This window comes from Heptranchias perlo, chromosome 17 (assembly GCF_035084215.1).
Source record: "Heptranchias perlo isolate sHepPer1 chromosome 17, sHepPer1.hap1, whole genome shotgun sequence".
NCBI lineage: Eukaryota > Metazoa > Chordata > Chondrichthyes > Hexanchiformes > Hexanchidae > Heptranchias > Heptranchias perlo.
In genome coordinates this window covers 1,285,400-1,356,172 of record NC_090341.1, presented here as the reverse complement: position 1 = coordinate 1,356,172, position 70,773 = coordinate 1,285,400, and the positions used below count along the sequence as shown (strand labels likewise).

The 70,773-nt window shown below is 50.3% G+C and overlaps 1 protein-coding gene across 3 annotated transcripts; it reads right to left on the bottom strand.

Annotated features, from left to right (window-relative positions):
- Positions 1-10,556: 10,556 nt before the first annotated feature.
- LOC137333959 (hyaluronidase-2-like) lies at positions 10,557-52,755 on the bottom strand. 3 transcript variants are annotated; one of them, XM_067998327.1, is made up of 4 exons: positions 52,315-52,755; positions 18,836-19,835; positions 12,576-12,662; positions 10,557-11,433 (listed from the first exon to the last, which is right to left on the bottom strand). In XM_067998327.1, the coding sequence occupies exons 2-4, from the start codon at positions 19,757-19,759 to the stop codon at positions 11,047-11,049; spliced, it is 1,398 nt and encodes a 465-aa protein (XP_067854428.1). In that variant the 5' UTR covers positions 19,760-19,835; positions 52,315-52,755; the 3' UTR covers positions 10,557-11,046. The 3 variants fall into 3 exon arrangements, with proteins under 3 accessions (XP_067854428.1, XP_067854425.1, XP_067854427.1); XM_067998324.1 differs by having other exon boundaries at positions 12,576-12,665; positions 52,315-52,754; XM_067998326.1 differs by lacking the exon at positions 52,315-52,755 and adding an exon at positions 39,746-39,852 and having other exon boundaries at positions 12,576-12,665.
- Positions 52,756-70,773: the final 18,018 nt, after the last annotated feature.

The following is a 70,773-nucleotide window of genomic DNA, read 5'->3' as shown; positions in this document are numbered from 1 at the left end:
TCCGCCATCTCCGTCCTCGGTCACCGGAGTGTGCGCGCGCATCTAACACAGCGCCGCCCGCCGGGCAGGAGGAGTCACCGTACCCAACCACAGCGCCGCCCGCCGGGCAGGAGGAGTCACCGCACCCAACACAGCGCCGCCCGCCGGGCAGAGGAGTCACCGCACCCAAACACAGCGCCGCCCGGCGGGCAGGAGGGAGTCACCGCACCCAACACTGAGAGGCGATGAGGAGAATTTTTTTTATGCAGTGAGTTGTGATGACCTGAAATCTGAAGCAGTTTTCAATAATGGGCCAGAAATAGTGCTGAGCGGCTCCTGCAAATTAAAACATCAAATGCACTTTTTGTGGACTTGCGGTGACGACTTGTTTGATTTTGAAGTTTTGTGAAATTGTGTGTTAATTAATTGAACCTCTGAGCAGCGTGAGGTGAGTCGCAGGGAACCGTCTGTGGGAACGGACAACACGCCCACAATCAGGCAAGCAGACTTCATTCATTTAAAGTTCGTATTCTGGAATCATTTTGAACAAAAATTTTGATTTTTTTTTTTTACAAAAAGCCAAGGAAATAATTGAATTAAATTGAAGAGACAGGAAGGGAAAAGTATTTTTTTTTTAATGACCAAAAACTATTAAAATAGGGAGTATTATGAGACTCCATATTTTAAAAATGTAATTTTTAGTTGTTTGGCAGTCATGAAGAGTTTTTCACGCTTTTAAAACTTAGTTTTAGACCTGGTATTTTTAAGTGTACCTTTTGGTGGCGTAATTAGTTTATGTTCCAACTGGGCGGATGAGGATATTTGAGATTTTTCGGTGATTTCGATGATTGCAGCGTGCGATGGCCCCTTTAATTCACAGCTGTTAAATCACCGGCGAACCAATAGGAGCAAGTTCACGATTTCCGCGTTTTAGAGCGCATTGTGCAAAGGTGGGAACTCACTCCTTCGATTCGCCATAAGAGAGAGAGAGAGACCCCCATCCCCCCTCACCGAGAGAGGGAGAAAGATAGAGACCCCCATCCCCCTCACCGAGAGAGAGAGAGAGACCCCCCATCCCCTCCCCGAGAGAGAGAGAGAGACCCACCGAGAGAGAGAGAGAGAGAGAGAGACCCCCCATCCCCCCTCACCGAGAGAGAGAGAGAGAGAGACCCCCATCCCCCCTCACCGAGAGAGAGAGAGAGAGAGACCCCCATCCCCCTCACCGAGAGAGGGAGAGAGAGAGACCCCCATCCCCCTCACCGAGAGAGAGAGAGAGGACCCCCATCCCCCTCACCGAGAGAGAGGAGAGAGACCCCCATCCCCTCACCGAGAGAGGGAGAGAGAGAGACCCCCATCCCCCTCACCGAGAGAGAGAGAGAGAGAGACCCCCCATCCCCCCTCACCGAGAGAGAGAGAGAGAGAGACCCCCATCCCCCTCACCGAGAGAGAGAGAGAGAGAGACCCCCATCCCCCCACCGAGAGAGAGAGAGGAGAGACCCCCATCCCCCTCACCGAGAGGAGAGAGAGACCCCCATCCCCCTCACCGAGAGAGAGAGACCCCCATCCCCTCCCCGAGAGAGAGAGAGAGACCCACCGAGAGAGAGAGAGAGAGAGAGACCCCCATCCCCCTCACCGAGAGAGAGAGAGAGAGAGAGACCCCCATCCCCCTCACCGAGAGAGAGAGAGAGAGAGACCCCCATCCCCCTCACCGAGAGGAGAGAGAAAGACCCCCATCCCCCCACCGAGAGAGAGAGAGAGAGAGAGAGACCCCCATCCCCCTCACCGAGAGAGAGACCCCCATCCCCCCTCACCGAGAGAGAGAGAGACCCCCATCCCCCTCCCGAGAGAGAGAGAGACCCACCGAGAGGAGAGAGAGACCCCCATCCCCCTCACCGAGAGAGAGAGAGAGAGAGGACCCCCATCCCCCTCACCGAGAGAGAGAGAGAGAGAGAGACCCCCATCCCCCCTCACCGAGAGAGAGACCCCCATCCCCCATCCCCCTCACCGAGAGAGAGAGAGAGACCCCCATCCCCCTCACCGAGAGAGAGAGAGAGAGGACCCCCCATCCCCCTCACCGAGAGAGGGAGAGAGAGAGACCCCCATCCCCCTCACAAGAGGAGAGAGAGAGAGAGACCCCCATCCCCCTCACCGAGAGAGAGAGAGAGGAGAGGACCCCCCATCCCCCCACCGAGAGAGAGAGAGAGAGAGACCCACCGAGAGAGAGAGAGAGGACCCCCATCCCCCCACCGAGAGAGAGAGAGAGAGAGAGAGAGGACCCCCATCCCCTCCCCGGGGAGAGAGAGAGAGAGAGAGGACCCCCCATCCCCCCTCCCCGAGAGAGAGAGAGAGAGACCCCCATCCCCCTCACCGAGAGAGAGAGAGAGACCCCCATCCCCTCCCCGAGAGAGAGAGAGAGACCCCCATCCCCTCCCCGAGAGAGAGAGAGACTCCCCACCGAGAGAGAGAGAGAGAGACCCCCATCCCCTCCCCGAGAGAGAGAGAGAGAGAGAGACCCCATCCCCTCCCGAGAGAGAGAGACCCCCATCCCCCCACCGAGAGAGAGAGAGAGACCCCCATCCCCTCCCCGAGAGAGAGAGAGAGACCCACCGAGAGAGAGAGGAGAGAGAGAGAGACCCCCCATCCCCCTCACCGAGAGAGAGAGAGAGAGAGACCCCCCATCCCCCTCACCGAGAGAGTGGAGAGAGAGAGACCCCCATCCCCCCTCACCGAGAGAGGGAGAGAGAGAGACCCCCATCCCCCTCACCGAGAGAGAGAGAGAGACCCCCATCCCCCTCACCGAGAGAGGGAGAGAGAGAGACCCCCATCCCCCTCACCGAGAGAGAGAGAGAGAGAGACCCCCATTCCCCCTCACCGAGAGAGAGAGAGAGAGAGAGACCCCCATCCCCCTCACCGAGAGAGAGAGAGAGAGAGACCCCCATCCCCCCACCGAGAGAGAGAGAGAGAGAGAGAGACCCCCCATCCCCCTCACCGAGAGAGAGAGAGACCCCCATCCCCCTCACCGAGAGAGAGAGAGACCCCCATCCCCTCCCCGAGAGAGAGAGAGAGACCCACCGAGAGAGAGAGAGAGAGAGACCCCCATCCCCCCTCCACCGAGAGAGAGAGAGAGAGACCCCCATCCCCCCTCACCGAGAGAGAGAGAGAGAGAGACCCCCATCCCCCCTCACCGAGAGAGAGAGAGAGAGACCCCCATCCCCCCCACCGAGAGAGAGAGAGAGAGAGGACCCCCCATCCCCCTCACCGAGAGAGAGGACCCCCATCCCCCTCACCGAGAGAGAGAGAGACCCCCCATCCCCCTCCCGAGAGAGAGAGAGAGACCCCACCGAGAGAGAGAGAGACCCCCCATCCCCCTCACCGAGAGAGAGAGAGAGAGAGAGAGGACCCCCATCCCCCTCACCGAGAGAGAGAGAGAGAGAGACCCCCATCCCCCTCACCGAGAGAGAGAGAGACCCCCCATCCCCCCATCCCCCTCACCGAGAGAGAGAGAGACCCCCATCCCCCCTCACCGAGAGAGAGAGAGAGAGACCCCCATCCCCCTCACCGAGAGAGGGAGAGAGAGAGACCCCCCATCCCGCCCTCACAGAGAGAGAGAGAGAGAGACCCCCATCCCCCTCACCGAGAGAGAGAGAGAGAGAGACCCCCCATCCCCCTCCACCGAGAGAGAGAGAGAGAGAGAGACCCCCATCCCCCTCACCGAGAGAGGGAGGGAGAGAGAGACCCCCATCCCCCTCACAGAGAGAGAGAGAGAGAGACCCCCATCCCCCTCACCGAGAGAGAGAGAGAGAGACCCCCATCCCCCCCACCGAGAGAGAGAGAGAGAGAGAGACCCACCGAGAGAGAGAGAGAGACCCCCATCCCCCCACCGAGAGAGAGAGAGAGAGAGGACCCCCATCCCCTCCCCGGGAGAGAGAGAGAGGAGAGAGGACCCCCATCCCCCTCCCCGAGAGAGAGAGAGAGAGGGGACCCCCATCCCCCTCACCGAGAGAGAGAGAGAGACCCCCATCCCCTCCCCGAGAGAGAGAGAGAGAGACCCCCATCCCCTCCCCGAGAGAGAGAGAGACTCCCCCACCGAGAGAGAGAGAGAGAGACCCCCATCCCCTCCCCGAGAGAGAGAGAGAGAGACCCCCATCCCCTCCCCGAGAGAGAGAGACCCCCCATCCCCCCCACCGAGAGAGAGAGAGAGAGAGACCCCCATCCCCTCCCCGAGAGAGAGAGAGAGAGAGACCCCCATTCCCCCCATCGAGAGAGAGAGAGAGAGAGAGACCCCCATCCCCTCCCCGAGAGAGAGAGAGAGAGAGGACCCCCCATCCCCCCATCGAGAGAGAGAGAGAGAGAGAGACCCCCATCCCCCTCACCGAGAGAGAGAAAGACCCCCCATCCCCTCCCCGGGAGAGAGAGAGAGAGACCCCCATCCCCCCACCGAGAGAGAGAGAGAGAGAGACCCCCATCCCCCTCACCGAGGAGAGAGCTGTTGAGCTTCCCCTGCTATTTTTTGGAGCAATTTCTGCCCCATAAACTTTCAAAAGGGAATTGGATAAATACTTTGAAAGGAAAAATTTGCAGGGCTGTGGGGGAAAGGGCAGAGGAGTGGGGACTAATTGGTTGCTCTTTACCGGGTTTATCCCTTTCCCTTTTTTAAACAGGGGTGTAATATTTGCAATCCTCCAATCCTCCGGCACCGTCCCCATATCTAAGGAGGATTGCAAAATTTGTGGTCAGAGCCCTCGGTAATTTCCCCCCTTCCCTTCCCTCAGTAACCGAGAATGCCTCCCATCCGGACCGGGCGACATTTCTACTTTGATCGCTGCCAATCTTTTAGTACCTCCTCTTTATCGGTTTTTATCCGATCCAATTTCCTCTATTAATGCCTCCTTTACCGTGACATTGGCAGCATCCTCTTTTATTAGTCAATTATCAGATGCAAAGTACTCATTTAATATCTCAGCCATGCCCTTTGCTGCCACAAGATTTCCTTTTCGGTCCCAGGTATGTGGAGAGACGTAAGAGATTGAAAGAAGAGGCCTATAATGTTGTTAAGAAGAGTAGTAAGCCTGAGGATTGGGAGAGTTTTAGAAACCAGCAAAGGATGACCAAAAAAATTGATAGAGGGAGAAAATAGAATATGAAAGTAAACTAGCAAGAAATATAAAAACAGATTGTAAAAGCTTCTACAAGTATACAAGAAGGAAGAGATTAGTAAAAGTAAACGTTGGTCCCTAGAGGCTGAGACAGGAGAAATTATAATGGGGAATCAGGAAATGGCAGATGCGTTAAGCAAATATTTTGTTCCGGTCTTCACAAAAAAAATACCAGAGATAGTGGGGAACCAAGGGTCTAATGAGAGTGAGGAACTTAAAGTAATTAATATCAGTAGAGAAAAAAGTACTGGTGAAAACTAATGGGAACTAAAAGCTGATAAATCCCCTGGACCCTGATGGCCGACATCCAAGGGTTCTAAAAGAGGTGGCTGCAGAGATAGTGGATGCATTGGTTCTGATCTTCCAAAATTCTCTAGATTCTAGAACGGTTCCAGTGGATTGGAGGGTGGCAAATGTAACCCCGCTATTCAAGAATGGAGGGAGAGAGAAAACAGGAACTACAGGCCAGTTAGCCTGACATCAGTCATCGGGAAAATTGCTGGAATCCATTATTAAGGAAGTGGTAACCGAGCATTTAGAAAAATCATAATATGATTAGGCAGAGTCAACATGGTTTTATAAAAGGGAAATTGTGTTTGAGAATTTATTAGAGTTTTTTTGAGGATGTAACTAGCAGGGTAGATAAAGGGGAACCAGTGGGTGTCGTATATTTGGATTTTCAAAAGGCATTCGATAAGGTGCCACATAAAAGGTTGTTACACAAGGTAAGGGCTCATGGGATTGGGGGTAATATATTAGCATGGATAGAGGATTGGTTAATGGACAGAAAACAGAGAGTAGGGATAAACGGGTCATTCTCGGGTTGGCAGGCTGTAACTAGTGGGGTGCTGCAAGGATCAGTGCTTGGGCCTCAGCTATTTACAATCTAGGACTTAGATGAAGGGGACCGAGTGTAAAGTATCCAAATTTGCTGATGATACAAAGCTAAGTGGGAAAGTGAGCTGTGAGGAGGACACAAAGAGTCTGCAAAGGGATATAGACAGGTTAAGTGAGTGGGCAAGAAGGTGGCAGATGGAGTATAATGTGGGGGAAATGTGAGGTTATTCACTTTGGTAGGAAGAATAGAAAAACAGAATATTTTTTAAATGGTGAGAAACTATTAAATGTTGGTGTTCAGAGGGATTTGGGTGTCCTCGTACAAGAAACATAAAAAGTTAGTGCGCAGGTACAGCAAGCAATTAGGAAGGCAAATGGCATTTTGGCCTTTATTGCAATGGGATTGGAGTACAAGAGTAAGGAAGTCTTACTACAATTGTACAGGGCTTTGGCGAGACCTCACCTGGAGTACTGTGTACAATTTTGGTCTCCTTATCTAAGGAAGGATATACTTGCCTTAGAGGCGGTGCAATGAAGGTTCACTAGATTAATTCTTGGGATGAGAGGGATGTCCTTTGAGGAGAGATTGAGTAGAATGGGCCGATACTCTCTGGAGTTTAGAAGACTGAGAGGTGATCTCATTGAAACATTTAAGATCCTGCGGGGGCTTGACAGGGTAGATGCTGAGAGGTTGTTTCCCCTGGCTGGAGAGTCTAGAACTAGGGGGGCATAGGTCTCAGGATAAGGGGTCGGCCATTTAAGACTGAGATGAGGAGGAATTTCTTCACTCAGAGGGTTGTGAATCTTTGGAATTCTCTACCCCAGAGGGCTGTGGGATGCTCAGTCGTTGAATATATTCAAGGCTGAGATGGATAGATTTTTGGGACTCTCGGGGAATCAAGGGATATGGGGATCGGGGCGGGAAAGTGGAGTTGAGGTTGAAGATCAGCCATGATCCGATTGAATGGTGGAGCAGGCTCGAGGGCCGAATGGCCTACTCCTGCTCCTATTTCTTATGTAGGAGATTTTAAAGAGGTGTTCAAAACCATGAGTTGTTATGACCTGGAATTCACTGCCTGAAAGGGCGGTGGAAGCAGATTCAATGATAACTTTCAAAAGGGAATTGGAGAAAATACTTGAAGGGAAAAAGATTTGCAGGGCTATGGGGAAAGAGCAGGGGAATGGGGACTAACTGGATTGCTCTTTCCAAGAGCCGGCACAGGCACGATGGGCCGAATGGCCTCCTCCTGTGCTGTACCTACTCTGATACGAATCAGCCCTTCCTTTGATTATCCTTTTACTCTTTATATGTTTATAAAATACTTTAATATTCCCTTTTCTTTACCCGTTAATCCTTTCTCATTCTCTTGCCCCTTTTTACTTTTTTTTTTCTGATCTCTGTACTTCCTGTATTCTGCTTGTATTATGAACCTGACATTCATCATAAGCCTCCTTTTTGTGTTTCATTTTAATTGCAATTTCTTTAGTCATCCAGGGAGCTCTAGCTTTGACCCCTCATAGGAATGTATCTATTCTGTACCCAAACTATCTCCTCCTTAAAGGCCTCCCATTGCTCATTTACTGTTTTTGCCTGATAATCTTTGGTCCAATCCATCTGGGCCAGATCCTGTTTCATCTCACTGATATTTGCCCTCCTCCAGTTAAGTATTTTCACCATTTGATTGTTCCTTGTCTTTTTCCATAAACTATTCTAAACCTAATGATATTGTGATCACTGTTCCCCAAATGCTCCCCACTGAATCATGCTCCACCTACCCTACTTCATTCTGCCTTTGAACCCTCAAATACATCATCCTTTTCTAGTCCTGGAACAGTATCTTTGATCAATACTGCCACCCCTCCTCCTTTTGTTCCTTCCCTATTCCTCCTGACTATATTGTAGCCAGGAATATTAAGTTCCCAATCCTGCCACTGTTTGAGTCTGGTTTCTGTTATTGCCATTATATCAAAGTCCCATGTGGCGATTTGAGCCTGTAGCTCACTGACCTTATCTACCACGCTACATACATCTATGCATATGCATTTCTAACCCACCTTAGTCTGCCCCGCATTTCTCCCCAGTCAGATCCCTCCTATTTCTGAACTACTCTTTATTCTAATACTGTTTGCCTCTCCCAGTCCTCTGTGCACCTTGTTTCTCCTCTCTGATGCTTCATTCTCTAACTCTGCCAAAGTAGTTTTATCCCTCCCTCACAGCACCAGTTAACCTCCCCACAAGGAGATTGGTCCCAGCTCTGTTCAGGTGCAACTGGTCTCAACCCTTCACCCTGCAGGGATGTACCGAAAGGGTTTGGGCAATGTTAGTCCACACCCTGAGATTTCAGCCAGCAATCCTGAGGGGAGGGGAGGATTGTCTGCATTCTAGCTGCTCCTTTGAATCTAATGAAATTCTAGATTGCTTATAAACCAATGGTGTGTTGTTCCATAACATGCAGCAAGAGTTAGCAGATTCCTCTCTAATCAGGTGACTGAAACCAACAGTTCACACTCTCAAATGGAAGACACGATTGATAAAAAATTTACTGAGACCGCATCTGGGAGTTCGACAAAAGATCTGAAAGAATTTGCATTAATACAGCACCGTTCATAACCTTAGACTTAATGAGGGACAAGAATCTTTTATTCTAAGGTGTGAGAAACTGCCCGGAGCAGTTACAAAGTACGACAGAGCCTTGGTCAGACCCCATCTGGAGTTCAGTTCTGGGCCCCACCCCTCAGGAAGGATATATTGGCCTTGGAGGGGGTGCAGCACAGATTCACCAGAATGATACCGGGGCTAAAAGGGTTAAATTACGAGGACAGGTTGCACAGACTAGGCTTGTATTCCCTCGAATATAGAAGATTAAGGGGTGATCTGATTGAGGTGTTTAATATGATTAAAGGATTTGATAGGGTAGATAGAGAGAAACTCTTTCCTCTGGTGGGAGAGTCCAGAACAAGGGGGCAGAACCTTAAAATCAGAGCTCGGCCATTCAGGGGTGATGTCAGGAAGCACTTCCTCACACAAAGGGGAGTGGAAATCTGGAACTCTCTCCCCCAATAAGTTGTTGAGTCTGGAACCGATGTGGGTCCCAGCTATGCCAGTCATTTTGTGAGCTACGTGGAACATTCCTAGTTTCAGTCCTACTCAGGTCCCTCCCTTACCTCTTTTTCCAGTACATTGATGTCTATCGGGGCCGTATCCCGCTCTCGTTACAAACTGGAAAATTTCATCAACTTTGCTTCCAATTTCCACCCTTCCCTCGTCTTCACATGGTCCATCTCCGACTCTCCCCTTCCTCAACTTCTCTATCTCCATTCCTGGGGATAGGCTGCCCACCAATATCTATTACATCAAGGGATCATCCTCCGCCAGGGCAGGTGTTGCATCTCCTGCGCTCACACGGGAAGGTGCCGTGGGGAGGAGAGCAGGTATTGGGGGTGATAGAAGAGTGGACCAGGGTGTCGGGGAGGGAGCGGTCCCTTCGGAATGCTGAAAGGGGAGGGGAAGATGTGTTTGGTGGTGGGATCGCGCTGGAGGTGGTGGAAAAGGCCGAGGATGATCCGTTGAATGTGGAGACTGGTGGGGTGAAAGGTGAGGACAAGAATGACCCGATCATGGTTCTGGGAGGGAGGGGAAGGGGTGAGGACAGAAGTGCGGGAAATGGGACGGAGCCATCGAGGGCCCTGTCAACCACAGTGGAGGGGAATCCTCAGTTGAGGAAAAAGGAAGACATATCGGAATCACTGGTGTGGAAGGTGGCATCGTCAGAACAGAGGAGATGGAGAAACTGGGAGAAGGGAATAGAGTCCTTACAGGAAGCGGGGTGGGAGGAAGTGTAATCAAGGTAGCTGCGGGAGTCGGTGAGCTTACAGTAGATATTGGTTGACAGCCTATCCCCAGGAATGGAGATAGAGAAGTCGAGGAAGGGAAGGGAAGAGTCGGAGACGGACCATGTGAAGACGAGGGAAGGGTCCAAATTGGAAGCAAAGTTGATGAAATTTTCCATTTCGGGGCGACAGCAAGAAATGGCCCCAATACAGTCATTAATGTACTGGAGAAAGAGGTGAGGGAGGGGACCTGAATAGGACTGGAACAAGGAATGTTCAACCTATCCCACAAAAAGGCAGGCATAGCTGGGGCCCATAAGGGTTCCCATAGCAACACCTTTTATTTGGAGGAAGTGAGTGGAGTCAAAGGAGATGTTGTTCAACGTAAGAACGAGTTCAGCCAGGCGGAGGAGGGTGGTGGGGGATTGGGACCGGTTCGGCCTCCGTTCAAGGAAGAAGCGAAGGGCCCGCAGGCCGTGCTACTGGGGGATGGAGGTGTAGAGAGACTGGCGTCCACGGTGAAAAGGAGACGGTTAGGGCCGGGGACTGGAAACTGTTAAAGTGGCGGAGGGCGTCAGAACAGTCACGGATGTAGGTCCAAAGAGACTGGACAAGGGAAGAAAAAAAGAGTCGAGATAGGAAGAAATAAGTTCCGTGGGGCAAAAACAGGCGGAAACGATGGGTCTCCCGGGGCGTTAATCTCTGGGAGATCTGGTTGCTGATTTAATGCGTCTCCATTAACTGAAACTGAACTTGTCTTTTGTCTGTAAAATGACTTTATCCACAGTAAAAAGAAATGACTTTGACATGTTGATAAAACAAAGGCCCCGCCATCAGCCCCGCCTTCCCCGCCGCCGGCCCCGCCCTCCCTGCTGCCGGCCCCGCCCTCCCCTCCTCACCGGCCCCTCCCCTCGCCATCGGCCCCGCCCTCCCCGTCGGCCCCGCCCTCCCCCAAACAAACACTGAGCCCTTCCAGGCACATCCAACAGGATTTGCTCCTTTTCCAATAAATATGATTGAGAGTTGAACAGCGATTGTACATTCATTGTTCACCAGCAAACAAACACAAAACATTCGACAAACATTATCTCTTTGTACAAATGAATATTTTAAAAAGAATCTTTGGATTTAAAAAGAGTTTAAATAATGTTCGTTGATATGAACTATAGAAATGCTTCAAAAGGGACTCGTCCCTCTTAAAAAGAGACTTTATTGGCTTAAAAATGGAAACAAGTTTTTGCTGCTAGATTGCTGCAGAGATGAGCAGTGTTAGGACGAGAGTCAGTGCACGGGGTACAGTGAGCTGGGCACCACTTGTCTTTGCATTGCAGCGCTGACCAGTCCAACCCCTGTAACACCGGCACAGGAAGTTGTCCTGGAATTGTCTGATATCCTTCTTGGTCAAGGCTCCTGTGACCAGCAGTTTGGTTCCTCCCGTCACATTGTTCCCCTGGATTTGAAAGCTGCCTGCGTCAAGGTGGAGGTAAGAGTCAGAATCACTGACCCTGCGTTCACATCGGCCATTCCCTCCGCACAGAGCCCGGCTGCAATGCTGTGTCGCTGTAGTGACGTTTAGGAGATAACGGCCAAAATCCCCTTCCAGGTAACTGTCCAAGGTCTTGCAGTGACCCTAGAAAGAGAGAAAGAACCTGCATTTATATAGAACCTTTCACTGCCTCAGGACATCCCAGAGTGCTTTACAGCCAATGAAGTACTTTTCTAAAGTGTAGTCACTGTTGTAATGTAGGAAATACGGCAACTAATTTCTGCACAGCAAGATCCCACAAACAGTGATGTGATAATGATCAAATAATCTGTTTTAGAAGTTGATTGAGGGATAAACATTGGTCCCAGGACACCAGGGAGAACTCCCCCTGCTCTTCTTCAAAATAGTGGCCATTCGATCTTTTACATCCACCTTAGAGGGCAGACGGGGGCCTCGTTTAATGTCTCATCCGAGAAACAGCACCTCCGACAGTGCAGCGTTCCCTCAGTACTGACCCTCCGACAGTGCAGCGCTCCCTCAGTACTGACCCTCCGACAGTGCAGCACTCCCTCAGTACTGACCCTCCGACAGTGCAGCGCTCCCTCAGTACTGACCCTCCGACAGTGCAGCGCTCCCTCAGTACTGACCCTCCGACAGTGCAGCACTCCCTCAGTACTGACCCTCCGACAGTGCAGCGTTCTCTCAGTACTGACCCTCCGACAGTGCAGCACTCCCTCAGTACTGACCCTCCGACAGTGCAGCGCTCCCTCAGTACTGACCCTCCGACAGTGCAGCGCTCCCTCAGTACTGACCCTCCGACAGTGCAGCGCTCCCTCAGTACTGACCCTCCGACAGTGCGGCGCTCCCTCAGTACTGACCCTCCGACAGTGCAGCGCTCCCTCAGTACTGACCCTCCGACAAAGTGGGTTGGGTGAGGGGCGAGGGTGAGGGGCGAGGGTGAGGGGCGAGGGTGAGGGGCGGTCTGCGTCTAATCTCCCGGTGCAGAGACTGTACCGTGTGGAACTCTGGCTGGTTTTGCCCCTCTCTAGCCCAGCGACCCTGAGACCAAATATTGCCTGGCTGCTGTGACCCGCTCCGGACTCCACCCTGTCCTGCAGTTACCCACTGACCCATCGAGCTGGCATTGGAATCTTACTGAAATGGCACAAATTGTCCTGATTTTAGTGGTCAGGGAGGTACCAAACTGGGAGGGGAAACGAGGCAGAAATGCAGAATGTTAAGGACACTGAGCCGCACGACATTGAATACGAGGCTGTAATTCTTACCGCGCTGTTACTGTAATCCACATCACCCCAGAATATGATACCAGCTGCTCCCAGGGCCGCTGACTCTCCGATGGTCGTGATGAGATCCTGCTGTTTAAAAGTAAAACACCAGAGCTGAAAGAAGAGAATCAATGCTCGCCTCCTCCCGGTAACGATTCCATGGACACCAACTCCCTCTCGAACCTCACTCCTTATGTTCGAACCAGGAGAGTGTTGGCAAACTATTCGCTTATGGAGGCATCACCTAATACCCACACAATGTGGTCCGTGATCACGGGCGGGAATTGCGACCCCTTCCCCTTAACCCAAATGCACAAGATCAGTTGTCCCCTCATTGCTGCCCGTCTGAGATCAAACAGGAACATTTCCAGAACCACATCAGGCAGCGTTCATGTACACCAGACGGTGCACATACACACACCAGCGTATACACCGGGCAGTGCAGGTACGCAACCAGCGTACACACCGGGCAGTGCAGGTACGCAACCAGCGTACACACAGGGCAGTGCACGTACACACGTCAGCGTACACACAGGGCAGTGCACGTACACACGCCAGCATACACACAGGGCAGTGCACGTACACACACCAGCGTACACACCGGGCAGTGCATGTACACACACCAGCGTACACACCGGGCAGTGCATGTACACACATCAGCGTACACATCGGGCAGTGCATGTACACACACCAGCGTACACACCGGGCAGTGCATGTACACACATCAGCGTACACATCGGGCAGTGCATGTACACACACCAGCGTACACACAGGGCAGTGCATGTACACACGCCAGCGTACACACAGGGCAGTGCACGTACACACACCAGCGTACACACCGGGCAGTGCATGTACACACACCAGCGTACACATCATTTTCACCAGGAGTAACTTCAACAAACAAAAATGAAAACGATTCGGTAAAATTGTAATGAGCAGAATCTGTGTTAAAGCCAGTGGATATTCCCCCAACCCTGGGAAAGAATTCAGCACCACCCAAATATCCAACTAGAAAGAACTCATTACCATGGAAAGGTAAGATGCTCCCATTCATCTTTTTTTAAAATTCGTTCACGGGATGTGGGCATCGCTGGCGAGGCCGGCATTTATTGCCCATCCCTAATTGCCCTTGAGAAGGTGGTGGTGAGCCGCCTTCTTGAACCGCTGCAGTCCGTGTGGTGAAGGTTCTCCCACAGTGCTGTTAGGAAGGGAGTTCCAGGATTTTGACCCAGCGACGATGAAGGAACGGCGATATATTTCCAAGTCGGGATGGTGTGTGACTTGGAGGGGAACGTGCAGGTGGTGTTGTTCCCATGTACCTGCTGCTCTTGTCCTTCCAGGTGGTAGAGGTCGCGGGTTTGGGAGGTGCTGTCGAAGAAGCCTTGGCGAGTTGCTGCAGTGCATCCTGTGGATGGTCCACACTGCAGCCACTGTGCACTGGTGGTGAAGGGAGTGAATGTTTAGGGTGGTGGATGGGGTGCCAATCAAGCGGGCTGCTTTGTCCTGGATGATGTCGAGCTTCTTGAGTGTTGTTGGAGCTGCACTCATCCAGGCAAGTGGAGAGTATTCCATCACACTCCTGACTTGTGCCTTGTAGATGGTGGAAAGGCTTTGGGGAGTCAGGAGGTGAGTCACTTACCGCAGAATACCCAGCCTCTGACCTGCTCTTGTAGCCACAGTATTTATATGGCTGATCCAGTTAAGTTTCTGGTCAATGGTGACCCCCAGGATGTTGATGGTGGGGGATTCGGCAATGGTAATGCCGTTGAATGTCAAGGGGAGGTGGTTAGACTCTCTCCTGTTGGAGATGGTCATTGCCTGGCACTTGTCTGGCGCGAATGTTACTTGCCACTTATGAGCCCAAGCCTGGATGTTGTCCAGGTCTTGTTGCATGCGGGCTCGGACTGCTTTATTATCTGAGGGGTTGCGAATGGAACTGAACACTGTGCAATCATCAGCGAACATCCCCATTTCTGACCTTATGATGGAGGGAAGGTCATTGATGAAGCAGCTGAAGATGGTTGGGCCTAGGACACTGCCCTGAGGAACTCCTGCAGCAATGTCCTGGGGCTGAGATGATTGGCCTCCAACAACCACTACCATCTTCCTTTGTGCGAGGTATGACTCCAGCCACTGGAGAGTTTTCCCCCTGATTCCCATTGACTTCAATTTTATTAGGGCTCCTTGGTGCCACACTCGGTCAAATGCTGCCTTGATGTCAAGGGCAGTCACTCTCACCTCACCTCTGGAATTCAGCTCTTTTGTCCATGTTTGGACCAAGGCTGTAATGAGGTCTGGAGCCGAGTGGTCCTGGTGGAACCCAAACTGAGCATCGGTGAGCAGGTTATTGGTGAGTAAGTGCCGCTTGATAGCACTGTCGACGACGCCTTCCATCACTTTGCTGATGATTGAGAGTAGACTGATGGGGCGGTAATTGGTCGGATTGGATTTGTCCTGCTTTTTGTGGACAGGACATACCTGGGCAATTTTCCACATTGTTGGGTGAATGCCAGTGTTGTAGCTGTACTGGAACAGCTTGGCTAGAGGCGCAGCTAGTTCTGGAGCACTCTCAAACAACATGGCCTCAGTCAACAGCCTGGAATAGCTGCAAGTACCTGGCCTCAGCCTGCAGAGAATGCAGCAGCCTGGCACAGTGGGAGAAGTGTGGGGGCAGTGGTACCGTCAGATCACTCTGTGCAGACGGGGGGGGGGCGCGGTGGGTCAGACGGAGGGCGCGGTGGGTCAGACGGAGGGCGCGGTGGGTCAGACGGAGGGCGCGGTGGGTCAGACGGAGGGTGGGTGCGACTGTGAGACTAGGAACTGTGGGGGAGCAAAGGGATTTAGGTGTCCAAGTGCACAAATCACTAAAAGCTAATGCACTGGAACAATAAAGTAATCAAAAAGGCTAATGGAATGTTGGCCTTTATCTCAAGGGGGCTGGATTTCAAAAGTGAGGATGTTATGCTTCAGTTATACTGAGCTGTGGTCAGACCTGCTCTGCAGACACTGCGTTCAGTTCTGGACACTGTACCTCAGGAAGGATATTTTGGCCTTGGAGATGGAGCAGCGAGATTCACCAGAATGATACCAGGGCTTAAAGGGTTAAATTATGAGGACAGGTTGCACAGACAAGGCTTGTATTCCTCTAAGTTTAGATAGCGGAGGGGTGATCTAATCGAGGTATTTACAATGATAGAGGGATTCAATAGCGTAGATAGAGAAACACTATGGCAGGGCATCTAACTGTCTACAGTGAGAGGAACAGGGCGTCTAACTGTCTACAGTGAGAGGAACAGGGTGTCTAACAGTGTCTACAGTGAGAGGAACAGGGTGTCTAACAGTGTCTACAGTGAGAGGGAACAGGGCGTCTAACAGTGTCTACAGTGAGAGGAACAGGGCGTCTAACAGTGTCTACAGTGAGAGGAACAGGGCGTCTAACAGTGTCTACAGTGAGGGGGAACAGGGCGTCTAACAGTGTCTACAGTGAGGGGGAACAGGGCGTCTAACAGTGTCTACAGTGAGAGGAACAGGGCGTCTAACAGTGTCTACAGTGAGGGGAACAGGGTGTCTAACAGCGTCTACAGTGAGGGGGAACAGGGTGTCTAACAGTGTCTACAGTGAGAGGAACAGGGCGTCTAACAGTGTCTACAGTGAGGGGGAACAGGGTGTCTAACAGTGTCTACAGTGAGGGGGAACAGGGTGTCTAACAGCGTCTACAGTGAGGGGGAACAGGGTGTCTAACAGTGTCTACAGTGAGGGGAACAGGGTGTCTAACAGCGTCTACAGTGAGGGGGAACAGGGTGTCTAACAGTGTCTACAGTGAGGGGGAACAGGGTGTCTAACAGTGTCTACAGTGAGGGGGAACAGGGTGTCTAACAGTGTCTACAGTGAGGGGGAACAGGGTGTCTAACAGTGTCTACAGTGAGGGGGAACAGGGTGTCTAACAGTGTCTACAGTGAGGGGGAACAGGGTGTCTAACAGTGTCTACAGTGAGGGGGAACAGGGTGTCTAACAGTGTCTACAGTGAGGGGAACAGGGTGTCTAACAGTGTGTACAGTGAGGGGGAACAGGGTGTTTAACAGTGTGTACAGTGAGAGGAACAGGGTGTCTAACAGTGTCTACAGTGAGGGGGAACAGGGTGTTTAACAGTGTCTCCAGTGAGGGGGAACAGGGTGTCTAACAGTGTCTACAGTGAGGGGAACAGGGTGTCTAACAGTGTCTACAGTGAGGGGAACAGGGTGTCTAACAGTGTGTACAGTGAGGGGGAACAGGGTGTCTAACAGTGTCTACAGTGAGGGGGAACAGGGTGTCTAACAGTGTCTACAGTGAGGGGAACAGGGTGTCTAACAGTGTCTACAGTGAGGGGAACAGGGTGTCTAACAGTGTCTACAGTGAGGGGAACAGGGTGTCTAACAGTGTGTAGAGTGAGGGGGAACAGGGTGTCTAACAGTGTCTACAGTGAGGGGAACAGGGTGTCTAACAGTGTGTACAGTGAGGGGGAACAGGGTGTCTAACAGTGTCTACAGTGAGGGGGAACAGGGTGTCTAACAGTGTCTACAGTGAGGGGGAACAGGGTGTCTAAGTGTGTAGAGTGAGGGGGAACAGGGTGTCTAACAGTGTCTACAGTGAGGGGGAACAGGGTGTCTAACAGTGTCTACAGTGAGGGGGAACAGGGTGTCTAAGTGTGTAGAGTGAGGGGGAACAGGGTGTCTAACAGTGTCTACAGTGAGGGGGAACAGGGTGTCTAAGTGTGTAGAGTGAGGGGGAACAGGGTGTCTAACAGTGTCTACAGTGAGGGGGAACAGGGTGTCTAAGTGTGTAGAGTGAGGGGGAACAGGGTGTCTAACAGTGTCTACAGTGAGGGGGAACAGGGTGTCTAACAGTGTCTACAGTGAGGGGGAACAGGGTGTCTAACAGTGTCTACAGTGAGGGGGAACAGGGTGTCTAACAGTGTCTACAGTGAGGGGGAACAGGGTGTCTAAGTGTGTAGAGTGAGGGGGAACAGGGTGTCTGGGACCTGAGTGAACTGGGCAAGGAACTGGGTATCTCTGTCCAATCCGATCAAAGGATTGTGAAATGATCAGTGCAAGGACTGAGACGTGTAAATTCGAGAGGGTGAAATCAACGTCAAATCGGTTCAGAAAGAGAAATAAAGAGAGAGAGAGAAAGATTGGATTAGGAGAGAGAGGAAAAAGCGACAGAAAGCAAAAGTAAAAAAAAAATTTTAGATTTTTAAAATCTGCAACAATTAAAACCTGAAGGAATGAGACTCCAGACTGGTAATAGTTAATTTTCAGATCTGGATTGGTTTCACTGGCAGTCATCAACACCCATCACGATGATCGGGGATTTAAAAGGCCCAACATTCTGGGCCATCAGTCCGTATCACCGCACAAATACAGGAAATTCACACCCTTCAATGTGTTCAGGCCTCCTCCCACTCGCACTCCTCCTCCCACTCGCACTCCTCCTCCCACTCGCACTCCTCCTCCCACTCGCACTCCTCCTCCCACTCGCACTCCTCCTCCCACTCGCACTCCTCCTCCTCCCACTCGCACTCCTCCTCCTCCCACTCGCACTCCTCCTCCTCCCACTCGCACGCCTCCTCCTCCCACTCGCACGCCTCCTCCTCCCACTCATCCTACTCCCACTCGCACTCCTCCTCCTCCCACTCGCACTCCCACTCGCCCTCCCACTCCCGCTCCTCTTCCTCCTCCCATGTTTCCATGTTTCACCAGTGAGGTGGAGCAGCTGCTCTCAGACAGTAACTTTTCAATATTTGAGTTTAACGGCGAACCTGCCTCTCACCGGACGCTGCTGCACCGTTTGCACATAAATAATGGTGACACCATCAACCTCACCGTTACTTTGAGAGCAAAATCTGGGTGATTATTGAATCAGGATATGGAATCAAGGCATGAAAGGGGAGTTGAAGTGCAGATCAGCCATGATCTGATTGAATGGCCCCCTCCTGTTCCTATGAAAATTACTCTCCCCATACCACGTCTGTCCAAGATCTCTCACCGTTACCAATCTGACCGACAGTTCACAGGACTGGAAATGGCAAAACTGCCGTTACTCTGTGCCTAACCGGGGGGAGCGCGGGGTCAGGGGGAGCGCGGGGTCAGGGGGAGCGCGGGGTCAGGGGGAGCCTCGAGATGAACACTCTTTAATTCCTAACTTTGATGAGCACAAGAAATAAAGACGGAATTGAAGGCTGCCCCTCGAGCCAGTAGACGCAGCGTTATTGGGTTTCTTACCTCGGTCAGCAGGTCGACAGTGTAGCTGTAGGTGGGTCGAGAGTAGACGAACACAGGCAGAGAGTAGTTCTCACTGTGTAGGTCTGAGACACGCATTGCTTCCTTCACCCTGGAGCGCACAAACTTCTTACCGCTGTGGGAAGAGCGCAGAGTCTTGTCCAGATAGATGGAGGGGAAGATGGCCGTGCTGTTCCTCCACAGCCACATCAGCAGGTCGTTACGAGATATCTCCACATCTGGGCACTGGCCCGTGTAGTTCTCCACGTTGTTCTTGTAATCGTGGTTGTAGCAATCGGGGAACAGGTAGAAACCCCACATGCTGTCGGGCCTGGTGTTTCTGGCCTTGCGCAGAGTTTCGATCATGAACCTTTGCCCCGACTGTTCAAACTCAAACTGAGCCTCTCTGTTGAGCTCGCTCTCTGACCATCCCGGGTGTTTGTCCGACACCAGCTGTCTGGACTTATTGCGGTAAATCTGTTTGCTCTTCCAGTTTCGGATCCACAGGGGTCTCCACTCCTCCCAGTCGATCACTGCCAGGCTTTCCATCTGACTCGACCGCATGTACCTCTTGATGTCCTTTTCTAATTCATCCAAGTGCTCGAGAAGGCTGCTGTTTTGAGGGAGGCCTCCGTTCACAGGCTCCTGCCCACTGTAGTAAGGGTATCTCCCCAATCTCTCTTTGTAAAATATCGTCAATTTTTGGTCATAAAACCCCTCATTTGGAGATGAAATGATGTCGAACATTTCCAGATCTAGAACGACCGAATAGCGAATACATTCCTGAGTTGGAGCATTCCAGACCGTCACAAACGGTTTACCTGCAAACGGTGACGTTTGCTTCACCTCTTGACCCTGACCTTTGACCAACAGGAGGGTCAGAACGTAAGGAACTGCCTTTGCCAGAAAGACAGCCCATCGGGCCATGGTGTCACCAGCTCTCAGTCACGAGCCCTCCTGGTTGTGCAGAAGGTGCAGTTCTATGTTATACCGACTTCAGGCCCTGGAACACATAGAAAAAAAATCAAACAGATCAACAAGGGGCAGGCAGCAGCTCGCCGAGAGGAACCTTCACACTCAGACTGCACACCAGACCAGACTCTCTGATGCGTCTGCTAAATACACCCCTCCCTCCGCCTGCCCACTGACTGGACGGACCTCACTGGCACCAGTCCCTTGTCCAGGTGAGAGCCTCAAGACACAGGCCTCTCGGCCTGGGCAAAACTTTACACACACACTCACACTCACTCACTCACACTCCGCCTCACACACACAGGGGCCACTCAGTAGTGATCAGGTTTGAGGTCTCGGGCTGATTTTCCCTCCCCAGCTCAGGGGCCCTGGTTTTATCGAATCCAACCCTTGGAGGAGATTCGAAACATTCCTGCTCAACAAGTTCAAACTTGAATTCCCTTCACATCACATCATGACCACACACGGAAACAACCTGTTAAACAAAAATCAAAAAACCAAAACAAACACAGACTGAGGAGCAAAGACTGAGCGGCTCTCAGCCAGTCTCCGGGGAGAGAACACAGGAGTTCATGTTTCGGGTGTGGAGCCTTCATCACAACGGTTCATCCTGCAGAGCCCACGGCTCGGTCCTGACCCCTGACCCAGGACTGACTCTCACTGGGGGACAGTCCCACAGACACTGACTCTCACCGGGGGACAGTTCCACAGACACTGACTCTCACCGGGGGACAGTTCCACAGACACTGACTCTCACTGGGGGACAGTTCCACAGACACTGCCTCTCACTGGGGGACAGTTCCACAGACACTGACTCTCACTGGGGGACAGTTCCACAGACACTGACTCTCACTGGGGGACAGTTCCACAGACACTGCCTCTCACCGGGGGACAGTCCCACAGACACTGACTCTCACTGGGGGACAGTTCCACAGACACTGACTCTCACTGGGGGACAGTCCCACAGACACTGACTCTCACTGGGGGACAGTTCCACAGGCACTGACTCTCACTGGGGGACAGTCCCACAAACACTGACTCTCACCGGGGGACAGTCCCACAGACACTGACTCTCACTGGGGGACAGTTTCACCCTCCAGTACCTCTCACAATAACTGTTCTTCATGAGTGAGTCCAGACTATGAGTGACAGAAAATATTCAGTCCCTCAGCAAGAGTCAGTGGTCGAGGAGAGGAGAATGAGAAAGCAAAAGATAGAATGTTGTCTATGCCACATCTCTGAAAGAGTTAACCACTTGTCCCAATCCCCCGGCCTTTCCCCCTTTGGCCCATTGTGTCTGTGCCGCATCTCCTGAATCCCACTCCCCATCCTTCTCCCAGAACCTGAGAGATCTGGGAAACCCCCCCAACATCCCTCAGGCAGGGACCAGGAACGTGGGCCAATGACACAATGAGCAAGAACGGAGCGGAGCTGTGGGACGCGATCGTATCTGTGGTTTGAGATTTTAGTTCACTCACAGCCGATGAATCTCTTCCCCTTTTAATCTCGAATTACAGACAAGTCTGTTCCACACACCAGTGATCAGCAGAACCTCCAGTAATCCCTTCAACCTCCTCTCCTCACAGGCCAGAACGTAAAGTAAAAGAGATAAGAGGAGCACAGGCCGTTTGAGACACGACCGAGACCGAACTCTCGCAGGCTCTTGTCTGACCTCACTTCTTATGAAAGATTCGACATTACAGGAAATAAATCTTCACAGGTTCTGACTTCTCGCTCTCCCCAAATTGGCACCAAACAAAGTCATTCTATTGGCTTTTACACAACAGCTCTTAACTGATCCCTTGATGCACCAGGTCCTGTCAGATACAAAAAGGAGAAATAGTTTCATTCCCCACAGCCAAGTGAGGACGGGAAGGTTGGACGTTGCCATTGGATGGAACCAAGCTTGGGTTTTTAAAGGCTGGTAAACTTTAGCAGGATGGAAAAGAAAGGAAGTGTCCACCTCCAGGACCCCCCACCCACAGCTCCGCCCGCCCCCCGCCCACACCACCCAACCCCCGCCCACACCACCCAACCCCCGCCCACAGCTCCGCCCGCCCCCCGCCCACACCACCCGCCCCCGCCCACACCACCCAACCCCCGCCCACAGCTCCGCCCACAGCTCCGCCCGCCCCCCGCCCACACCACCCGCCCCCCGCCCACACCACCCAACCCCCGCCCACAGCTCCGCCCTCCCCCCGCCCACACCACCCAACCCCCGCCCCACACCACCCAACCCCCGCCCCACACCACCCAACCCCCGCCCACAGCTCCGCCCGCCCCCGACCCCCCCACAGCTCCGCCCGACCCCCGACCCGCCCACAGCTCCGCCCGACCACAGCTCTGCCTGACCCAAGCTCCGCCCGCCCCCGCCCCACACCACCCAACCCCCGCCCACAGCTCCGCCCGCCCCCTGACCCGCCCACAGCTCCGCCCCGACCACAGCTCTGCCTGACCCAAGCTCCGCCCCCATCCGCCTCCCACCCCAACTCCCCCCTCCCGCAACCTCCACCCCCCCCGACCAAGTACCGCCCGAGCACTCAGTTACTGCAATCAATTCATTTTAAAAAATCTAGCTTCCTCCATTCCTCGTTCAATGAGCTGGTGTGTGAGAGTTTGGTCAGTGTGAGGGGACGTAATGTACAAACACAGGTCACACCATGGCCATGAAAAGTGCCCGATGTTCTTTGCTCTGATGTACTTTCTAAATTTAAAAGTCATTCTACATTTAAGATGCAAGGGTTACCAGGGTGATCACAACTGGAGTATTGTGTCCAGTTCTGGGCACCGCACTTTAGGAAAGATGTGAAGGCCTTAGAGAGGGTGCAGATGAGATTTACTGGAATGATTCCAGGGATGAGGGACTTTAATTACGTGGATAGACTGGAGAAGCTGGGATTGTTCTCCTTGGAACAGAGATGGTTGAGAGGAGATTTGATCGAGGTATTCAAAATCATGAAGGGTCCAGACAGAGTAGATAGAGAGAAACTGTTCCCATTGGTGGAAGGGTCAAGAACCAGAGGACACAGATTTAAGGTAATTGACAAAAGAACCAAAGATGACATGAGGAAAAACCTTTTTACACAGCGAGTGGTTAGGATCTGGAATGCACTGCCTGAGGGGGTGGTGGAGGCAGATTCAATCATGGCCTTCAAAAGGGAACTGGATAAGTACTTGAAAGGAAAAAATTTGCAGGGCTATGGGGATAGGGCGGGGGAGTGGGACTAACTGGATTGCTCTAGCAGAGAGCCAGCATGGGCTCGACGGGCTGAATGGCCTCCATCTTAACCTGTAAGCTGTAACCTTTCTATGATTCTACCCCAGCATCCAATGCCAGCCTATATTGAGTGAGCTGATTGTCTCTACAGTCGGTCTCAGAGCCCCTGGGTTAGGGAAACGGAAAATATATCAGCAAGGGCAGCATCAGGCTCACCTGTGATGCTGCTCATGGTTCAATATCCTGCTAACCCGCACAGTTTAGACCCACACTTGGAGGTTAGCGAATATTTGTGGAACTTGTACCCCAGCGAGAGTCAGCATCTTTCGGGGGGGAATTGAATGTACAGTGATAACCATTTAACAAGGAAGAACATACTACTTGGGGAGGGGGGAAGTCACTGGAATGATTCCATTTGTCTGCAGAGATGAGCCTCCGAACGCCATATCCGCTCCATCACCAAGACCGCCTACTTCCAACTCCGTGACATCGCCCGTCCCTGTCCCTGCCTCAGCTCATCTGCTGCTGAAACTCTCATCCGTGCCTTTGTTACCTCCAGACTGGACTATCCCAATGCTCTCCTGTCTGGCCTTCCATCTTCCAGCCTGTGTAAACTCACCCAAAACTCTGCTGTCCGTATCCTAACTCGCACCAAGTCCCGTTCTCCCATCACCCCCTGTGCTCGCTGACCTACATTGGCTCCCAGTCCGGCAGCGCCTCCATTTTAAAATCCTGATCGTTGTTTTCAAATCTCTCCATGGCCCTCGCCCCCTCCCTATCTCTGTAACCTCCTCCAGCCCTACAACCCTCCGAGATCTCTGCGTTCCTCCAATTCTGGCCTCTTGCGCATCCCCGATTTTCATCGCTCCACCATTGGCGGCCGTGCCTTCAGCTGCCTCGGCCCTAAGCTCTGGAATTCCCTCCCTAAACCTCTCCGCCTCTCTCTCCTCCTTTAAGATGCTCCTTAAAACTTACCTCTTTGACCAAGCTTTTGATCACCTGTCCTAATATCTCCTTATGTGGCTCGGTATCAAATTTTGTCTGATTTTCACTCCTGTGAAGCACCCTGGGACGTTTTACTACGTTAAAGGTGCTATATAAATGCAGGTTGTTGTTGTATAACAGTTGAGGACAACGATGGCTGAGATAGACTGGCCACGTGGGCCGGCTGAGTGCTTTTTGGTCCAGTTATCAATCCTTGATCACAATCACTCTGCTGAGCCAGGCCCTGTCCAGCTGACTGACCACATGGGATGTACACTGACCATCATGCATATTGTATTGTCTGCACTCCCAGATTGTGCCCGTCAGCTCTCCTCCTGCATGATAGGTCTGCCAATGTCTCAGGTAGAAAGCTCCTCTACTCTTCACTTCCCTCATGGTGAGGTTTCAGAATCTTGCCTTTCCTTAAATGCAACATCTCCAAGTCTGACAGAGCAAAATACTCGTTTTTTGGTTTGCGGTTTGACAACACAAAACAAATTCACCGTTCCTGACCTTTAACGAGGTCTAATACAGTTTTTAAAAATTACACACGAATTAAGAGCAGGAGTAGGCCATTCGGCCCCTCGCGCCTGCTCTGCCATTTGATAAGATCATGGCTGATCTGATTGTGACCTCAACCCTACTTTCCCGTCTACCTACTATAACCTTTGACTCCCTTGTTAATCAGGAATCGATCTAACTCAGCCTTAAAAATATTCAGTGACCCGGCCTCCACCGCTCTCTGGGGAAGGGAGTTCCACAGACTCACCACCCTCTGAGAGAAAACATTTCTCCTCATCTCCGTCTTAAAACTGTGGCCCCTAGATCTAGTCTCTCCCCTCAGCATCTACCCCTTCCAGTCCCCTCAGGATCTTATATGTTTCAATAAGATCACCTCTCATTCTTCTAAACTCCAGTGTATACAGGCCCAACTTGTCCAACCTTTCCTCATAAGATAACCCCCTCATCCCAGGAATCAGTCGAATGAACCTTCTCTGAACCGCCTCCAAAGCAATTATGTCCTTTCTTAAATAAGGAGACCAAAACTGCACACAGTATTCTAGATGTGGTCTCACCAATGCCTAGAGTGATAAAGAGAGACCAAGACAGAGTAATAGAGAGAGAGAGAGAGAGACAGACCAAGACAGAGTAATAGAGAGAGTGAGTAATAGAGAGAGAGAGACCAAGACAGAGTAATAGAGAGAGAGAGATCAAGACAGAGTAAGAGAGAGAGAGAGAGAGAGATCAAGACAGAGTAATAGAGAGAGAGAGACCAAGACAGAGTAATAGAGAGAGAGAGAGAGACCAAGACAGAGTAATAGAGAGAGAGAGAGAGACCAAGACAGAGTAATAGAGAGACCAAGACAGAGTAATAGAGAGAGAGAGAGACCAAGACAGAATAATAGAGAGACCAAGACAGAGTAATAGAGAGAGAGACCAAGACAGAGTAATAGAGAGAGAGAGAGAGACCAAGACAGAGTAATAGAGAGAGAGAGAGAGACCAAGACAGAGTAATAGAGAGAGAGAGACCAAGACAGAGTAATAGAGAGAGAGAGAGACCAAGACAGAGTAATAGAGAGAGAGACCAAGACAGAGTAATAGAGAGAGAGAGAGAGACCAAGACAGAGTAATAGAGAGAGAGAGAGACCAAGACAGAGTAATAGAGAGAGAGAGACCAAGACAGAGTAATAGAGAGAGAGAGAGAGACCAAGACAGAGTAATAGAGAGAGAGAGACCAAGACAGAGTAATAGAGAGAGAGAGAGACCAAGACAGAGTAATAGAGAGAGAGAGAGACCAAGACAGAGTAGTAGAGAGAGAGAGAGAGACCAACACAGAGTAATAGAGAGAAAGAGACCAAGACTGAGTAATAGAGAGAGAGAGAGACCAAGACAGAGTAATAGAGAGAGAGAGAGAGAGACCAAGACAGAGTAATAGAGAGAGAGACCAAGACAGAGTAATAGAGAGAGAGAGAGAGACCAAGACAGAGTAATAGAGAGAGAGAGAGAGACCAAGACAGAGTAATAGAGAGAGAGAGAGACCAAGACAGAGTAATAGAGAGAGAGAGAGAGACCAAGACAGAGTAATAGAGAGAGAGAGAGAGAGAGAGACCAAGACAGAGTAATAGAGAGAGAGAGAGACCAAGACAGAGTAATAGAGAGAGAGAGACCAAGACAGAGTAATAGAGAGAGAGAGAGAGACCAAGACAGAGTAATAGAGAGAGAGAGACTAAGACAGAGTAATAGAGAGAGAGAGACCAAGACAGAGTAATAGAGAGAGAGAGAGAGAGAGACCAAGACAGAGTAATAGAGAGAGAGAGACCAAGACTGAGTAATAGAGAGAGAGAGAGACCAAGACAGAGTAATAGAGAGAGAGAGAGAGACCAAGACAGAGTAATAGAGAGAGAGAGACCAAGACAGAGTAATAGAGAGAGAGAGAGAGACCAAGACAGAGTAATAGAGAGAGAGAGACCAAGACAGAGTAATAGAGAGAGAGAGAGACCAAGACAGAGTAATAGAGAGAGAGAGAGAGAGACCAAGACAGAGTAATAGAGAGAGAGAGACCAAGACTGAGTAATAGAGAGAGAGAGAGACCAAGACAGAGTAATAGAGAGAGAGAGAGAGAGATGCAAATTAACAGAAAGAAATTGGACAAAAATAACAGGAAAAATAAAGAAATGGCACAAAGTGGGCCTGGGAGCCCGGGGTCGGCGAGGGTCGGGGAGCCTGGGGTCGTGGAGCCTGGGGTCGGGGGCCGTGAGGGTTGGGGAGCCTGGGGTCGGGGTCGGGGAGCCCGGGGTCGGGGGCCTTGAGGGTCGGGGAGCCCGGGGTCGGGGAGCCTGGGGTCGGGGGCCGTGAGGGTCGGGTAGCCCGGGGTCGGGGGCCGTGAGGGTCAGGGAGCCTGGGGTCAGGGTCGGGGAGCCCGGGGTCGGGGAGCCCGGGGTCGGGGAGCCCGGGGTCGGGGAGCCCGGGGTCGGGGGCGGCGAGGGTCGGGGAGCCCGGGGTCGGGGGCCGTGAGGGTCGGGGAGCCCGGGGTCGGGGGCCGTGAGGGTCGGGGAGCCCGGGGTCGGGGGCCGTGAGGGTCGGGGAGCCCGGGGTCGGAGGCCGTGAGGGTCGGGGAGCCCGGGGTCGGGGGCCGTGAGGGTCGGGGAGCCCGGGGTCGGGGGCCGTGAGGGTCGGGGAGCCCGGGGTCGGGGGCTGTGAGGGTCGGGGAGCCCGGGGTCGGGGAGCCTGGGGTCGGGGTCGGGGAGCCCGGGGTCGGGGGCCGTGAGGGTCGGGGGCCGTGAGGGTCGGGGAGCCCGGGGTCGGGGGCCGTGAGGGTCGGGGAGCCCGGGGTCGGGGACACAAAGTAACAGAGAGAATCCGATACAAAAAAGACAATTTCTTTTCACCAACTGGGGCAAGGAACGCCGGGCACTGCGATTATCCCTCGGTGGGAAAGTGAGCTGTGAGGAGGACACAAGGAGTCTGCACAGGGATATCGGCAGGTTACAGTGAGTGGGTGAGAAGGTGGCAGATGCAGTATAATGTGGGGGTCTGGGAGCCTGGGGTCTCTCTCTCTATTACTCAGTCTTGGTCTCTCTCTCTCTATTACTCAGTCTTGGTCTCTCTCTCTCTATTACTCAGTCTTGGTCTCTCTCTCTCTATTACTCAGTCTTGGTCTCTCTCTCTCTATTACTCAGTCTTGGTCCCTCTCTCTCTATTACTCAGTCTTGGTCCCTCTCTCTCTATTACTCAGTCTTGGTCCCTCTCTCTCTATTACTCAGTCTTGGTCTCTCTCTATTACTCAGTCTTGGTGTCTCTCTCTCTCTATTACTCAGTCTTGGTCCCTCTCTCTCTATTACTCAGTCTTGGTGTCTCTCTCTCTCTATTACTCAGTCTTGGTCTCTCTCTCTCTATTACTCAGTCATGGTCTCTCTCTCTCTATTACTCAGTCTTGGTCTCTCTCTCTCTATTACTCAGTCTTGGTCTCTCTCTCTCTATTACTCAGTCTTGGTCTCTCTCTCTCTATTACTCAGTCTTGGTCTCTCTCTCTCTATTACTCAGTCTTGGTCCCTTTCTCTCTATTACTCAGTCTTGGTCCCTCTCTCTCTATTACTCAGTCTTGGTCTCTCTCTATTACTCAGTCTTGGTGTCTCTCTCTCTCTATTACTCAGTCTTGGTCCCTCTCTCTCTATTACTCAGTCTTGGTGTCTCTCTCTCTCTATTACTCAGTCTTGGTCTCTCTCTCTCTATTACTCAGTCTTGGTCTCTCTCTCTCTATTACTCAGTCTTGGTCTCTCTCTCTCTATTACTCAGTCTTGGTCTCTCTCTATTACTCAGTCTTGGTGTCTCTCTCTCTCTATTACTCAGTCTTGGTCCCTCTCTCTCTATTACTCAGTCTTGGTGTCTCTCTCTCTCTATTACTCAGTCTTGGTCTCTCTCTCTCTATTACTCAGTCATGGTCTCTCTCTCTCTATTACTCAGTCTTGGTCTCTCTCTCTCTATTACTCAGTCTTGGTCTCTCTCTCTCTATTACTCAGTCTTGGTCTCTCTCTCTCTATTACTCAGTCTTGGTCTCTCTCTCTCTATTACTCAGTCTTGGTCCCTTTCTCTCTATTACTCAGTCTTGGTCCCTCTCTCTCTATTACTCAGTCTTGGTCTCTCTCTATTACTCAGTCTTGGTCTCTCTCTCTCTATTACTCAGTCTTGGTCTCTCTCTCTCTATTACTCAGTCTTGGTCCCTCTCTCTCTATTACTCAGTCTTGGTCTCTCTCTATTACTCAGTCTTGGTGTCTCTCTCTCTCTATTACTCAGTCTTGGTCCCTCTCTCTCTATTACTCAGTCTTGGTGTCTCTCTCTCTCTATTACTCAGTCTTGGTCTCTCTCTCTCTATTACTCAGTCATGGTCTCTCTCTCTCTATTACTCAGTCTTGGTCTCTCTCTCTCTATTACTCAGTCTTGGTCTCTCTCTCTCTATTACTCAGTCTTGGTCTCTCTCTCTCTATTACTCAGTCTTGGTCTCTCTCTCTCTATTACTCAGTCTTGGTCCCTTTCTCTCTATTACTCAGTCTTGGTCCCTCTCTCTCTATTACTCAGTCTTGGTCTCTCTCTATTACTCAGTCTTGGTCTCTCTCTCTCTCTATTACTCAGTCTTGGTCCCTCTCTCTCTATTACTCAGTCTTGGTGTCTCTCTCTCTCTATTACTCAGTCTTGGTCTCTCTCTCTCTATTACTCAGTCTTGGTCTCTCTCTCTCTATTACTCAGTCTTGGTCTCTCTCTCTCTATTACTCAGTCTTGGTCTCTCTCTCTCTATTACTCAGTCTTGGTCTCTCTCTCTATTACTCAGTCTTGGTCTCTCTCTCTCTATTACTCAGTCTTGGTCTCTCTCTCTCTATTACTCAGTCTTGGTCTCTCTCTCTCTATTACTCAGTCTTGGTCTCTCTCTCTCTATTACTCAGTCTTGGTCTCTCTCTCTCTATTACTCAGTCTTGGTCTCTCTCTCTCTATTACTCAGTCTTGGTCTCTCTCTCTCTATTACTCAGTCTTGGTCTCTCTCTCTCTCTCTATTACTCAGTCTTGGTCTCTCTCTTTCTATTACTCAGTCTTGGTCTCTCTCTCTCTATTACTCAGTCTTGGTCCCTCTCTCTCTCTATTACTCAGTCTTGGTCTCTCTCTCTCTATTACTCAGTCTTGGTCCGTCTCTCTCTATTACACAGTCTTGGTCTCTCTCTCTCTATTACTCAGTCTTGGTCTCTCTCTCTCTATTACTCAGTCTTGGTCTCTCTCTCTCTATTACTCAGTCGTGGTGTCTCTCTCTCTCTATTACTCAGTCTTGGTCTCTCTCTCTATTACTCAGTCTTGGTCTCTCTCTCTCTCTATTACTCAGTCTTGGTCTCTCTCTCTCTATTACTCAGTCTTGGTCTCTCTCTCTCTATTACTCAGTCTTGGTCCCTCTCTCTCTATTACTCAGTCTTGGTCTCTCTCTCTCTATTACTCAGTCTTGGTCTCTCTCTCTCTATTACTCAGTCTTGGTGTCGCTCTCTCTCTATTACTCAGTCTTGGTGTCTCTCTCTCTCTATTACTCAGTCTTGGTCTCTCTCTCTATTACTCAGTCTTGGTCTCTCTCTCTCTCTATTACTCAGTCTTGGTCTCTCTCTCTCTATTACTCAGTCTTGGTCTCTCTCTCTCTATTACTCAGTCTTGGTCCCTCTCTCTCTATTACTCAGTCTTGGTCCCTCTCTCTCTATTACTCAGTCTTGGTGTCTCTCTCTCTCTATTACTCAGTCTTGGTCTCTCTCTCTCTATTACTCAGTCATGGTCTCTCTCTCTCTATTACTCAGTCTTGGTCTCTCTCTCTCTATTACTCAGTCTTGGTCTCTCTCTCTATTACTCAGTCTTGGTCTCTCTCTCTCTCTATTACTCAGTCTTGGTCCCTCTCTCTCTATTACTCAGTCGTGGTCCCTCTCTCTCTCTATTACTCAGTCTTGGTCCCTCTCTCTCTATTACTCAGTCTTGGTCTCTCTCTATTACTCAGTCTTGGTGTCTCTCTCTCTCTATTACTCAGTCTTGGTCCCTCTCTCTCTATTACTCAGTCTTGGTCTCTCTCTCTATTACTCAGTCTTGGTCTCTCTCTCTTTATTACTCAGTCTTGGTCTCTCTCTCTATTACTCAGTCTTGGTCTGTCTCTCTATTACTCGGTCTTGGTCTCTCTCTCTATTACTCGGTCTTGGTCTCTCTCTCTCTATTACTCGGTCTTAGTCTCTCTCTCTCTTTATTACTCAGTCTTGGTCTCTCTCTCTATTACTCAGTCTTGGTCTCTCTCTCTATTACTCGGTCTTGGTCTCTCTCTCTATTACTCGGTCTTGGTCTCTCTCTCTATTACTCGGTCTTGGTCTCTCTCTCTCTTTATTACTCAGTCTTGGTCTCTCTCTCTATTACTCAGTCTTGGTCTCTCTCTCTAATACTCAGTCTTGGTCTCTCCCTCTCTATTACTCAGTCTTGGTCCCTCTCTCTCTATTACTCAGTCTTGGTCTCTCTCTCTATTACTCAGTCTTGGTCTCTCTCTCTATTACTCAGTCTTGGTCTCTCTCTCTATTACTCAGTCTTGGTCCCTCTCTCTATTACTCACTCTTGGTCCCTCTCTCTCTATTACTCAGTCTTGGTCTCTCTCTCTATTACTCGGTCTTGGTCTCTCTCTCTCTATTACTCAGTCTTGGTCTCTCTCTCTATTACTCGGTCTTGGTCTCTCTCTCTATTACTCGGTCTTGGTCTCTCTCTCTCTATTACTCAGTCTTGGTCTCTCTCTCTATTACTCAGTCTTGGTCTCTCTCTCTATTACTCAGTCTTGGTCTCTCTCTCTATTACTCAGTCTTGGTCTCTCTCTCTCTATTACTCGGTCTTGGTCTCTCTCTCTCTATTACTCAGTCTTGGTCTCTCTCTCTCTATTACTCAGTCTTGGTCTCTCTCTGTATTACTCAGTCTTGGATTCTCTCTCTATTACTCAGTCTTGGTCTCTCTCTCTATTACTCAGTCTTGGTCTCTCTCTCTATTACTCAGTCTTGGTCTCTCTCTCTCTATTACTCAGTCTTGGTCTCTCTCTCTATTACTCAGTCTTGGTCTCTCTCTCTATTACTCAGTCTTGGTCTCTCTATTACTCAGTCTTGGTCTCTCTCTCTATTACTCAGTCTTGGTCTCTCTCTCTATTACTCAGTCTTGGTCTCTCTCTCTATTACTCAGTCTTGGTCTCTCTCTCTATTACTCAGTCTTGGTCTCTCTCTCTCTATTACTCGGTCTTGGTCTCTCTCTCTCTATTACTCGGTCTTGGTCTCTCTCTCTCTATTACTCAGTCTTGGTCTCTCTCTCTATTACTCAGTCTTGGTCTCTCTCTCTATTACTCAGTCTTGGTCTCTCTCTCTCTATTACTCAGTCTTGGTATCTCTCTCTCTGTTACTCAGTCTTGGTGTCTCTCTCTCTATTACTCAGTCTTGGTCTCTCTCTCTATTACTCAGTCTTGGTCTCTCTCTCTCTCTATTACTCAGTCTTGGTCTCTCTCTCTCTATTACTCAGTCTTGGTCTCTCTCTCTCTATTACTCAGTCTTGGTCCCTCTCTCTCTCTTACTCAGTCTTGGTCTCTCTCTCTCTATTACTCAGTCTTGGTGTCTCTCTCTATTACTCAGTCTTGGTCTCTCTCTCTCTATTACTCAGTCTTGGTCTCTCTCTCTCTATTACTCAGTCTTGGTCTCTCTCTCTCTATTACTCAGTCTTGGTCTCTCTCTCTCTCTCTTACTCAGTCTTGGTCTCTCTCTCTCTATTACTCAGTCTTGGTGTCTCTCTCTATTACTCAGTCTTGGTCTCTCTCTCTCTATTACTCAGTCTTGGTCTCTCTCTCTCTATTACTCAGTCTTGGTCTCTCTCTCTATTACTCAGTCTTGGTCTCTCTCTCTCTCTATTACTCAGTCTTGGTCTGTCTCTCTATTACTCGGTCTTGGTCTCTCTCTCTCTATTACTCGGTCTTGGTCTCTCTCTCTCTATTACTCGGTCTTAGTCTCTCTCTCTCTTTATTACTCAGTCTTGGTCTCTCTCTCTATTACTCAGTCTTGGTCTCTCTCTCTAATACTCAGTCTTGGTCTCTCCCTCTCTATTACTCAGTCTTGGTCCCTCTCTCTCTATTACTCAGTCTTGGTCTCTCTCTCTATTACTCAGTCTTGGTCTCTCTCTCTATTACTCAGTCTTGGTCTCTCTCTCTATTACTCAGTCTTGGTCCCTCTCTCTCTATTACTCAGTCTTGGTCTCTCTCTCTATTACTCGGTCTTGGTCTCTCTCTCTATTACTCGGTCTTGGTCTCTCTCTCTCTATTACTCAGTCTTGGTCTCTCTCTCTATTACTCAGTCTTGGTCTCTCTCTCTATTACTCGGTCTTGGTCTCTCTCTCTCTATTACTCAGTCTTGGTCTCTCTCTCTATTACTCAGTCTTGGTCTCTCTCTCTATTACTCAGTCTTGGTCTCTCTCTCTCTATTACTCGGTCTTGGTCTCTCTCTCTCTATTACTCGGTCTTGGTCTCTCTCTCTCTATTACTCGGTCTTGGTCTCTCTCTCTCTATTACTCGGTCTTGGTCTCTCTCTCTCTATTACTCGGTCTTGGTCTCTCTCTCTCTATTACTCAGTCTTGGTCTCTCTCTCTATTACTCAGTCTTGGTCTCTCTCTCTATTACTCAGTCTTGGTCTCTCTCTCTATTACTCGGTCTTGGTCTCTCTCTCTCTATTACTCGGTCTTGGTCTCTCTCTCTCTATTACTCAGTCTTGGTCTCTCTCTCTCTATTACTCAGTCTTGGTCTCTCTCTCTATTACTCAGTCTTGGTCTCTCTCTCTATTACTCAGTCTTGGTCTCTCTCTCTATTACTCAGTCTTGGTCTCTCTCTCTCTATTACTCAGTCTTGGTCTCTCTCTCTCTATTACTCAGTCTTGGTCTCTCTCTCTATTACTCAGTCTTGGTCTCTCTCTCTCTCTATTACTCAGTCTTGGTCTCTCTCTCTCTATTACTCAGTCTTGGTCTCTCTCTCTATTACTCAGTCTTGGTCTCTCTCTCTATTACTCAGTCTTGGTCTCTCTCTCTATTACTCAGTCTTGGTCTCTCTCTCTCTATTACTCAGTCTTGGTCTCTCTCTCTATTACTCAGTCTTGGTCTCTCTCTCTCTATTACTCGGTCTTGGTCTCTCTCTCTCTATTACTCGGTCTTGGTCTCTCTCTCTCTATTACTCGGTCTTGGTCTCTCTCTCTCTATTACTCAGTCTTGGTCTCTCTCTCTATTACTCAGTCTTGGTCTCTCTCTCTCTATTACTCAGTCTTGGTCTCTCTCTCTCTATTACTCGGTCTTGGTCTCTCTCTCTCTATTACTCGGTCTTGGTCTCTCTCTCTCTATTACTCGGTCTTGGTCTCTCTCTCTATTACTCAGTCTTGGTCTCTCTCTATTACTCGGTCTTGGTCTCTCTCTCTCTATTACTCGGTCTTGGTCTCTCTCTCTCTATTACTCGGTCTTGGTCTCTCTCTCTATTACTCAGTCTCGGTCTCTCTCTCTATTACTCAGTCTCGGTCTCTCTCTCTATTACTCAGTCTCGGTGTCTCTCTCTCTATTACTCAGTCTCGGTCTCTCTCTATTACTCAGTCTCGGTCTCTCTCTCTCTATTACTCAGTCTCGGTCTCTCTCTCTCTATTACTCTGTCTCGGTCTCTCTCTCTCTATTACTCAGTCTTGGTCTCTCTCTCTATTACTCAGTCTTGGTCTCTCTCTCTATTACTCAGTCTTGGTCTCTCTCTCTCTATTACTCGGTCTTGGTCTCTCTCTCTCTATTACTCGGTCTTGGTCTCTCTCTCTCTATTACTCGGTCTTGGTCTCTCTCTCTCTATTACTCAGTCTTGGTCTCTCTCTCTATTACTCAGTCTTGGTCTCTCTCTCTATTACTCAGTCTTGGTCTCTCTCTCTATTACTCAGTCTTGGTCTCTCTCTCTCTATTACTCAGTCTTGGTCTCTCTCTCTCTATTACTCAGTCTTGGTGTCTCTCTCTCTATTACTCAGTCTTGGTCTCTCTCTCTATTACTCAGTCTTGGTCTCTCTCTCTATTACTCAGTCTTGGTCTCTCTCTCTCTCTATTACTCAGTCTTGGTCCCTCTCTCTCTATTACTCAGTCTTGGTCTCTCTCTCTCTATTACTCAGTCTTGGTCTCTCTCTCTCTATTACTCAGTCTTGGTCTCTCTCTCTCTATTACTCAGTCTTGGTCTCTCTCTCTCTATTACTCAGTCTTGGTCTCTCTCTCTCTATTACTCAGTCTTGGTCTCTCTCTCTTTATTACTCAGTCTTGGTCTCTCTCTCTATTACTCAGTCTTGGTCTGTCTCTCTATTACTCGGTCTTGGTCTCTCTCTCTCTATTACTCGGTCTTAGTCTCTCTCTCTATTACTCAGTCTTGGTCTCTCTCTCTATTACTCGGTCTTGGTCTCTCTCTCTCTTTATTACTCAGTCTTGGTCTCTCTCTCTATTACTCAGTCTTGGTCTCTCCCTCTCTATTACTCAGTCTTGGTCCCTCTCTCTCTATTACTCAGTCTTGGTCTCTCTCTCTATTACTCAGTCTTGGTCTCTCTCTCTATTACTCAGTCTTGGTCCCTCTCTCTCTATTACTCAGTCTTGGTCTCTCTCTCTATTACTCGGTCTTGTTCTCTCTCTCTATTACTCGGTCTTGGTCTCTCTCTCTCTATTACTCAGTCTTGGTCTCTCTCTCTATTACTCAGTCTTGGTCTCTCTCTCTCTATTACTCAGTCTTGGTCTCTCTCTCTATTACTCAGTCTTGGTCTCTCTCTCTATTACTCAGTCTTGGTCTCTCTCTCTATTACTCAGTCTTGGTCTCTCTCTCTCTATTACTCGGTCTTGGTCTCTCTCTCTCTATTACTCAGTCTTGGTCTCTCTCTCTCTATTACTCTGTCTTGGTCTCTCTCTCTCTATTACTCAGTCTTGGTCTCTCTCTCTATTACTCAGTCTTGGTCTCTCTCTCTATTACTCAGTCTTGGTCTCTCTCTCTATTACTCAGTCTTGGTCTCTCTCTCTCTATTACTCGGTCTTGGTCTCTCTCTCTCTATTACTCAGTCTTGGTCTCTCTCTCTCTATTACTCTGTCTTGGTCTCTCTCTCTCTATTACTCAGTCTTGGTCTCTCTCTCTATTACTCAGTCTTGGTCTCTCTCTCTATTACTCAGTCTTGGTCTCTCTCTCTATTACTCAGTCTTGGTCTCTCTCTCTCTATTACTCAGTCTTGGTCTCTCTCTCTATTACTCAGTCTTGGTCTCTCTCTCTCTATTACTCGGTCTTGGTCTCTCTCTCTCTATTACTCGGTCTTGGTCTCTCTCTCTCTATTACTCGGTCTTGGTCTCTCTCTCTCCATTACTCGGTCTTGGTCTCTCTCTCTCTATTACTCAGTCTTGGTCTCTCTCTCTATTACTCAGTCTTGGTCTCTCTCTCTATTACTCAGTCTTGGTCTCTCTCTCTCTATTACTCGGTCTTGGTCTCTCTCTCTCTATTACTCGGTCTTGGTCTCTCTCTCTCTATTACTCGGTCTTGGTCTCTCTCTCTATTACTCAGTCTTGGTCTCTCTCTCTCTATTACTCGGTCTTGGTCTCTCTCTCTATTACTCAGTCTCGGTCTCTCTCTCTATTACTCAGTCTCGGTCTCTCTCTCTATTACTCAGTCTCGGTGTCTCTCTCTCTATTACTCAGTCTCGGTCTCTCTCTCTCTATTACTCAGTCTCGGTCTCTCTCTCTCTATTACTCAGTCTCGGTCTCACTCTCTCTATTACTCTGTCTCGGTCTCTCTCTCTCTATTACTCAGTCTTGGTCTCTCTCTCTATTACTCAGTCTTGGTCTCTCTCTCTATTACTCGGTCTTGGTCTCTCTCTCTCTATTACTCGGTCTTGGTCTCTCTCTCTCTATTACTCGGTCTTGGTCTCTCTCTCTCTATTACTCGGTCTTGGTCTCTCTCTCTCTATTACTCAGTCTTGGTCTCTCTCTCTATTACTCAGTCTTGGTCTCTCTCTCTATTACTCAGTCTTGGTCTCTCTCTCTATTACTCAGTCTTGGTCTCTCTCTCTCTATTACTCAGTCTTGGTCTCTCTCTCTCTATTACTCAGTCTTGGTGTCTCTCTCTCTATTACTCAGTCTTGGTCTCTCTCTCTATTACTCAGTCTTGGTCTCTCTCTCTATTACTCAGTCTTGGTCTCTCTCTCTCTCTATTACTCAGTCTTGGTCTCTCTCTCTCTATTACTCAGTCTTGGTCCCTCTCTCTCTATTACTCAGTCTTGGTCTCTCTCTCTCTATTACTCAGTCTTGGTCTCTCTCTCTCTATTACTCAGTCTTGGTCTCTCTCTCTATTACTCAGTCTTGGTCTCTCTCTCTCTCTATTACTCAGTCTTGGTCTCTCTCTCTCTATTACTCAGTCTTGGTCTCTCTCTCTTTATTACTCAGTCTTGGTCTCTCTCTCTATTACTCAGTCTTGGTCTGTCTCTCTATTACTCGGTCTTGGTCTCTCTCTCTCTATTACTCGGTCTTAGTCTCTCTCTCTATTACTCAGTCTTGGTCTCTCTCTCTATTACTCGGTCTTGGTCTCTCTCTCTCTTTATTACTCAGTCTTGGTCTCTCTCTCTATTACTCAGTCTTGGTCTCTCCCTCTCTATTACTCAGTCTTGGTCCCTCTCTCTCTATTACTCAGTCTTGGTCTCTCTCTCTATTACTCAGTCTTGGTCTCTCTCTCTCTATTACTCGGTCTTGGTCTCTCTCTCTCTATTACTCAGTCTTGGTCTCTCTCTCTCTATTACTCTGTCTTGGTCTCTCTCTCTATTACTCAGTCTTGGTCTCTCTCTCTATTACTCAGTCTTGGTCTCTCTCTCTATTACTCAGTCTTGGTCTCTCTCTATTACTCAGTCTTGGTCTCTCTCTCTCTATTACTCAGTCTTGGTCTCTCTCTCTATTACTCAGTCTTGGTCTCTCTCTCTATTACTCAGTCTTGGTCTCTCTCTCTCTATTACTCGGTCTTGGTCTCTCTCTCTCTATTACTCGGTCTTGGTCTCTCTCTCTCTATTTACTCGGTCTTGGTCTCTCTCTCTCTATTACTCGGTCTTGGTCTCTCTCTCTCTATTACTCAGTCTTGGTCTCTCTCTCTATTACTCAGTCTTGGTCTCTCTCTCTATTACTCAGTCTTGGTCTCTCTCTCTCTATTACTCGGTCTTGGTCTCTCTCTCTCTATTACTCGGTCTTGGTCTCTCTCTCTCTATTACTCGGTCTTGGTCTCTCTCTCTCTATTACTCGGTCTTGGTCTCTCTCTCTCTATTACTCGGTCTTGGTCTCTCTCTCTCTATTACTCGGTCTTGGTCTCTCTCTCTCTATTACTCGGTCTTGGTCTCTCTCTCTCCATTACTCAGTCTTGGTCTCTCTCTCTATTACTCAGTCTTGGTCTCTCTCTCTATTACTCAGTCTTGGTCTCTCTCTCTATTACTCAGTCTTGGTCTCTCTCTCTATTACTCAGTCTTGGTCTCTCTCTCTATTACTCAGTCTTGGTCTCTCTCTCTATTACTCAGTCTTGGTCTCTCTCTCTATTACTCAGTCTTGGTCTCTCTCTATTACTCAGTCTTGGTCTCTCTCTCTATTACTCGGTCTTGGTCTCTCTCTCTATTACTCAGTCTTGGTCTCTCTCTCTCTATTACTCTGTGTTACTCTCTCTCTCTATTACTCAGTCTTGGTCTCTCTCTCTATTACTCGGTCTTGGTCTCTCTCTCTATTACTCAGTCTTGGTCTCTCTCTCTCTATTACTCTGTGTTACTCTCTCTCTCTATTACTCGGTCTTGGTCTGTCTCTCTCTATTACTCAGTCTTGGTCTCTCTCTCTATTACTCGGTCTTGGTCTCTCTCTCTATTACTCAGTCTTGGTCTCTCTCTCTCTATTACTCGGTCTTGGTCTCTCTCTCTCTATTACTCGGTCTTGGTCTCTCTCTCTCTCTATTACTCGGTCTTGGTCTCTCTCTCTCTATTACTCAGTCTTGGTCTCTCTCTCTATTACTCAGTCTTGGTCTCTCTCTCTATTACTCAGTCTTGGTCTCTCTCTCTATTACTCAGTCTTGGTCTCTCTCTCTCTCTATTACTCTGTCTCGGTCTCTCTCTCTCTATTACTCAGTCTTGGTCTCTCTCTCTATTACTCAGTCTTGGTCTCTCTCTCTCTATTACTCGGTCTTGGTCTCTCTCTCTCTATTACTCGGTCTTGGTCTCTCTCTCTCCATTACTCAGTCTTGGTCTCTCTCTCTATTACTCAGTCTTGGTCTCTCTCTCTATTACTCAGTCTTGGTCTCTCTCTCTATTACTCAGTCTTGGTCTCTCTCTCTATTACTCAGTCTTGGTCTCTCTCTCTATTACTCAGTCTTGGTCTCTCTCTCTATTACTCAGTCTTGGTCTCTCTCTATTACTCAGTCTTGGTCTCTCTCTCTATTACTCGGTCTTGGTCTCTCTCTCTATTACTCAGTCTTGGTCTCTCTCTCTCTATTACTCTGTGTTACTCTCTCTCTCTATTACTCAGTCTTGGTCTCTCTCTCTATTACTCGGTCTTGGTCTCTCTCTCTATTACTCAGTCTTGGTCTCTCTCTCTCTATTACTCTGTGTTACTCTCTCTCTCTATTACTCGGTCTTGGTCTCTCTCTCTATTACTCAGTCTTGGTCTCTCTCTCTATTACTCAGTCTTGGTCTCTCTCTCTATTACTCGGTCTTGGTCTCTCTCTCTATTACTCAGTCTTGGTCTCTCTCTCTATTACTCAGTCTTGGTCTCTCTCTCTATTACTCGGTCTTGGTCCCTCTCTCTCTATTACTCAGTCTTGGTCTCTCTCTCTCTATTACTCTGTGTTACTCTCTCTCTCTATTACTCTGTGTTACTCTCTCTCTCTATTACTCTCTCTCTCAACCGGTTTCCTTCTGTTACTCGCCCACTGATTCTCTCTTTTCTTCCCGCGGTTCCGGTCTCTCCCGGGTCTCCGCCGCCGCCGCCACACGAGGCCCGAGAACAGCAGCAGGTCCCGGCCCACGGCCCCGCCGCCCGCCCGAGGCCGAGTTCACTCAACATCCGTGAATTAAACGGCTTGTTCCGCGCGTCCGTCCGCCTCACAGACCCCCCGACCCGGCAACAGAGACCCGGCCCCGGGCCCCGGGCCTCAGCCCCCGGGACTCTCCGACTCTCTCAGCCCCGCTCACCTGCACCGCAGAATCGGCAGAGATCGATCATTCCGAGTGGCTCATCCTCTCCCCGGGACAGGGTGTAACCCGCAGCCTGTAGGTGGGCCCGGGTGCGGCATCGCCGGGGGGGGGGGGGGTGGGGAGAGGGGGCCTGTTACTCAGGGCCCGGGGAGGGGGAGGGGGGGCCTGTTACTCAGGGCCCGGGGAGGGGGTGGGGGAGGGAGCCTGTTACTCGGGGGGGGGGGCCTGTTACTCAGGGCCCGGGGAGGGGGAGGGGGGGCCTGTTACTCAGGGCCCGGGGAGGGGGAGGGAGCCTGTTACTCAGGGCCCGGGGAGGGGGTGGGGGAGGGAGCCTGTTACTCGGGGGGGGGGGCCTGTTACTCAGGGCCCGGGGTGGGGGGGGGGGCCTGTTACTCGGGGGAGGGAGCCTGTTACTCAGGGCCCGGGGTGGGGGTGGGGGAGGGAGCCTGTTACTCAGGGCCCGGGGAGGGGGGGGGGGAGCCTGTTACTCAGGGCCCGGGGAGGGGGTGGGGGAGGGGGCCTGTTACTCGGGGCCCGGGGTGGGGGAGGGGGATGGGGGGGGGCCTGTTACTCAGGGCCCGGGGAGGGGGGGGGAGCCTGTTACTCAGGGCCCGGGGAGGGGGGGGGGGAGCCTGTTACTCAGGGCCCGGGGAGGGGGCCTGTTACTCGGGGCCCGGGGTGGGGGAGGGGGCCTGTTACTCAGGGCCCGGGGAGGGGGGGGGAGCCTGTTACTCAGGGCCCGGGGAGGGGAGGGGGGGGAGCCTGTTACTCAGGGCCCGGGGAGGGGAGGGGGGGGAGCCTGTTACTCAGGGCCCGGGGAGGGGGGGGGGAGCCTGTTACTCAGGGCCCGGGGAGGGGGTGGGGGAGGGGGCCTGTTACTCGGGGCCCGGGGTGGGGGAGGGGGCCTGTTACTCAGGGCCCGGGGTGGGGGAGGGGGCCTGTTACTCAGGGCCCGGGGTGGGGGAGGGGGCCTGTTACTCAGGGCCCGGGGTGGGGGAGGGGGCCTGTTACTCAGGGCCCGGGGTGGGGGTGGGGGAGGGGGCCTGTTACTCAGGGCCCGGGGTGGGGGTGGGGGAGGGGGCCTGTTACTCGGGGCCCGGGAGACGGCCGCTTGATATTTTCCCAGTCACAGAATCCCGGGGATGGGTCACTCCCGGTCCCGGTGGGTTCATGCAGCTCGTGGTGGAATGTAACAGCATGGAGTACCTGGAGCACCCCAAAACCAGGGGCTCCGTCCCACCGCACCCCAAGACCGGGGGCTCCGTCCCACCGCACCCCAAGACCGGGGTCTCCGTCCCACCGCACCCCAAGACCGGGGTCTCCGTCCCACCGCACCCCAAGACCGGGGGCTCCGTCCCACCGCACCCCAAGACCGGGGGCTCCGTCCCACCGCACCCCAAGACCGGGGGCTCCGTCCCACCGCACCCCAAGACCGGGGGCTCCGTCCCACCGCACCCCAAGACCGGGGGCTCCGTCCCACCGCACCCCAAAACCGGGGGCTCCGTCCCACCGCACCCCAAAACCGGGGGCTCCGTCCCACCGCACCCCAAGACCGGGGGCTCCGTCCCACCGCACCCCAAGACCGGGGGCTCCGTCCCACCGCACCCCAAGACCGGGGGCTCCGTCCCACCGCACCCCAAGACCGGGGACCACTCAGTCTCACTGTAATTGCAGTTGTAAGTGACTTGGGGCAAAAGTTTATTCCAGGGACCGATGTAGATGGAAGTGGGATGGGGGTTGAGGAGGTTCGGGGTGAGGGAGGGGTTGGGATGAGGGGGGGTTGGGATGATGGGGGTTGATGCGGGGGCTCGGGGCGTTGAGGGGGTCAGGACTGGGGGGTGAGTGGGGTAGGGGCTCGGGGATGGGGGCTGAGGGTGTCGGGGTGATGAGGTGGGTCGGGGCTAGGGGGTGAGGGGGGGTCAGGGATGGTGAAGGGGTGGACATGAAAGATGAACATAAAAGACCCCATGACACGATTTGAAGAAGAGAGGGGGGGGGGAGTTCTCCCCGGTGTCCTGGGCCAATATTTATCCCTCAACCAACATCACTAAAAAACAGATTATCTGGTCATTGATCTCATTGCTGTTTGTGGGATCTTGCTGTGCACACATTGGCTGCCACGTTTCCTACATTACAACAGTGACCACACTTCAAAAGTTCTTCATTGGCTGTGACGTGCTTTGGGACGTCCTGAGGTTGTGAAAGGCACCATTTCAATACAAGTTCTTCTCTGAAAATTGGGAAGGAAATTTGGACGTGCAAGGATTAATAGTCTCAAAATCAGAGTCTTCAGCTGCCAGTCAGGGCTAACAGCAACAATCTGAACCGTAGTGAGGCCAAGGCTCGGTCGCCATGGAGACGGCTAGGCCCCGGTGGAAATGTCACCCTCCCACCATTTCCAACGGACCTTCAGGTGGAGAGGATGCTATCGAGGGGAGCAGCCAATGACGGCCGGCGGTGTTGGCTCTCTGTGTCTGTCCCTCCGTCCCTCGCCCTCCGTCCCTCGCCCTCCGTCCCTCGCCCTCCGTCCCTCGCCCTCCGTCCCTCGCCCTCCGTCCCTCGCCCTCCGTCCCTCGCCCTCCGTCCCAACAAATGCTTCAGCCATGAGCTATTCTTACTGCAGCTGTTTCTCCTGAACCTGCCGTGGTCTGTGTGCACTCGCTACTGGGCTCGGAGATTGGGAGAATGCTGGACCTGTGCCTGCCTGAAACTGGACTCAGCGGAGGGGGGGGGCTCAGGAGTGGGCACCGTGTTGGGAGAGATGGCACCGAGTTTGATGTTTCTGTTGCCAAGCTTCGTGTTTGCAAATGAACAAAAAAGAAAGGTTTTGACAAATGCATTGCTTTCCTAGGATGAGGGAGATGTTGGTGAGGTCTCCTTTATTGCCCCAAGAAGCAGCTTGCAATTGTAGCAGTTGCTTTTTATGCCACTGAGGGGCTTTCTGGACCACCTCAGAGGCATGGAGTCAACCATGTGGTGTGAGACTGGAGTCACGTGGAGCCCAGACCGGGGTCACGTGGAGCCCAGACCGGGGTCACGTGGAGCCCAGACCGGGGTCACGTGGAGCCCAGACCGGGGTCACGTGGAGCCCAGACCGGGGTCACGTGGAGCCCAGACCGGGGTCACGTGGAGCCCAGACCGGGGTCACGTGGAGCCCAGACCGGGTAAGGACGGCAGGTTCCCTTCCCTGAAGGACATCAGTGAACCAGTTGGGTTTTTACGACAGTCTGGCAGTTTTGATGGTCATTTTATTTGGTGCCTGTCCACAAATGACCAGATTTACTGAATTCCGTTTCACTACTTGCCCTGGTGGATCTATGATGTGGAGATGCCGGTGATGGACTGGGGTGGACAAATGTAAGGAGTCTTACAACACCAGGTTATAGTCCAACGGTTTTATTTGAAATCACAAGCTTTCGGAGGCTTTCTCCTTCGTCGGACTATAACCTGGTGTTGTAAGACTCCTTGCCCTGGTGACCCATAGGTTGCTAGTCCAGGACCAGAACCACTGCACCACACTTGGTAAGTTCAGTAGAGTGTTTTGGCCTTGGTGCCGTTGCCTGGGGGCAGTGGGCAGTTTGATCAATACGCGGCCCCATATGTGGGCTCAGGCCTCTGCCTCCCCACACACTGTGCTCTCACACTCATTGATGGTCTTTAGGGGGCACCAAGCAGGGAGTGAGGCAGCCATGGCTCAGTATGGAACGTTCTCCAATGAGTCAGAAGCTCCTGGGTTCAAGCCCCACTCTAGAGACTTGAGCCCTTAATCAAGGCCGACACTCCCAGTGCAGTAGCAAGGAAGTGCCGCCTCCCCCACCCCGGTCCTCCCACTTCCTCCGCACCTCACCCCCCAAAGCAACATAAATGGCTCACCGAACAACCCAAGGAGATGTGAGAGTCAGTGCCTGTGGAACTGTCCCCCAGTGAAACTGTCCCCCAGTGAGAGTCAGTGTCTGTGGAACTGTCCCCCAGTGAGAGTCAGTGTCTGTGGGACTGTCCCCCAGTGAGAGTCAGTGTCTGTGGAACTGTCCCCCAGTGAAACTGTCCCCCAGTGAGAGTCAGTGTCTGTGGAACTGTCCCCCAGTGAGAGTCAGTGTCTGTGGAACTGTCCCCCAGTGAGAGTCAGAAGAAGGGAAGATGAGGTTGTTGTGTGTGGAATAGAAACAGCTGAGACACAGAGGCAAGCTCAGAAAACATTCAAAGATAAACATTTCTGTTTGGAACATTATTGGTTTTGTTCACCTCCTGATCACCCAGTGCTGGAGCGGGACCCTCCCATGTTTTGGAACGATTACTTCATCTGTGTGTCATTTGTTGCCCGAGATTTGTTGAAATATTTTGAACTAATTATCGGAAGGCTGAAGGGAGTTTCAATGGGAGGGAGTGTCAATGGGAGGGCTGTCAGCACGATGTGGGCCATTAGCTTTGAACAGCAGGAAGTCAGACTTCCTGTGATTAGCCCGACAGGAAAGGACTTTGCACAATCCAGGGTTCCAGTTCCTGCCACCTCCTGATTTACATGGCGATCAGCCACTTCCTGTTGACATTATCAGGTACTCGGCACATTTCCAGCTCTGGGAGGCATTCAGCACAAGTGGAAGAAACAAGTGCATTTATATAGCGCCTTTCCCACATCCCAGAGTGCTTCACAGCCAATGCACTTTGAAGTGTGCTCACTGTTGCAGTGTAAGAAATGCAGCATCCAATTTGCGCACAGCAAGATCCCACAAACAGCAATGAGGTAAATGACCAGATAATCTGTTTTTAATGATGTTGGTTGAGAGATAAATATTGGCCGGGACACCAGGGAGAACTCCCCTGCTCTCCCCATCCAACACTACAGCACGAGCAGTGTCGGCCGAGATTTTGTGCATAAGGCTCTGGAGTGAGACTTGAACCCACGACTTTCTGACTCAGAAGCGAGATGGTCACCCACGGAGCCCCGAGATAAACCAACTGACCATGGTTGGGAACATGTGACTCGATGATTAATTCAGAACTCTCTCCGTTACTTCACCATAAGTCAGTTTCACCAGTCCTGGGAACTTCACTGAAAGGAGGGGCTAGGGTCCTCGCTAAATAATCACTGCGTGTTCAGTAACAGTAAAAGAAGGTGCCCCCACGGCACAGGGCACAGCGCACGGCGCCCCCACGGCACGGCGCACCCACGGCACGGGGCACGGCGCCCCCACGGCACGGGGCACGGCGCCCCCACGGCACGGCGCACGGCGCCCCCACGGCACGGCGCACGGCGCCCCCACGGCACGGGGCACGGCGCCCCCACGGCACGGGGCACGGCGCCCCCACGGCACGGGGCAAAGTGTTAACTGTATTCATGTGATTTATATCAATTAGTGTTAATTGATATGGGTACGGTAGCACAGTGCTTATGTTACTGGACTAATAATCCAGAGTCATGAGTTCAAATCCCTCCACGGCAGCTGGGGAATTTAAATTCAATTAATTAAATAAAAATCTGGAATAAAAAAAACTAGTATCAGTAATGATGGCCATGAAACTACCGGATTGTTGTAAAAACCCATCTGGTTCACTAATGTCCTTTAGGGAAGGAAACCTGCCGTCCTTACCCGGTCTGGCCTATATGTGACTCCAGACCCACAGCAATGTGGTTGATTCTTAACCACCCTCTGAAATGGCCGAGCAAGCCACTCAGTTGTACAATCTCACGACAAAAAGTCATAATAAGAATAAAACCGGACGGACCACCCGGCATCGGACCACTAGGCACCGGACACGACAACGGCAAACCAAGCCCAGTCGACCCTGCAAGGTCCTCCTTAGTAACATCTGGGGACCTGTGCCAAAATTGGGAGAGCTGTCCCACAGACTAGTCAAGCAACAGCCTGACATAGCCATACTCACAGAATCATATCTTTCAGCCAATGTCCCAGACTCCTCCATCACCATCCCAGGGTATGTCCTGTCCCACCGGCAGGACAGACCCACCAGAGGTGGCGGTACAGTGATATACAGTCAGGTGGGAGTGGCCCTGGGAGTCCTCAACATTGACTCTGGACCCCATGAAATCTCATGACATCAGGTCAAACATGGGCAAGGAAACCTCCTGCTGATTACCACCTACCGTCCTCCCTCAGCTGATGAATCAGTCCTCCTCCATGTTGAGCACCACTTGGAGGAAGCACTGAGGGTAGCAAGGGCACAGAATGTACTCTGGGTGGGGGACTTCAATGTCCATCACCAAGAGTGGCTCGGTAGCACCACTACTGACCGAGCTGGCCGAGACCTGAAGGACATAGCTGCCAGACTGGGCCTGCGGCAGGTGGTGAGCGAACCAACACGAGGGAAAAACTTACTTGACCTCGTCCTCACCAATCTACCTGTCGCAGATGCATCTGTCCATGACAGTATTGGTAGGAGTGACCACTGCACAATCTGTAACCTCATGGCCCGGCATATTCCTCACTCTACCATTACCAACAAGCCAGGGGATCAACCCTGGTTCAATGAGGAGTGTGGAAGAGCATGCCAGGAGCAGCACCAGGCGTACCTAAAAATGAGGTGCCAACTTGGTGAAGCTACAACTCAGGACTACATGCATGCTAAACAGCGGAAGCAACATGCTATAGACAGAGCTAAGCGATTCCACAACCAACGGATCAGATCTGCAGTCCTGCCACATCCAGTCGTGAATGGTGGTGGACAATTAAACAACTAACGGGAGGAGGAGGTTCTGCAAACATCCCCATCCTCAATGATGGTGGAGTCCAGCACGTGAGTTCAAAAGACAAGGCTGAAGCATTTGCAACCATCTTCAGCCAGAAGTGCCGAGTGGATGATCCATCTCGGCCTCCTCCCGATATCCCCACCATCACAGAAGCCAGTCTTCAGCCAATTCGACTCACTCCGCGTGATATCAAGAAACGGCTGAGTGCACTGGATACAGCAAAGGCTATGGGCCCCGACAACATCCTGGCTGTAGTGCCGAAGACTTGTGCTCCAGAACTAGCTGCGCCTCTAGCCAAGCTGTTCCAGTACAGCTACAACACTGGCATCTACCCAACAATGTGGAAAATTGCCCAGGTACGTCCTGTCCACAAAAAGCAGGACAAATCCAATCCGGCCAATTACAGCCCCATCAGTCTACTCTCGATCATCAGCAAAGTGATGGAAGGTGTCGTCGACAGTGCTATCAAGCGGCACTTACTCACCAATAACCTGCTCACCGATGCTCAGTTTGGGTTCTGCCAGGACCACCCGGCTCCAGACCTCGTTACAGCCTTAATCCAAACATGGACAAAAGAGCTGAATTCCAGAGGTGAGGTGAGAGTGACTGCCCTTGACATCAAGGCAGCATTTGACCGAGTGTGGCACCAAGGAGCCCTAGTAAAATTGAAGTCAATGGGAATCAGAGGGAAAACTCTCCAGTGGCTGGAGTCATACCTAGCACAAAGGAAGATGGTAGTGGTTGTTGGAGGCCAATCATCTCAGCCCCAGGACATTGCTGCAGGAGTTCGTCAGGGCAGTGTCCTCGGCCCAACCATCTTCAGCTGCTCCATCAATGACCTTCCCTCCATCATGGGGATGTTTGCTGATGATTGCACAGTGTTCAGTTCCATTCGCAACCCCTCAGATAATGAAGCAGTCCGAGCCCGCATGCAGCAAGACCTGAACAACATCCAGGCTTGGGCTGATAAGTGGCAAGTAACATTCGCGCTAGACAAGTGCCAGGCAATGACCATCTCCAACAAGAGAGAGTCTAACCACCTCCCCTTGACATTCAACGGCATTACCATCGCCGAATCCCCCACCATCAACATCCTGGGGGTCACCATTGACCAGAAACTTAACTGAACCAGCCACATAAATACTGTGGCTACGAGAGCAGGTCAGAGGCTGGGTATTCTGCAGCGAGTGACTCACCTCCTGACTCCCCAAAGCCTTTCCACCATCTACAAGGCACAAGTCAGGAGTGTGATGGAATGTTCTCCACTTTCCTGGATGAGTGCAGCTCCAACAACACTCGAAGTTCGACACCATCCAGGACAAAACAGTCCACTTGATTGGCACCCCATCCACCACCCTAAACATTCACTCCCTTCACCACCGGCGCACCGTGGCTGCAGTGTGTACCATCCACAGGATGCACTGCAGCAACTCGCCAAGGCTTCTTCGATATCACCTCCCAAACCCACGACCTCTACCACCTAGAAGGACAAGGGCAGCAGGCGCATGGGGACAACACCACCTGCACGTTCCCCTCCAAGTCACACACCATCCCAACTTGGAAATATATCGCCGTTCCTTCATCGTCACTGGGTCAAAATCCTGGAACTCCCTTCCCTAACAGCACTGTGGGAGAACCGTCACCACACGGACTGCAGCGGTTCAAGAAGGCGGCTCACCACCACCTTCTGAAGGGCAATTAGCGATGGGCAATAAATGCCGGCCCCGCCAGCGATGCCTACATCTCATGAACAAATAAAAATAAAATTGGGGTCTCTCTTATAGAATCATAACAGCACAGAAGGAGGCCATTCGGCCTATCGAGCCCATGCTGGCTCTCTACAAGAGCAATCCAGCTAGTCCCACTCCCCCGCCCTATCCCCGTAGCCCTGCAAGTCTTTTCTCTTCAAGTACTTATCCAGTTCCCTTTTGAAGGCCATGATTGAATCTGCCTCCACCACCCCCTCGGGCAGTGCATTCCAGATCCTAACCACTCGCTGTGTAAAAAAGTTTTTTCTCATGTCGCCTTTGGTTCTTTTGCCAATCACCTTAAATCTATGTCCTCTGGTCCTTGACCCTTCCGCCAATGGGAGCAGTTTCTCTCTATCCACTCTGTCTGGACCCTTCATGATTTTGAATACCTCGATCAAATCTCCTCACAACCTTCTCTGTTCCAAGGAGAACAATCCCAGCTTCTCCAGCCTATCCACGTAACTGAAGTCCCTCATCCCTGGAATCATTCCAGTAAATCTTTTCTACACCCTCTCTAAGGCCTTCACATCTTTCCTAAAGTGCGGTGCCCAGAACTGGACACAATACTCCAGCTGTGGCCAAACCAGTGTTTTATAAAGATTCATCATGACTTCCTTGCTATGGTACTCTATGCCTCTATTTATAAAGCCCAGGATCCTGTCTGCTTTTTTAACCGCTTTCTCAACCTGCTCTGCCACCTTCAACGATTTGTGCACATATACCCCCAGGTCTCTCTCTTCCTGCACCCCTTTTAGAATTGTGCCCTCTAGTTTATATTGCCTCCTCATTCTTCCTACCAAAATGTATCACTTTGCACTTCTCAGCGTTAAATTTCATCTGCCACGTGTCCGCCCATTCCACCAGCCTGTCTATATCCTCTTGAAGTCTATCACTATCCTCCTCACTGTTCAATACACTTCCAAGTTTTGTGTCATCTGCAAATTTTGAAATTGTGCCCTGTACACCCAAGTCCAAGTCATTAATATATATCAAGAAAAGCAGTGGTCCCAGCACCGACCCCTGGGGAACACCACTGTACACCTCCCTCCAGTCCGAAAAACCACTACTCTCTGTTTCCTGTCACTTAGCTAATTTCGTATCCATTCTGTCACTGCCCCTTTTATTCCATGGGCTTCAACTTTGATGACAAGCCTATTATGTGGCACTTTATCAAACACCTTTTGAAAGTCCACATACACATCAACCGCACTGCCGTCATCAACTCTCTCTGTTACCTCATCAAAAACTCTGTCAAGTTAGTTAAACACGATTTGCCTTTAACAAATCCGTGCTGGCTTTCCCTAATTAATCCACAAGTGTCCAAGTGACTATTAATTTTGTCCCGATTCGCGTTTCTAAAAGCTTCTCCACCACCGAGGTTAAACTGACTGGCCTGTAGTTGCTGGGTTTATCCTTACACCCATTTTTGAACAAGGGTGTAACATTTGCAATTCTCCAGTCCTCTGGCACCACCTCTGTATCTACGGATGTTTGGAAGATTATGGCCAGTACCTCCGCAATTTCCACCCTTACTTCCCTCGGCAACCTAGGGTGCATCCCATCCGGACCAGGAGACTTATCTAGTTTAAGTACAGCTAGCCTTTCTAGTACCTCCTCTTCTACCAATTTTTAGCCCATCCAGTATCTCAACTACATCTTCCTTTACTGAGACTCTAGCAGCACCTTTTTCCTTGGTAAAGACAGATTTAAAATACTCATTTAGTACCTCAGCCATGCCCTCTGCCTCCATGAGTAGATCTCCTTTTTGGTCCCAAATTGGTCCCACCCCTCCTCTTACTACCCGTTTACTGTTTACAGCCTGTAGAAGACTTTTGGATTCCCTTTTATGTTGGCCGCCAGTCTATTCTCATACTCTCTCTTTGCTCCTTTTATTTCCTTTTTCACTTCCCCTCTGAACGTCCTATATTCAGCCTGGTTCTCACTTGTATTATCAACCTGACATGCCCTCTTTTTTTCTGCTTCACATCTTACTCTCTATCTCTTTTGTCACACAGGGAGCTCTGGCTTTAGTTGCCCTACCTTTCCCTCTCATGGGTACCTAGACTGTACCCGAACCATCTCCTCTTTAAAGGCCGTCCATTGTTCGAATTGATTCCAATTTACCCGGGCCAGATCCGTTCTCAACCCACTGAAAACGGCCCTTCTCCAATTAGGTATTTTTACTCTCGATTGCTCCTTGTCCTTTTCCATAACTAATCTAAACCTTATGATACTATGATCACTGTTCCCTAAATGTTCCCCCACTGACACTTGCTCCACTTGACCCACCTCATTCCCCAAAACCAGATCCAGCAATGCCTCCTTCCTCGTTGAGCCAGAAACATACTGAGCAAGAAAGTTCTCCTGAACACACTTGAGAAATTCCTCCCCCTCTTTGCCCTTTACACTATTACTATCCCAGTCTGTATTCGGATAGTTGAAGTCCCCCATTATCACTACTCTATGGCTTTTGCACCTCTCTGTAATTTCCCTGCAAATTTGCTCCTCTATCTCCTTCCCACTAGTTGGTGGCCTATAGAATACACCCAGGAGTGTAATGGCACTTGTATTGTATCTTAACTTTAACCAAATAGATTCTGTCCTTGACCCCTCCAGGACATCCTCTCTCTCCAGCACTGCTATATTCTCCTTAATCAATGCTGCCACCTCCTCCTTTCTTTCTTCCCTATCTTTCCTGAACACCTTGTATCCAGGAATATTTAGTACCCAATCCTGCCCTTTTTTGAGCTAGGTCTACATTATCGCCACATCATATTCCCATGTGACTATTTGCGCCTGCAGCTCACCGACCTTGTTTACCACGTTTCGTGCGTTTACACACATGAACTGTAAACCTATCTTAGACTTTCTTGTATTCTCTCTTGTTCTGATCTCACCTAATACTGCACTATTTCACAATCTAGTGCTATCTGTCTCTCCCAATCCTTTGTGTATCTTCTTTCTCCTTTCCAATGCCACATCCTGGTGCCCATCCCCCTGCCAAATTATGTTAAACACCTCTGCCACCCCGACAGCACTACTGAACCTCCCCGCGAGGACATTGGTCCCACCTCGAGGTGCAACCTGTCCGGCTTGTACAGGTCCCACCTCCCCCGGAACTGGCCCCAATCTCTTGTATCCATTTATAAGAGAGCTGATCCAGGGTGTGGAGTGTGTAATGTGGATCTCTGTGCATAAAGGCTCTGAAACAACTGAAGACCAGGCTCCAGTATTCTATCTCTCACCACCGGGCTATCAAATTTATTACACAAAGCACACGGTGCCCCCACGGCACAGGGCACAGTGCACGGTGCCCCCACGGCACAGGGCACAGCGCACGGTGCCCCCACGGCACAGGGCACAGCGCACGGTGCCCCCACGGCACAGGGCACAGCGCACGGTGCCCCCACGGCACACGGCACAGCGCACGGTGCCCCCACGGCACAGCGCACGGTGCCCCCACGGCACAGCGCACAGTGCCCCCACGGCACAGCGCACGGTGCCCCCACGGCACAGCGCACGGTGCCCCCACGGCACAGCGCACGGTGCCGAGTGCAAAGACTCACAAGCCACTGGAGAAATGCCAGTTGTCAGACCTGAACACACATGGCACCTGATTCCAAATAAATTAGAATGAAAACAAATCAGGACTGTCCCAGCAAAAAAAATTCAGATTATGTCTGTTTGCCTTTTCGCCAAATCTTGAGTCTGTACAGCTCCTGATTTCAGTACCACGGGTCGGGGTCGGTAACACACACAGACCCCAGCACACACACACACACAGACCCCAGCACACACACACACACAGACCCCAGCACACACACACACACAGACCCCAGCACACACACACACACAGACCCCAGCACACACACACACACAGACCCCAGCACACACACACACACACAGACCCCAGCACACACACACAGACCCCAGCACACACACACACACAGACCCCAGCACACACACACACACACAGACCCCAGCACACACACACACACACACAGACCCCACGCTCTGTCCACACTCCTATTCCCAGTATTCATGTATCTCCCTCTTTAAATATCACTCACTGATCATCGAATGAAATCCCCAAATCCCAACACACTAACCTTGAGGAGTTTATCAGGAGGCGGGGGTCCGGTCGGTGAGGCGGGGGTCCGGTCGGTGGAGGAGGCGGGGGTCCGGCGGGTGGTGGAGGAGGCGGGGGTCCGGTCGGCGGGTGAGGCGGGGGTCCCGGTGGGTGAGGCGGGGGTCCGGTCGGCGGGTGAGGCGGGGGTCCGGTGGGTGAGGCGGGGGTCCCGGTGGGTGAGGCGGGGGTCCGGTCGGTGGGTGAGGCGGGGGTCCCGGTGGGTGAGGCGGGGGTCCGGTCGGTGGGTGAGGCGGGGGTCCGGTCGGTGGGTGAGGCGGGGGTCCCGGTCGGTGAGGCGGGGGTCCGGCTCCCTCAGCCCGCGCTCAGTCCCGGTGCCGAGTCATGGACTGAACTTTCCCGGACTCTCCCTCTCTCACTCTGAGAAACCATTTCCTTCTCCGTCAGTTGAGCTTCCTGCGGGGGGGCGGCGGGCCGGGGATCGGGGGAGGGGGGAGGGGGGAGGGGGGCCGGGTCGGTGGGCGGAGTGGCCGGGGCCGGGGGCGGAGTGACCGGGGGCCGGGTCGGTGGGCGGAGTGACCGGGGGCCGGGGCCGGGGGCGATTCTCCGCTCACTGACCATCGACTGGACTCAAAGCTTCAGGATTCCGAAAAGTTTGAAGAAATTATTGAACCGGAGGAAAAATCGAACCGTCAGCTCCTCATGGGGGGAGTGAGGGAGGTGGGAGGGCGAGGGGGTCGGTGAGAGGGCGGGAGGGTGAGGGGGTCGGTGAGAGGGCGGGAGGGTGAGGGGGTCGGTGGGAGGGTGAGGGGGTCAGTGAGAGGGCGGGAGGGCGAGGGGGTCAGTGAGAGGGCGGGAGGGTGAGGGGGTCGGTGAGAGGGTGAGGGGGTCAGTGAGAGGGCGAGGGGGTCAGTGAGAGGGCGAGGGGGTCAGTGAGAGGGCGGGAGGGTGAGGGGGTCGGTGAGAGGGTGAGGGGGTCGGTGAGAGGGTGAGGGGGTCGGTGAGAGGGTGAGGGGGTCGGTGAGAGGGCGAGGGGGTCGGTGGGAGGGCGAGGGGGTCGGTGAGAGGGCGAGGGGGTCGGTGAGAGGGCGAGGGGGTCGGTGAGAGGGCGAGGGGGTCGGTGAGAGGGTGAGGGGGTCGGTGGGAGGGCGAGGGGGTCAGTGAGAGGGTGAGGGGGTCGGTGAGAGGGCGAGGGGGTCAGTGAGAGGGCGAGGGGGTCAGTGAGAGGGCGAGGGGGTCAGTGAGAGGGCGGGAGGGCGAGGGGGTCGGTGGGAGGTGGGGGGTTGAGGGATAACATATGGATTTGAAGGTTGATGAATGGGTAACACAGGATTCAGTGAACGTACAGAAGGAAAGGTGCAGAGTGATGGAGCCGGGGATTGTCCCACTGGGAGTTCCCAGACAATGTGAAACTGGTGTCACGAGGCCAGCACTGAACTCAGGGCCCCGTTATATGGTGAAAGAAGGCACTGTAACCTTGTGCAGATCTTTGGGGAGCCCACATCTGGAATAGTGTGTAGTTTGAACACCAAATCTTCCAAAGGACATTGATGTGTTGGTGAGGGGTCAGGGACAAGCAGCAAAGCCGAGTTCTGGCCTGGAGATCTCCTGACTTCAGAGGAGAGACTCGCAGAACTCATCTTATTTTTACTGGTGAAATGATTTGAGAAATGATCCAGGTGTGTTAGAGGCAACGTGAACAGGTTCTTCAACTCGAGCAGACGGGTTGAGTAAATGGATTAAAACTAAACCTCAAATGAGACTGGACATAAGAAGAAATGTTTCCCCATTGAGTGTTGGAGGAGGGGGATCTGACTCCTGGTATCGGCAGTTGGTGATTTGTTAATTTGCTTCCTCTGCTCTACCCATGGGTTGCCAATTCTCCAGGATTATCCTGGAGTCTCCAGTAATTAAAGATGAATCTCCAGCACACTGCTGTGGGCAAAAACCTGGGAGGAAAATCATAGGGGCACCAAATAATTCTGTTCTTCATCCATTTTGTTTGAACACTTTTGTTTAATAGTTGTAAAAATATTGGAAATGGGAAAAAAGGCTGTTTTTGACAGTCTAGAAACAGTCTGTTCATTTTCCAATTGTAAACAATTTTGCAACACCAAGTTATAGTCCAACAATTTTATTTTAAAATCCACAAGCTTTCGGAGGCTTCCTCCTTCCTCAGGTGAATGTGGAAATGAAATCCTCGAACCCTTCGCATTTATAAATCACAGAACAATGCCTGGTGATTACAGAGAGTCTTTTCAACTGCCCGTTGCCAAGGCAACCAAAGTGTTCAGACAGATAGGTGTTACCTACAGGGCCACCGAATATACAAACGGCCAGAACTAAAAAAACAGATGATGTGGAGATGCCAATTAAAAAACAGAGCGAGAGAGGCAGAAACATCCGGAAGGAAAAGACAGCAATTGACCCGTTATATTAAAAACAGATAACATTTGTTCGCTGGTGGGGTAACGTGTAGCGTGACATGAACCCAAGATCCCGGTTGAGGCCGTCCTCATGGGTGCGGAACTCGGCTATCAATTTCTGCTCGACGATTTTGCGTTGTCGAGTGTCTCGAAGGCCGCCTTGGAGAACGCTTACCCGAAGGTCGGTGGCTGAATGTCCTTGACTGCTAAAGTGTTCCTCGACTGGGAGGGAACCCTCCTGTCTGGCGATTGTTGCGCGGTGTCCGTTCATCCGTTGTCGCAGTGTCTGCATGGTCTCGCCAATGTACCATGCTCCGGGGCATCCTTTCCTGCAACGTATGAGGTAGACAACGTTGGCCGAGTCACAGGAGTATGAACCATGCACCTGGTGGGTGGTGTCCTCTCGTGTGATGGTGGTATCTGTGTCGATGATCTGGCATGTCTTGCAGAGGTTACCGTGGCAGGGTTGTGTGGTGTCGTGGACGCTGTTCTCCTGAAAGCGAGGTAATTTGCTGCGAAAGATGGTCTGTTTGAGGTTGGGTGGCTGTTTAAAGGTGAGTAGTGGAGGTGTGGGGATGGCCATAGCGAGGTGTTCGTCGTCATTGATGACATGTTGAAGGCTGCGGAGAACATGGCGTAGTTTCTCCGCTCCGGGGAAGTACTGGACGACGAAGGGTACTCTGTTGGTTGCGTCCCATGTTAGTCTCCTGAGGAGGTCTATGCGATTTTTCGCTGTGACCCGTCGGAACTGTCGATCGATGAGACGAGCGTCATATCCCGTTCTTACTAGGACGTCTTTCAGTGTCTGTAGGTGTCCATCGCGTTCCTCCTCGTCTGAGCAGATCCTGTGTATTCGCAGGGCCTGTCCATAGGGGATGGCCTCTTTGATGTGGTTAGGGTGGAAGCTGGAAAAGTGGAGCATCGTGAGGTTGTCCGTGGGCTTGCGGTAGAGTGAAGTGCTGAGGTGCATTTTCCAATTAACCTGGGAAGGTGGTGTCCTTTGGGATGGACTTGTCAGGCGACCAATGGTGGGAGTGTGGGGTTGAGGCGGGAGGTCATGTGATGAAACCTCCAGGAATACCAGAGTTGGCAACCCTAGCTCTGCCGTCGTCCCATCTTCGATGAACTCAGGGCATGGATGGGTACATGGGACTGGGATGTTATAGCTATTACTGAAACATGGCTAAGGGAGGGGCAGGACTGGCAGCTCAATGTTCCAGGGTACAGATGCTATAGGAAAGATAGAGCAGGAGGTAAGAGAGGAGGGGGAGTTGCGTTCTTGATTAGGGAGAACATCAAGGCAGTAGTGAGAGGGGATATATCCGAGGGTTCGCCCACTGAGTCTATATGGGTAGAACTGAAAAATAAGAAGGGAGAGATCACTTTGATAGGATTGTACTACAGACCCCCAAATAGTCAACGGGAAATTGAGGAGCAAATATGTAAGGAGATTACAGACAGCTGCAAGAAAAATAGGGTGGTAATAGTAGGGGACTTTAACTTTCCCAACATTGACTGGGACAGCCATAGCATGAGGGGCTTGGATGGAGAGAAATTTGTTGAGTGTATTCAGGAGGAATTTCTCATTCAGTATGTGGATGGCCCGACTAGAGAGGGGGCAAAACTTGACCTCCTCTTGGGAAATAAGGAAGGGCAAGTGACAGAAGTGTTAGTGAGGGATCACTTTGGGACCAGTGATCATAATTCCATTAGTTTTAAGATAGCTATGGAGAAGGATAGGTCTGGCCCAAAAGTTAAAATTCTAAATTGGGGAAAGGCCAATTTTGATGGTATTAGACAGGAACTTTCAGAAGTTGATTGGGAGAGTCTGTTGGCAGGCAAAGGGACGTCTGGTAAGTGGGAGGCTTTCAAAAGTGTGTTAACCAGGGTTCAGGGTAAGCACATTCCTTATAAAGTGAAGGGCAAGGCTGGTAGAAGTAGGGAACCTTGGATGACTCGGGAGATTGAGGCCCTAGTCAAAAAGAAGAAGGAGGCATATGACATGCATAGGCAGCTAGGATCAAGTGGATCCCTTGAAGAGTATAGAGATTGCCGGAGTAGAGTTAAGAGAGAAATCAGGAGGGCAAAAAGGGGACATGAGATTGCTTTGGCAGATAAGGCAAAGGAGAATCCAAAGAGCTTCTACAAATACATAAAGGGCAAAAGGGTAACTAGGGAGAGAGTAGGGCCTCTTAAGGATCAACAAGGTCATCTATGTGCGGAACCACAAGAGATGGGTGAGATCCTGAATGAATATTTCACATCGGTATTTACGGTTGAGAAAGGCATGGATGTTAGGGAACTTGGGGAAATAAATAGTGATGTCTTGAGGAGTGTACATATTACAGAGAGGGAGGTGCTGGAAGTCTTAACGCGCATCAAGGTAGATAAATCTCCGGGACCTGATGAAATGTATCCCAGGACGTTATGGGAGGTTAGGGAGGAAATTGCGGGTCCCCTAGCAGAGATATTTGAATCATCCACCGCTACAGGTGAGGTGCCTGAAGATTGGAGGGTAGCAAATGTTGTGCCTTTGTTTAAGAAGGGCGGCAGGGAAAAGCCTGGGAACTACAGACCAGTGAGCCTGACATCTGTAGTGGGTAAGTTGTTAGAGGGTATTCTGAGGGACAGGATCTACAGGCATTTGGAGAGGCAGGGACTAATTAGGAACAGTCAGCATGGTTTTGTGAGAGGAAAATCATGTCTCACGAATTTGATTGAGTTTTTTGAAGGGGTAACCAAGAAGATAGATGAGGGCTGTGCAGTAGACGTGGTCTACATGGACTTCAGCAAAGCATTTGACAAGGTACCGCATGGTAGGTTGTTACATAAGGTTAAATCTCATGGGATCCAAGGTGAGGTAGCCAATTGGATACAAAATTGGCTTGACGACAGAAGACAGAGGGTGGTTGTCGAGGGTTGTTTTTCAAACTGGATGCCTGTGTCCAGCGGTGTGCCTCAGGGATCGGTGCTGGGTCCGCTGTTATTTGTTATTTATATTAATGATTTGGATGAGAATTTAGGAGGCATGGTTAGTAAGTTTGCAGATGACACCAAGATTGGTGGCATTGTGGACAGTGAAGAAGGTTATCTAGGATTGCAACGGGATCTTGATAAATTGGGCCAGTGGGCCGATGAATGGCAGATGGAGTTTAATTTAGATAAATGTGAGGTGATGCATTTTGGTAGATCGAATCGGGCCAGGACCTACTCCGTTAATGGTAGGGCGTTGGGGAGAGTTATAGAACAAAGAGATCTGGGAGTACAGATTCATAGCTCCTTGAAAGTGGAGTCACAGGTGGATAGGGTAGTGAAGAAGGCATTCAGCATGCTTGGTTTCATTGGTCAGAACATTGAATGCAGGAGTTGGGATGTCTTGTTGAAGTTGTACAGGGCATTGGTGAGGCCACACTTGGAGTACTGTGTACAGTTCTGGTCACCCTATTATAGAAAGGATATTATTAAACTAGAAAGAGTGCAGAAAAGATTTACTAGGATGCTACCGGGACTTGATGGTTTGACTTACAGGGAGAGGTTAGACAGACTGGGACTTTTTTCCCTGGAGAGCAGGAGGTTAAGGGGTGATCTTATCGAAGTCTATAAAATAATGAGGGGCATAGATAAGGTCGATAGTCAAAATCTTTTCCCAAAGGTAGGGGAGTCTATAACGAGGGGGCATAGATTTAAGGTGAGAGGGGAGAGATACAAAAGGGTCCAGAGGGGCAATTTTTTCACTCAAAGGGTGGTGAGTGTCTGGAACGAGCTGCCAGAGGCAGTAGTAGAGGCGGGTACAATTTTGTCTTTTAAAAAGCATTTGGACAGTTACATGGGTAAGATGGGTATAGAGGGATATGGGCCAAGTGCAGGCAATTGGGACTAGCTTAGTGGTATAAACTGCGCGACATGGACATGTTGGGCCGAAGGGCCTGTTTCCATGTTGTAACTTCTATGATTCTATGATTCTATGAGTGCCCCCAATGCACCGGTGTGATATTTCCATTCATCCTGCGCTCTCCTGGGAGTGGTGTTGCCAGTTTGGTGCCAATTAGTGTGGATTTGGGGGCCAGTCAGTGCCCAGCAAGAATGGGATTGAGATTGTCCTAAACTCATTTCATTACAACTCTTCCAGCCAGCAGACAGCCTACACTGGATAAAGACCAGGTCCCACTACTGTCCAACCCTCTAACTATTTCAATTTAAAATTGTCACTAAGAGAGAGTGAGGAGAGAGGTTTGAAGAAATTTCTTCACACAGAGGGTTGTTGGAGCAGGAATTGTTTTGCTCCAGGTAGTGATTGAGAGAGAGACCATTGCATCATTTATGGGAAAATTGGAAAAGATTTGGGTTATTGGATTGTTTCAGCAAAGAAGCGGCACAGACACAATGGGCCGAATGGCCTCCTTCTAGAAGTGGAAGCTTCAGTGATTCTCACCCTCTGCATCAACAAGAGCCCTTCCTCCATGGTCTTAACCAGTGTCATTCAAACACATGGAGACAAGCAGCAGGCCTGCTGCAGCCAGATAAGGACCATTTACCAAGTGTTCTCTAGACGTGTAAACAGTTGTCGATAAACCTTAAGTGAATACCTTGTTATACCTAGTGCCAGCTAGGCCCATATTGGAATCTGTGAAACTCTCCTCTCTGAGTCAGAAGGTTCTTGGTTCAAACCTAAATTGCTGGGCTCGTGCTCACAATCTCGGCCGATGGTTTAGCGCAGTTGGATGAGACGTTAAATCAAGGCCCATCTGCCTGTTCTGGTTCAGATGGGTATTAAAGATCCCATGGCACTATTCAAAGAAGAGCATGGACCTCCAGAAGGCATTCAATAAGGTTCCACACAAACAATTATTAGCAAAAGAATTGGAGACAGCCTTTTTGACTTGGGTTGGTAATTGGTTGGGAGGTAGGAGACAGACAGTGGGGATAAAGGGGAGGTACTCTGATCACCAGGATGTGACGAGTGGTGTTTCCCAAGGATCTGTTCTCGGGCTTCAACTTTTTACCATATTTATCAATAATTTTGATGAAGGAATAGAGAGTTGTATATCTAAGTTTATAGATGATACTAAGTTAGGCAGATGGGAGCAGGAAATTGCAATGGGACATAAGACAGATTAAGTGAGTGGGCAAAACTATGGCAAATGGAGTTTAATGTGGGCAAGTGTGAGGTCATGTGGGGCTAAGGCGGGTAAATGGAGTTGAGCTACAGATCTGCCATGATCTAATTGAACGGCAGAACAGGCTTGAGGGGCTGAATGGCCTCCAACTGTTCCTAATGTTGCTATGAGTTCTCCTGGTGTCCTGGACAACATCCCTTCTTTATCCAGCATTCATCACTCGACTAACACCAACATCATTCACAAGATAATTACGGATGAGATGGCCATTCGGCCCATTTTAATTCATCCATCCAGAGAGATCCTACCCTCCCTCCCCGTCGTAGAATCTAATTGTTTCTTAATTAATCTAGGGTTTTTCTTCACTGCTCAATCTGGAAACTTATTCCATATGTTGATCACTTTTTGTATGAAGAATTTCCTGATATCTGCTCACAGATGACCATATCCATGGAACTGTATTCCAGTAGGAGTTAACACCCTCATGGAAGGGGAGAAGAGGAGAAGGAAGGTCGGGCGAGGGGAGGTGGGGCAAACAAAGAGAGATGAGAAAAGGGCTGAGGAGGAGAATGGATGGGAGGGAAGGCGAGGAGAGGTGAGACAAGAGGAGGAGAAGAAAGAGATGATGAAAGGAAAGTAGGGGAAAAAGGAGAGGAGAGAACGAAGGAACTTGCAATTATATAGCACCTTTCGTGACCTCAGGACGTCCCAAAGCACTTTACAGCCAATTAAATACTTTTGAAGTGTAGTCACTGTTGTAATGCAGGAACCGGGGCAGCCCATCGCCAATTACGCACAGCAAGATCCCACAAACAGCAATGAGATAATGACCAAATTAATCTGTTTTGAGTGATATCAGTTGAGGGATAAATATTGGCCCAGGACACCGGGGAGAACTCCCCTGCACTTCTTCGAAATAGTGACCGTGGGATCCATTACATCCGCCTGAGAGGGCAGATGGGCCTCGATTTAACGCCTCATCCAAAGGACGGTGTGAAAGAGAGAAATCAAAAGGAAGAGTGGAAATAAAACATAAAATTGAAGTTTCCCTTCCTGATCCATATTGACCTTGGGGTCAAATAAGTAATGAACTCCGAGGTCAAACATATTAAAATAAAACTAGGTGATTTGATGGACAAAAACTGAAGTTTCTTTCTCAGTTTGGGTGCGATTTGCTTAAAGGAAGGAGCTTTCAAGATTACAACACAGCCAGATCACAGAATAGATTGTATTATCAGTTCCTGCCTCCTGCCTATCGCACCCAACACATAAACATGTGTCTCTCTTCATTTCCCTCCACAGTCTAGGACCAATCCTGAGTCAGGAAGGCAGTTCGTGATGTACTTAGCGACTCAGAAAGGCAATAGAAGCAAAGGTTAAATTTTTTTTAATGCGTTCATGGGATGTGGGCGTCGCTGATGAGGCCAGCATTTATTGCCCATCGCTAATTGCCCCTGAAATAGTGTTCAGCACAGGAATTTGATGGGGTTAAAGGGGATATACTTCAATGCAAGGAGTATTACACACAAAGCAGATGAGCTAAGGACACAGATAGACACATGGCAGTATTGCTATAACGGAAAACTGGCTTAAAGAGAGGGATAATTGGCAGCTCAATATCTCTGGATAGAGTTTTCAGGCAGGATAGAGTGGGTGATAATAAAGGAGGGGAGGGGTAGCATTATTGGTTAAAGAATCAATTACAGTTGTGAGAAGGGATGATCTGCTAAATGGATCATCAATCGAGGCCATATGGGTTGAGCTAAGAAATAAAAAAGGGGCAGTCACACTACTAGGAGTGAACTATAGACCCCCGAATAGCGAAAGGGAGATAGAAGAACAAATAAGTAGGCAAATTTCTGAGTGCAAAAATAAGAAGGCAATAATAGTAGGGGTCTTCAACTACCCTAACATCAACTGGGATTCAAACAGTGTGAGGGGCACAGAGGGCGCAAAATTCTTGATCGTGTCCAGGAGAACTTTTTTAGCCAGTACATGACAAGCCCAACAAGAGGGGATGCAATTCTAGATTTAGTCCTGGGAAATGAAGATGGGCAAGTGGGTGAAGTGACAGTGGGTGACCATATTGGGGATAGTGACCACAATTCAGTTAGTTTTAGCATTATTATGGAAAAGGACAGAGTTAAATCAGGAATAAATGTTTTAAATTGGGGGAAGGCAAATTTTACAGAACTAAGAGGTGATTTGGCAGAAGTGGACTGGACACAACTACTTGAGGAGAAATCAGTGACAAGCCAGTGGGAGGCACTAAAAAGTGACATTCTACGGGTACAATGCAGACACGTCCCCTCAAAGAAAAAGGGTGGCACTGCCAAATTTATAGCCCCCTGGTTGTCTAGAAGTACACGGGGCAAGATAAAGCAGAAAAAGAAAACTTATGACAGTCACAGAAAACTAAATACTGCAGGAAGCCTAGAGGAGTATAGAAAGTACAGGGATGACGTAAAAAAGGAAATAAGGAAAGCAAAAAGAGGGCATGAAAAAATATTAGCTAGTAAGATTAAAGAAAACCCAAAGATGTTTTATCAGTACATTAAGAACAAGAGGATAGCTAAGGAAAAGGTGGGACCTATCAGGGATGATAAGGGTAACTTGTGTGTAGAAGCAGAGGATGTGGGTAAGGTTTTAAATGAATATTTTGTCTCCGTATTCACAAAGGAAAGGGATGATCTGGACGTAGTAGTTAAAGAGGAGAGGTGTGAAATATTGGATAAGGTAAACATAACGAGAGAGGAAGTACTAGAGGGACTGGAATCCTTGAAAGTTGATAAGTCACCAGGGCCGGATGGATTGTTTCCTCGGCTATTGAAGGAAGCCAGGGAGGAAATAGCGGATGCTCTGAGGATCATTTTCCAATCCTCACTAGGTACAGGGGAGGTACCGGAGGACTGGAAGACTGCAAACGTAGTACCATTGTTTAAAAAGGGTACGAGGGAAAGGCCGAACAATTATAGGCCGGTCAGTCTTACCTCGGTGGTGGGTAAACTATTAGAATCAATACTGAGATAGGATAAACTGTCACTTGGAAAGGCATGGTTTAATCAGGGATAGTCAGCATGGATTTGTTCAGGGAAGGTCATGCCTTACAAATCTGATTGAATTCTTTGAGGAAGTGACAAGGAGGATTGATGAGGGTAGTGCAGTGGATGTTGTCTATGTGGATTTTAGTAAGGCATTTGACAAGGTCCCACATGGCAGACTGGTCAGAAAGGTAAAAGCCCATGGGATACAGGGAAATGTGGTGAATTGGATCCAAAATTGGCTCAGTAACAGGAAACAAAGGGTAAAAGTCGATGGATGTCTTTGCAAATGGAAATCTGTTTCCAGTGGTGTGTCACAGGGCTCAGTGTTGGGTCCCTTGCTGTTTGTGGTATATATTAATGATTTGGACTTGAATGTAGGAGGCATGATTAGCAAATCTGCAGACGACACAAAAATTGTCCGTGTAGTTGATAGAGAAGAGGATAGCTGTGGACTCCAAGAAGATATCAATGGGTTGGTGGAGTGGGCGGAAAAGTGGCAAATGGAGTTCAACCCGGAGAAGTGTGAGGTAATGCACTTAGGGAGGGCAAACAGTAAAAGGGAATACGCAGTAAACGGGAATATATTGAGGGGTAGAGGAAGTGAGAGACCTTGGAGTGCATGTGCACAGGTCCCTGAAGGTGGCAGTACAGGTAGATAAGGTTGTGAAGAAGGCATACGGAATGCTCTCCGTTATTAGCCGAGGTATAGAATACAAAAGTAGGGATGTAATGATGGAACTGTATAAAACGCTGGTAAGGCCACAGCTGGAGTATTGTGCGCAGTTCTGGTCACCACATTACAGGAAGGACGTAATTGCTCTGGAGAGAGTGCAGAGAAGATTTACAAGAATGTTGCCAGGGCTTGAAAATTGCAGCTACGAGGAGCGATTGGATAGGCTGGGGTTGTTTTCCTTGGAGCAGAGGAGGCTGAGGGGAGACTTGATCGAGGTGTACAAAACTATGAGGGGCCCACATAGAGTAGACAGGAAGTACCTGTTTCCCCTAACGGAGAGTTCAAGAACTAGAGGACATAGATTTAAGCTGATTGGCAGAAGGATTAGAGGGGACATGAGGAAAATCTTTTTTACCCAGAGGGTGGTGGGTGTATGGAATTCGCTGCCCGAATTGGTGGTAGAGGCAGGGACCCTCAACTCTTTTTCTAAAAAAAAGTACCTGGACCTGCACCTAAAGTGCTGTAAGCTGCAGGGCTACGGACCGGGTGCTGGAAGGTGGGATTAGAATGGGCACCCGGTTGTTCTTCGAGCCGGCGCGGACACGATGGGCCGAATGGCCCCCTTCTATGCTGTAACTTTTCTATGGTTCTATGAAGAGAATAAAAATAAAATTCTGTTCAGAAATTACAAGAACAAATTGAAAAGCAAAATGGAGATTTTTACCGTGGGTGTGTTTTCACACAGGGTAGAGCACCTCTGCCACCTCCCTCGGCTGGCTGGCCCCCACCGCACACACTCACACATAGAGACTCCTGCTCCCACTTAAACTCAACCCCAGGGTGAAGAGGTGGGAGTTTTTACTGGATCTGTGATCAGTGTGAACCCAGCCGCAGAGTATCTACTCCGTCACTCAGTACAATGGCAGAGTTGTGATTAATGTAGGGAGAGGTCAAGGCCCCGCTCACTCTCAGTGCTAAAGCCATCACTGTGAGAACTGGACCTATTTTAATGGACCAATAGCAGTGACACTGAGTTGCCCCAGTATCACCTGACAGGAGTCAGCACCACAAATGCCCCTTTAAGGGCACCACTATAATAAATAAACAACTGGTCCAATTCAACTCAGATGCTTAAAATAAAGCAACAAAGCCAAAAGTGACCGTACCAACTAAATTGGAATGTTATTTCCAGTGTCTATAAGACACTCTGTTCCCCACAGTGCCTATCATGCACCATTTTATGTTCCATTCTATTACACAGCTCAAAACATTGAACAGTTATTTTGTGTAATAGGAATTTAAACCCAAGCACTGTGTTCAGGGATGGTGAGAACAGAACTTTCTATGGATACCCTTCCCCTTTTCTTCCCCCTCTTTGACTATTTGCTAGACTACAGTTCTGGTGCCAGTCACTGGTTGCTAATTTGCCCAATTAACTGTGTGCCCAGAGCGTGTTACCAGGTGATCTCATGAACATCGCTGGAAGGTGCATCGCTCGAAAATTGGGCCTGTGATTGTTCATTCCTGATTTGTGGGGTGTCTACTTTTGTGAGCAGCAATTTAAGGGGAAGATCAGAGGCAGCACTACCAGCAAGCCAATTCCACATTTACATAATTAACTTATTTAAATAAGGTCTCATGCTAAATGTCAGGACTTTGGGAGAAACTCCACCCCAAGTGCAAACATTGCTTTGGTCTAATCTTTAAAGCAAGATTAAATTGAGTTGAATTAATTTGAGTTGAGTTAAGTTGGTTCAGTCAAGATGAGATGGTTGAGTTTGTTGGGCTGAGTTGATTTAAATTAAGTTGAGTTTGAGTTGAGTTTGGGTTGAGATTGAGTTCGGTTTGGGTTGAGTTTGGGTTGAGATTGAGTTGAGTTTGGGTTGAGTTTGGGTTGAGTTTGGGTTGAGATTGAGTTGAGATTGAGTTGAGTTTGGGTTGAGATTGAGTTGAGATTGAGTTGAGATTGAGTTGAGTTTGGGTTGAGATTGGGTTGAGTTTGGGTTGAGATTGAGTTGAGTTTGGGTTGAGTTTGGGTTGAGATTGAGTTGAGTTTGGGTTGAGTTTTGGGTTGAGTTTGGGTTGAGATTGAGTTGGGTTTGGGATGAGATTGGGTTGAGATTGAGTTGAGTTTAGATTGAGATTGAGTTGAGTTTGGGTTGAGTTTGGGTTGAGATTGAGTTGACTTGCTTGGCACTGAACATTCATCCACCTCTGCATTGAACAGGTGGGCGGGCACTTTTCCACTAAATAGGACTACCTACTTTTGCTGCGCTTCCTGCATCAACACCTCCAGCAACTCGTTACTGAAGGAGGGAGTCTTTGGTGCCAATCACATTGAACACATGATGCTGCCAACTCTGTTGGACCCTTCAGCTTCCAGCAGAAGAGCTGCAGCAACGGCCCTTTAAGAACTGCTGGCTCACCCAATTTTGTGACTTCAGTCATTCAGTTTCCATCCGCCAAGGCATTGTGGGGAGTTTAATTTTTAAAATATATGTTCTGGGGATGTGGGTGACACTGGCAGGGGCACATTCACTACCCATCCCTAGTTACCCTGAGGAAGAGCAGTCAGAGAGCCATCACTCAGCCTTCTTCTTGAAGCATTACTTTTATAACTGAATGGCTTCAGAGGGCATTTAGAGTCAACCACGTATTATGGGACTGCAGTCATGTGTAGGAACGTAGGAGCAGGAGGAGGCCATTCAGCCCTTTAAGCCTGTTCCGCCATTCAGTTAGATCGTGGCTGATCTGTACCACAACTCTGTATACCCTCCTTTGTTCCATATCCCTTGATACCCTTATCCCAAAAATCTGTAGGCTAGACCAGGCAGGGGTCTGAATGTTCCTGAAGGACATTAGTGCACCAGTTGGGTTTTTATGACAATCTAAGACATAGAAACATAGAAAATAGGAGCAAGAGTAGGCCATTCGGCCCTTCGGGCCTGCTCTGCTATTCAAAATGATCATGGCTGATCGTCTAACTCAGTACCCTGTTCCCGCTTTTTCCCCATATCCCTTGATCCTTTTAGCATTAAGAAATATATCTATCTCCTTCTTGAATACATCTAATGACTTGGCCTCCACTGCCTTCTGTGGTAGAGAATTCCACAGGTTCACCACCCTCTGAGTGAAGAAATTTCTCCTAATCTCGGTTCTAAATGGCACATCCCGTATCCTGAGACTGTGACCCCTGGTTCTGGACTCCCCTGCCATCGGGAACATCCTCCCTGCATCCAGTCTGTCTAGTCCTGTTAGAATTTTATATGTTTCGATGAGATCACCTCTCATTCTTCTAAACTCTAGTGAATATAGGCCTAGTCGACCCAATCTCTCCCCATACGTCAGTCCTGCCATCCCAGAAATCAGTCTGGTAAACCTTCGTTGCGCTCCCTCCATGGCAAGGACATCCTTCCTCAGATAAGGAGACCAAAACTGCACACAATACTCCAGATGTGGTCTCACCAAGGCCCTGTATAACTGAAGTAAGACATCCCTGCTCCAAAGTGGATAACCTCACATTTATCCACGTTATACTGCATCTGCCATGTTCTTGCCCACTCACCCAACTTGTCTAAATCACATTGGAGCCTCTTTGCATCCTCCTCACAGCTCACATTCCACCCCAGCTTTGTGTCATCTGCAAATTTGGAAATGTTACATTTAGTTCCCTCATCCAAATCACTGATATATATTGTGAATAGCTGGGGCCCAAGCACTGATCCCTGCGGTACCCCACTAGTCACTGCCTGCCACCCAGAAAAAGACCCATTTATTCCTACTCTCTGTTTCCTGTCTGTCAACCAATTCTCAATCCATGCCAGTATATTCCCCCCAATCCCATGTGCTTTAATTTTGCACACTAACCTCTTGTGTGGGACCTTATCAAAAGCCTTCTGAAAATCCAAATACACCACATCCACTGGTTTTCCCCTATCTATTCTACCAGTTACATCCTCAAAAAACTCCAGTAGATTTGTTAAGCATGATTTCCCTTTCATAAACCCATGTTGACTTTGTCCAATCCCGTTAATGCCTTCCAAGTGTTTTGTTATCACATCTTTTATAATCGACTCTAGCATTTTCCCCACTACTGATGTTAGGCTAACTGGTCTGTAATTCCCTGTTTTTTCTCTCCTTCCTTTTTTAAATAGTGGGGTTACATTTGCCACCCTCCAATCTGCAGGAACTGTTCCAGAGTCTATAGAATTTTGGAAGATGATCACCAATGCATCCACTATTTCCAGGGCCACTTCCTTTAGTACTCTGGGATGTAGATTATCAAGCCCTGGGGATTTGTCAGCCTTTAGCCCCATTAATTTCCCTAGCACTATTTTTTTTACTAATACTGGTTTCCTTCAGTTCCTCCCTCTCACTAGACCCTTGGTTCCCTAACATTTCTGGGAGGTTATTTGTGTCCTCCTTTGTGAAGACAGAACCAAAGTATGTGTTTAATTGTTCTGCCATTTCTTTGTTCCCCATTATAATTTCCCCCATTTCTGACTGTAAGGGACCTACATTTGTCTTCACTAATCTTCTTCTCTTGACATATTTATAGAAGCTTTTACTTTCAGTTTTTATGTTCCCTGCTAGTTTACTCTCATACTCTATTTTTCCCCTCTTAATCAATCTCTTTGTCCTCCTTTGCTGAATTCTGAACTGCTCCCAATCCTCAGGCTTGCCGCTTTTTCTGGCAATTTTATATGTCTCCTCTTTGGATCTAATACTATCCCTAATTTCTTTTGTAAGCCATGGTTGAGCCACCTTTCCTGTTTTATTTTTGCGCCAGACAGGGATGAATAATTGTTGTAATTCCTGCACATGTTCTTTAAATATTAGACATAGCCTATCCACCATCATCCCTTTTAGTAAAGTTCCCCAATCTATCATAGCCACCTCGCACCTCATACTTTCATAATTTCCTTTATTTAGATTCAGGACCCTAGTTTCGGATCTGGCAGTTTCATGGTCATTTGATGTGTGTCTGCCCACAAATGGCCTGATTTACTGGATTCCGTTTCATAGCTTGTTCCGGTGGGATTTGGCCTCATGATCACCAGTAACCACCAGGTTCCCCCTCCGCAAGGGGGAGGGAAGGGGGAGCATCACAGGCTGAGCCCCTGGTATCTGCCCACATGGGGTCAGGTGAGGAGCAGGATTGGGGTCTTGAATGTACCCTCACTCTCTGCCACCTCGATCACACAAGGTGAATGAAAAGAGAGAGGAAAGAAAGAGATTTAAAATCTCGGAAACTTTGCAAAGCACATGAACAAAGAGTGATGCATACATTGGATCAGGAAGGATATTACAGAGCAAATGTCAGGACTCCAGCAAAAGGAAATGTGTTTGGCCAACAGCTGCTTGTCTCTGTGTTTTTCCTGAATTGCTGAGCTAGTCTGCTGCAGTCCTGATAGAAAGGAAACGAGAGCTAGTGATTGCCTGTGGAACCAGGTGACTGAGGGGAGGTGACCGACACGGAGGAGCCCTGTCAGAGACTGTCAGGTCACACGGACCGGCTGCAATTATGTTTATTTCCCAACTAATTACCCCCAGCACAGGGACCCCCACTACAGGGACCCCCGCCACAGGGACCCCCAGCACAGGGACCCCCACCACAGGGACCCCACTACAGGGACCCCCGCCACAGGGACCCCCAGCACAGGGACCCCCACCACTAGGACCCCGCTACAGGGACCCCCACCACAGGGACCCCCACTACAGGGACCCCCACTACAGGGACCCCCACCACAGGGACCCCCACTACAGGGACCCCCACCACAGGGACCCCCGCTACAGGGACCCCCAGCACAGGGACCCCCACCACAGGGACCCCACTACAGGGACCCCCACCACAGGGACCCCCACTACAGGGACCCCCAGCACAGGGACCCCCACCACAGGGACCCCACTACAGGGACCCCCACCACAGGGACCCCACTACAGGGACCCCCACCACAGGGACCCCCACTACAGGGACCCCCACCACAGGGACCCCACTACAGGGACCCCCACCACAGGGACCCCCACTACAGGGACCCCCACTACAGGGACCCCCACCACAGGGACCCCCACTACAGGGACCCCCACTACAGGGACCCCCCAGCACAGGGACCCCCGCTACAGGGACCCCCACTACAGGGACCCCCACTACAGGACCCCCACTATAGGGACCCCCACCACAGGGACCCCCAGCACAGGGACCCCCGCTACAGGGACCCCCACTACAGGGACCCGACTACAGGGACCCCCACTACAGGGACCCCCACTACAGGGACCCCACAACAGGGACCCCCACTACAGGGACCCCCGCTACAGGGACCCCCCACTACAGGGACCCCCACTATAGGGTCTCAACCACAGGGACCCAACTACAGGGACCCCCACTACAGGGACCCAACTACAGGGACCCCTGCTATAGGGTCTCAACTACAGGGACCCTCACTACAGGGACCCCCACTATAGGGTCTCAACCACAGGGACCCAACTACAGGGACCCCCACCACAGGGACCCTCACTACAGGGACCCCCGCTACAGGGACCCCCACTACAGGGACCCCCACTACAGGGACCCCCACTACAGGGACCCCCACTACAGGGACCCCCACTACAGGGACCGGCACTACAGGGACCCCCACTACAGGGACCCCCACTATAGGGTCTCAACCACAGGGACCCAACTACAGGGACCCCCACCACAGGGACCCTCACTACAGGGACCCACACTACAGGGACCCCCACAACAGGGACCCTCACTATAGGGCCCCCCACTACAGGGACCCCACTACAGGGACCCCCACTACAGGGACCCCACTACAGGGACCCCACTACAGGGACCCCCACTACAGGGACCCCCACTACAGGGACCCCCACTATAGGGTCTCAACCACAGGGACCCCACTACAGGGACCCCCACTACAGGGACCCCCACTACAGGGACCCCCACTACAGGGACCCCACCACAGGGACCCCACTGCATGGACCCCACCACAGGGTCTCGACCACATGGTCACCAATGGAAACAATTTCAGCCTGTGATTCTCTGTCCATAATTCAGAGCCCTGTGTCAGGGGACGGTGGGTGTCCTGCTGCTGTTTCTGTTCTCTCTCATTCTCTGACGCCCCTTGGCCAACAATGCAGCTCACTTGCCCTTTGCTTCAATAAATGGGGCTCAGAGTTACTGAATGGGATTGGTTACACATCCCATATCAATCCCAAACTAAT

Coding starts and splice junctions, on each gene's coding strand:
- LOC137333959 (XM_067998324.1), bottom strand. CDS start 19,759: ATGGCCCGATGGGCTGTCTTTCTGGCAAAGGCAGTTCCTTACGTTCTG. Junction 12,666..18,835: donor CTGTCGACCTGCTGACCGAG/GTAAGAAACCCA, acceptor ACTTTTAAACAG/CAGGATCTCATCACGACCAT. Junction 11,434..12,575: donor TGGATTACAGTAACAGCGCG/GTAAGAATTACA, acceptor CTCTCTTTCTAG/GGTCACTGCAAGACCTTGGA.